This window comes from Lytechinus pictus, chromosome 17 (assembly GCF_037042905.1).
Source record: "Lytechinus pictus isolate F3 Inbred chromosome 17, Lp3.0, whole genome shotgun sequence".
Classification (NCBI taxonomy): Eukaryota; Metazoa; Echinodermata; class Echinoidea; order Temnopleuroida; family Toxopneustidae; genus Lytechinus; species Lytechinus pictus.
Genome location: NC_087261.1, coordinates 25140761 through 25194677, shown reverse-complemented (window position 1 = coordinate 25194677; position 53917 = coordinate 25140761). Strand labels below are relative to the sequence as shown.

The 53917-nt window shown below is 35.3% G+C and overlaps 3 protein-coding genes across 3 annotated transcripts in view; all 3 read left to right on the top strand.

Annotated features, from left to right (window-relative positions):
• The window catches only part of LOC129280025 (uncharacterized), a 9850-nt gene extending 7703 nt beyond the window's left edge, over nucleotides 1-2147 (top strand). The window contains exon 4 of the mRNA XM_064112609.1: nucleotides 1834-2147. Coding sequence (XP_063968679.1) covers nucleotides 1834-2147 — 314 coding nt within the window. The remainder of the gene's footprint in view (nucleotides 1-1833) is intronic.
• Nucleotides 2148-13774: 11627 nt separating this feature from the next.
• Nucleotides 13775-21905, top strand: LOC129280019 (kremen protein 1-like). Its single transcript, XM_064111834.1, has 5 exons — nucleotides 13775-14188; nucleotides 15787-15900; nucleotides 16292-16507; nucleotides 18722-18799; nucleotides 20865-21905. Exons 2-5 carry the CDS (start codon nucleotides 15816-15818, stop codon nucleotides 21173-21175), a joined length of 690 nt encoding a protein of 229 aa, XP_063967904.1. The 5' UTR covers nucleotides 13775-14188; nucleotides 15787-15815; the 3' UTR covers nucleotides 21176-21905.
• A 14672-nt stretch (nucleotides 21906-36577) lies between these two features.
• LOC129280029 (neurotrypsin-like) lies at nucleotides 36578-42711 on the top strand. Its single transcript, XM_064112608.1, has 6 exons — nucleotides 36578-36662; nucleotides 37622-37837; nucleotides 39403-39480; nucleotides 40748-41041; nucleotides 41319-41369; nucleotides 42488-42711. Exons 1-6 carry the CDS (start codon nucleotides 36578-36580, stop codon nucleotides 42709-42711), a joined length of 948 nt encoding a protein of 315 aa, XP_063968678.1.
• The last annotated feature ends 11206 nt before the right edge of the window (nucleotides 42712-53917 follow it).

Genomic DNA, 53917 nt, shown 5'->3' with positions numbered 1-53917 from the left:
ACATTCTTAAAGGCATGAACGACAGTTTCATCAATGGAGCAATTTTATATTTTGTTGTTGATCTGAAGAAGGCATTTGACACCGTTGTCCATCATATAGGCCTACTATTAGAAATATCATATCATGGTGGTGTCAAAGATCGTGAGATACAGAGGTTCAGATCGTATTAAGAAGAGAGAGCACAAGTAACAAAAATGTCATCATTTGCCCCGTTACCTTTAAAGCAAAAAACGTTCATGAATCACAAAATGATATGCAAGTTGGTCTGCAGGTAGCAGAAAAATGGTTTACCAAAATAAGCTGACACTGAACCTAAAGAAAACATAATTTATGTTGCTTGGAACTCGACAAAACCTTAAATAATTTTCTCATCTGAAATTAATGCCCTTCTATCAGTATATATCGAGAGATTGACGAGATTTAAATATCTTGGTGTCATTCTTGATTAACAATTAGTATGGAAGGAGTACATTGGTCTTATAGCGAGTAAAGTATCTCAAAGAATAGGGTTTTTAAGACGATCTGCAAAACCGGTTTTACCAAATGAAATTTTGAAGATGTTATGTTGTTCCCTAATCATACCATTTCAAGATTATTGCGATGTTGCATGGTCAAATGCATCGTCGAAAAATCTCGATAGATTAGTAAAGTACACAATAAAATGGCTAGAATGATTCTGGGTGCACATCCACAAACTCACATAATTGATATGTTTAGAGATCTAAAGCGGCAAGAACTGCCAATCCGATGGAATCGACATAGCATTATCAAGGTATATATGTCTGAATGATCTTTTGCCCGATTATATGAAATGTATCTTCGCCAGGCCAAATCATGAAATTGAAACAAGATTCCGCATGAAAGTAGTAATACCATAAAGTTGAATAATTGTGCAGCCAGTCGGACATTTGAATTCATGGGATATGCTGGGCGGAACAACCTCAATGTGAATCAAAGAAACAGCCAGTCGTTAAATGCTTTTAAATCAGGAATCAATAAAAAAATAATTAAAGGAAATTATGAGTTTCCATATATCATATGAAACAATTAAAATATAACAAGGAAACTATTCATTTTAATACCTGGTTTAACAAAGCTGTATGATATCTGTAGTTTGATATTAATTTTATTTTCGATTTTGGATTAGGCAGAACTTCATATATTTTTTTCAAAATTCAAAATCGGCCTTTGGGGCTTTTGGTTTGTTTTTGGAGTTTCGTTTATTTTCAAACAACTTGATTCAATGTTTAGATTTTAAGAGATATGTTTTTTAAATATTCTTTTGGGTTTCACATTCATTTACACATGTATATATTATGTAATCGTGGTGTTGATTATGTAAATTCATGGGATATACTGGGTGGAACAACCTCAATGTGAATCAAAGAAACAGTCGGTCGTTAAATACTTTTAAATCAGGAAATAATATTAAAAATAAAGGAAGTTAATTAATTATCGACCAGGGCCCCTTGCTCGAGCAGTTTTAATAAACTGAAAGGGCTACCCTGTTGAAATAAAACGGCAAATAAATAAATAAATATTACTGATGAAATTATATTAATCACAACAAATTGTATGTCATGCGGAAAGGGCCATGATGAAAGCAGTTCCTAAACTGACAATGCTACCCTGTATAAATAAACTACAAATAAAATGATATAAATAATGAATGAAAAATTTGATACATTAGCTACATCTAATCTAGATGCAGATAAGGACATTTCAGTCTTATGCTTCTTTTAATTTCTCTATCGGCACAAGTCATCTTTTTGATCGGGTGGACTTGCCCGATTTATTCTAATAAACTAATTATTATGTTTATATTTCAAACAGGAGAACATCATCTTGGTTGCTTCGAGGGCGGGACAGGTAATGATAGAGTATTCACCGGTGATTATATGACTCAAGTTCCAAACATGACCATTTCGTCTTGCATAAATTTCTGTAACCAATCATCTGATGCGAACTATACATACGCTGGCGTTGAAAATGGAAAAGAATGTTACTGTGGTGAAGCGAGTGATAACTATACTAGACATGGAAAACGATCGGACGATCAATGTCATGTTGCATGTTCAGGAGACCCCACGGACAGCTGTGGTGGGGCAGGACACATAGCTGTATTTAGCAGTGAGTATCATTCTTGAACGCTATCGGTGGTTTTCTGATAATTAAACCTTGGTTTAAACCTAGTCTAAACTAGAATTTTGAAACACAAATCTATAGAATGCTATCAAAATACCACCAATTGAAAGTAGCCTAGACGAGGGTCGGCGCCTAGGTATTTTGTAGGGGTAGTGGGAAAGTCAAACTCCAGGTAAAGTCATTTCAAACATAAATTGAGTACATGTATATAAGGACAACCTCCATCTCTTGACCAAAGTGAGTTAAAAGTGGGTTATATTGTTATATTGTTGCTTATACGTTAACCCATCTTGTGTGCTATTTGTATCCAGGAATGCGATCCGAAAATACACAACTTGAACGATAACTTGACCAAAATCTTAATTGGACACAAACAAAAATTATTCTAGCTTTCTTGATTTACCCGAAATGAGCTATCATGAACTTCGGTAGTTCTAATATTCATAATTATAATTGAATGATAAGGATACAAAATAATTAGATGACGGAAACTTATATTTGTGAAAGTCTTTCTCCTTACTCGCTAATTTTTTTTTTTTTTAAACGTAGGGGGAGGGCAGTCGCCCAACGCCCCCTTCTACAGACGCCCTGGGCCCCGTCTTACAAAGAGTTGCGATTGATCCGATCAATCACAACAATGGACGGCCAGCAACGTCAACATCTATTGCCATGTTTGTTGAAAATATTTTCTAGCTATCAGTGGCGTAACAGGCGGGGGGCGGGGGGGGGGGGGCAGGGGGGCAAGTTGCCCCCCTGGCGGATTTCACCGGGAAAAAAAAAAGGGAAAAAAATAAAAGGGAGGGAGAAAGAAAGGGGAAGAAAAGAGGGAAAGGAAAGGAGGAAAAGGAAAGAGAAAGGGAAAAGTGGAAAGAAAACAAAAAATATATATTTTTTTGAAATGGAAAAGGAAGGAAAGCGGGAAGAAGAACAAAAGAAGAACATGTGAGAAAGAACAAATCATTCCGAAATAGTGCAATAGCATGATGGGAAAGATCACAAAATGACAAACAATAGCGGGAAATGAAGGTAGAATGGAATAAGTCAAAAGCTAAATTGGAAAACAAAGAAAAGGCACAAGAAATAAAAACTTAATAACACGACCGGGCTGACGAGGATAGATAATAAAGAGCAGGAATAAAGATGGAGTGCATACAACATTGTGCTATTAGCTTGCTAAATTTTATGCAAATAAGCTACCGGGGCTTAGCCCCAGACCCCAATCAGTAGGGGCTCTTCATCTATGACCTTCAAATGGCTCTATCACGCCCCCTGTAGGGACCCTTCCTACATTAAGCTTTACGTTCAATCACTGGCGTACAGGCGGGGGGGGGGGGGGGGGGGGGTCTTGGTTCAACACCCAAGAGGAAATAAAAGAAATTATAGGAGACAACGTATAATGAAATGAATGGAAACAATGAAATGTGTTATTTGCTGAATATAATGGAGAAATCTATCACATAATTAGAATTTAATTTCAATAGGCAATTTTTTTCCAGCTCGCTTTGCTCGCTGGCGACTTTTTTTTTTTTTTTTTTAAACTTTCCCACATTGCTATGTTTTGCCCCCTCAAAATATTTGGTTTAACTGGGTTGAATGAATGTGTTGTGTAAAAGCTATATTCTGTATATACCCGCGATTTGATTAAATAGCTGCATTCTGCGAGGTTTAAATGGCTTTGATATCAAGAAGTTACGGGGGCTCCGCCCCAGACCCCAACCGCATAGCACTGCCGTATATGAGTATGGAAGGGTTGGGCCATGGTCCCCAAAAGTTCTACCAAGAAAAAAGGAGGAAAGAAAGGCAAAGGAAAAGTGTAGGATATGATTTTATTTACTGAATATAATGTCAAAAAATATCTCAAAGTTATATTCTCATGAAAAGGTGATTTTTTTTCTCGCTCGCTTCGCTTACTCGGGACTTATATTAAGCAGCTTTTTAGCATATGCGTCATACTGCGCCCCTCGTTTTTTGTTTTGTTTACTCTGCACGCTTCTGCCGCAAATAATCCTGTTCACAGTGGCGTACAGATCACAAAAAAAGGAATGGAAAGAGAAAAGAGTGAAATGTATTTTTTGGATATCATGTCAAAATCTATCACAAAATTTGATTTTTGTATTAAAATGTCAAAATTTTTGCTCGCTCGCTCCGCTCGCTCGAAACTCTTTTTTTTTTTTCAAAAGATAAATTCTGCCTGATACGCAATGTCCGGCCCTCTTAAAATCGTCGCCTCATTACACCATTACGCCTGTTCATACCATGATATGACCGGGAAATTTTTGGCTCTTGCCCCCCCTGGCCACCGACCCCTGTTACGCCGCTGCTAGCTATGATGTATATTCATGCATTCATCGTTTTCTTGAAAATTCACTGTGTTTCTCTTTGGTTGCAAAAGTCATTGTGCAAATTTCCTGTAGAACAAATTATGACCCTGGTGGATTTCCATAGAGTACGATTGATTGGATCAATCGTAACTCTTTGTAAGACGGGGCCCTGATCTCAACATGATTAAAAAAGGAGGTGTATTTCATTCTGACGGATTATCAAACGTTCACGATTGTGTGTACGTGTGTGTGTGTGTGGGGGGGGGGGGGGGGCTGTATGTAATAGTATTTGGTTGTCGAGACTCACCCATGTACACATACACACAACGTCACTTACACAAAGTTAGAAGAGGTAATGTTTCTATGATATAGCCCTCGTACCGCTGTGTGTCCATGAACTAAGAAAATGCATTCAACAATCTAGTTGTTTTGTTAATTTATTGTAAACAGGGGTGGGAAATATTGTTAGGGGACTGTTGGGATCTCTTCCAGTTCACATTAGCCGGGCTTGTAATGAAACTTAATTATGGTAAATATTTGTTTTATAAAGTAAACATTGCCTATAAACTTTATATCACGTTCATATCGGTATATCTATCTGCTATGAGAAAGAATCCCCAAATAGTATCACTCGTAATTTAGACGTCGGGAAATATTTAACATTTTGACCCGATAATTTAGAGAGGCAAGTTGTTCCCTTATCATAATGATACGAATAATCAAATGCACTTGTACTTTTATAGCAAACTGAAATGTAAAAAATGATTAAAATATGAATATATAATAAATTTACGATAAAACATTGGAAATTGAGACCATATCCTAATTGTTTTTAGAGTGATGCCAGTCGATTTGTTAAACATGTTAAATCACTGTTTTGTTTTGGAACGAAAATAATACTGATTCTAGCTCTCTGATAAGTATATAGTGAAGTACGCCTCCTTTTACAAGCAGGTATAATTTTGATGACAAAACAACAATGCAACAATAACCATAAACCAATGTCAAGTTTGAAAAAAATATATTTCGAACAATATCATGATATCGTCAGTATAGTTTTAGACTCTTTCCTTCTTTATCTTATCCATTAAAACTCAAACGATTAGTTCATCAAGTTTCACACTCCTTGTGAAGATTTAGTTGAAATTGATATTCACGATACTTATTGATATTCTTCTCCTTTTATCATGTTCAAATGATATTGCAGTATCAGCAACACCGATGACTAGACCAACTAAGCCGATGGGTAAGTATTCTTTCTTATTACAAAATATATATTCCTGATATATGTAGTCTTCACTTTACAAATTAATGATTTGTGTTGTGTATAAATGATTCTAAGAAAATGTTAGCAAAACTGAATTCAATTCATTTATTAATTGATTAAACACAGGTTCCTCGCCACCACTGACGACATCCTTGCTAACTTCCACCAGCCAGACTGCCACATCAAGTAATGAAATTCTTTCCACATTATCGTCGTCCTCGTCATCATCATCGCTATCATCATCATCATCATTATCATCACCATCATCATCATCATCATCATCACTATCATCATCATCTCTGGGTCCCCAAGGAAAGTCCAATCTTCCTTTGGCGGGAAATAGCACATGTAACCAACGAACTCCGCACAAAATGTAATAAATATTGAATTTGTAAACCCTACTCCTTTCGACTACTCTGTCATTCCATTTCTATTTTCATCAATTTTTGCTTTGTTTAAGATAGCAACGAAACATATATACAAGAAACGATAAAACTAATAAATAAATTTGATGATAATACCAAATAATGATTCTACTGTCAATATTAATGATGATAAAGTCAATTTATCTATATTCACGGTGATATAAGCAGCAAAAATAAATATATTGATAGCTATAATTGGATAGCTCTAAATGTGATACCGGAAAAATTGCACGAATTATGAAATATTACTGAAATCGCAGATGAGTGCATATTTGCCATAATGTGTGGTCCAAACATCTTAAAGTTTCACGTATTGGCTGAAGTATTGTAACAAAATAATGCTGATGATAATGCTTTGATTGCCAATTAATTTTCGATGGTCCTCCGTCTTCTTCAGGAGTTTACAACGTGTGGATATTTCTGGTATAATATGCAGTAGCTGATGTGGCATTCGTTAGATTTCGACGCTTCTTGTATGACATTAATCATGTATTCTAATATACCGATTTTCATGCCTTAAATAGCCTTGAAAACACTTCTCAGTAAGTTAATTGTCGAATGATGTTATTGCTCATCGCGAAAGCCCCATCAATTCCAATGCACCATGTGTCCGGCCACAAGCATATTGGTAACCATGGTAACGGGAAATCAGAGACGTGTCCTAGTCATGACGAAGAAAACTTCCAATACAACCATGGTACTGAAAGAAGAATGAAACATTACATGCCGATGGTCAATCAAACTTAATTAAAATGCATGAATATAGGCTATACTCAGGAACTCGTTAATAGAATACAACTAATAATCTTGAGGAATAATTAGTAATTTTATCCCACAGGCTTATATGCAGGGATCGGTGGAGGTGTGGCTGCTGTTGTGATCATCATCATAGTTATCATCGTCATCGTTTGTTTCACAAGGAGAAGGTCTGTAACAACCGTATTAGATATAATAGTTGTAACGAAACTGTGAAATGGAAAGATAATTCCAAAAAAAACGTGCAATGATTTAAACCGTAATTGTTGACTACAATTGTGACGATGTTTATGTTGTTATAAAAACACAATTTAAGTTGAAGCTAATAACTCTCGAAATCGCTGTCATGTTTTTGTCTTTCCTGAACACTGGTACATGTACATCATTGGGAAACTTTGCAGCCAGATAATCTCCATACTCGTTTTATGAGTTGAGATCCTGAGCGGTCATCAAAAATGTCGCTAAGATTCACGACGATAGTAATTAAAGTGTGGGATACCCGCTATGGAAGGTACAACATTTGTCATATGTCTACCTAATTGTATCCCAAATTCAATTACAGGTCACAGCAAAGGACGAAGGGTATTGTCTCTTCACAAAGAGCAACTTTGACTCCAGTTAGCAGGCTTCCAGCGAATGATGAAATAAATGACTTCGGTATCTCCAACGGTGCAATGACAGATGCATCTACCAGAGGCTTCCAACCTGGAGCACAAGCACAGAGTAACGCGAATTCTTCTAGAGGAAACAAGAACATTCTCCTTGTAAATCTGAATCCCAGGAAATCATCGAATATATATGAGGGGACAATGGATGAGACCCCAGACGATGAACCGACGCCAAATCCTTCACGTGGCGCCACTGCGGTGAAACAGAACAGCAACGACCGATTAAGCGTCCTTTACGCCCCACCTGACAAGAACGCAAACGGAGCACATGACGGCTACGACGAAATTAATCTCGGAATTGCACCCTTCTCTTCTTTTGAAAATCCTAAGCAGCCAAACACCTCGGCGAAGATGGCCGACAGAATGAGCGTCGTTTACGCTGCACCCGATAAGAACGACGAACGAAACGGCACCTCGGAAGATATGGACAGTCTGTATGCTATGCCAGATAAGAATGGGAACCGGAACAACCCTTCGGACGATACTTCGGAAGATGTCGGCAGTTTGTACGCGATGCCCGATAAATCCCGAGGAAAGCCGGATGGATACGATGGTGATCAGGGTCTCTACGCTAAAGCTAATGACTCGTTTCCCGGTGATCAGTTCGACGAAATGGAGATGGTTGAAAACGAACTGTATTCTGTGTAAATAAAGAGGTGTTGGTTAAGTAACAGTAAACATGGTAAATGAATGAAAAAATATCAAAAAATCTTTGTTCTGTTTTGTTTTAGAATGTCGTAAAAGTGCTCATTAGATTTGGAATTTACAAAGCTGTACACAATCATCCACACAATTATTATTTTGCTTTTAACTAATCTCTCTACACTATCCTGTTCATTCAAAAACTGCGTTCCTTCAAGACATAAAATGTAAACAAAAGGAAACAAGTTGTAGAAATGTACATGTATCTTATTACAGAATTGTCAAATGAATACTAATAAATACAAACATAATTGTACAAATACTATAAGGAGAATAATTCATCTTAAATTAAAAGCTATGCCACAACATAAAAGATAAATTCATCTTCGTTTTGTACTAACAAAAATATAATTTCATCTTCATGATAGTTACACTAATTGATCAGCTAATGTATTTTGACGGTGCATAATAACAAAAATTGCAGCAAAGAATAATGATGAAGATACGAGGATCCCTTGTCTACATCTCCTAATCATGCTAATAAAAAATAGACTCTAACAAAATAACCGCGTTTGTAGACTTCAGACATATATTATACAGGATATGGGAAATCTTAATATCTTATCTTAGCTCACTGTATACAAATGATGCATGGGTTAGAGTGGGTCAGTAGGAACTGTGTGCACAAGGTAACTTTGGCATGGTTTAGACCATAATGCCAAAGTTACCGCGTGCACACAGTTCCACTGACCCACGAAAGAAACCCATGCATCATCTGTTTTATAGAATGGAAAAATTTTATTGAATAAACCACAACAATTAATGATTTACCGGATGCATGGTAATTTCATGCGTCCAGTAAATTCAATTTACTGGACGCATGAAAATATTTACTGGACGCATGATTTTTTTTACCGGACGCATGATTTGTTACCGGATGCATGAAAATTCCAAAATGTAATGCAGACCCTTTGATAACCCTGATAAAACATAAATATGTATGCCTAACTTGATAATATGTTGGCACAAAGGCATCATTATACCCAAAATGCCAGATACAGCTTTGCATTGACTAGATCTATGACTCTATGAGGCAGCCTCAGACCTCCAATAGCTGTGTGTGTATGCCCGGGCCGCGCCGGTGGCCAGTGCCTACGGCTGCATGGGCCCGCAGTGGAGATTTGGCTTTGCACAGCCAGCCCAGGGCAGTAGATCTATAAACGTTAGATCGTATGTCTGGACTTCTCAACTAACGAGTATGCAGGCAGTTTTAATCCCTATGACAATTACGGTAACGTATTTGTACTTACAGATCATTTTGCATCCTTTATTTGATTCATTCTGCCTTGATCGAAAATTCAAAATTTTGACGTAAACAAGGTTAAACGTAACAGTACATGCGCGATGACATCACAATGACCTTTTCGGACGATAGCTTGTTTATAGTGGATATCGTTTTGATTATCGGGATATCGTTCATGCAGCCCAGTAAAAAATTCTTGCATAGCTCTCAACCAATCAGATTGCAGGGATTTTCCCATCCATTCTATAAAAAACAAAAGATGTGCAGTGATCATAGCTAATTGTAGTGGATCAGTTATCTGATTGTGCATGTGCAGCAGATTTATTCAAACATGAAAGATGACAGAAACATAAAGCAAATGCAATACATAACGTTTTTAATTTACTTTGAACTTAATTGTGTTCTTACCTGCTGTATATGGTGTATAGGTTGATGTTAAAACACTTAATTTGATCGTAGTGAACAGCTGACTATACAAATCAGGTAGTTATTAGTACTACGTAACATTATCGTTATCACATTGCTTACTACGCATGTTATTCAGAATTGTTTTCTATTTTTGATATATATTTTCATAAAGCTTTATAATAATAAAGATTGTTAAATACATTCTTTTAAAAATGACATGTTTTTATGTACAGTATCAACAATATATATATCAATCAGACTTTTCCGTATATGATTCGTTTAATTCCTTGTTTTGAACCATTACAGTACACTCAAAATCGAATTCAGACCTGCTGTCAATAGGGAGCAGTCAATTAGGCAATACTGAATTTTGATAGATTCAATCTGATAATATTTGAATCTAAATCCTTTGAGATTAAGAAATATAGCATTTGCATTGAAATTATATCCCGACTGCGAATGATCACTGTTTCTGGGTCCCATCTTACCGAATTGTTAAGACAACGATGAATATATGGAATAAAAATGTATAATCATCTAAACAAAAATGGAAGAAACACATATTTAAGATGTGAGGGTTGTTGGCTTTTCATAGTTTTGGTCGATCGGATTAATCGTAACTCTTTGTAAAACGGGACCAAGACATGCGTTCAATTTAATTCCATTTAGGCATACATGTAAATCATAATATAAGTGGGAAATAACATTAAGTATGAATTTCTCCGATGCATTCTTTCATTTTTTGTCTCGCCTACGTAGCGGAGCGAGACATAGGTATCACTATTTCCGGTGTCGGCGTCGTCGTCGTCGTCAACAATTGTGTTGTACACCCAATAACTTTCTATAGCTTCAAGGTGGGATCACCAAATTCATACCAGAGGTCCATCTCCTGAAGGCACAGGTCAAGTTCGAATATGAAACGAATTTGAATAAGGTCAAAGGTCAATGAACTTTCCATGACTGGCACTGTGCTGTGTTGTACACACAATAACTTTCTATATCGTCGAGGTGGGATCACCAAATTCATACCAGAGGTCCATCTCCTGAAGGCACAGGTCAAGTTCGAATATGAGTCGAATTTGAATAAGGTCAAAGGTCAAAGGTCAATGAACTCTCCATGACTGGCACTGTGCTGTGTTGTACACATAATAACTTTCTATATCTTCGAGGTGGGATCACCAAATTTATACCAGAGGTCCATCTCCTGAAGGCACAGGTCAAGTTCGAATATGAGTCGAATTTGAATAAGGTCAAAGGTCAAAGGTCAATGAACTCTCCATGACTGGCACTGTGCTGTGTTGTACACATAATAACTTTGTACACCCAATAACTTTCTATAGCTTCGAGGTGGGATCACCAAATTCATACCAGAGGTCCATCTTCTGAAGGCACAGGTCAAGTTCGAATATGAGTCGAATTTGAATAAGGTCAAAGGTCAAAGGTCAATGAACTCTCCATGACTGGCACTGTGCTGTGTTGTACACATAATAACTTTGTACACCCAATACCTTTCTATAGCTTCGAGGTGGGGTCACCAAATTCATACCAGAGGTCCATCTTCTGAAGGCACAGGTCAAGTTCGAATATGAGTCGAATTTGAATAAGGTCAAAGGTCAAATGTCAATGAACTTTCCATGACTGGCACTGTGCTGTGTTGTACACACAATACATTTCTATAGCTTTGAGATGAGATCGCCAAATTCATAACAGAGGTCCATCTCTTGAACGTGCAGGTCAAGTTCAAATGTGAGCCGAATTTGAATAAGGTCAAATGTCAATGAACTTTCCATGACTGGCACTGTGCTGTGCTGTACACACAATTCCTTTCTATATCTTCGAGTTAGGATTGCCAAATTCATACAAGAGGTCTATCTTTTGGAGGTGCGGGTCAAGTTCAAATGTGAGTTGAATTTGATTAAGGTCAAAGGTCAATGAACTTTCCATGACTATAGCTTCGAGGTGGGATCGCCAAACTCGTAACAGAGGTCCATCTAAGTCATATAGCATACATGTAGTTTTGACATGCAGTCTCTTCATGACTGCAATATGCAGGCGAGACAACGCTTGGCGTTTGCCTTGTTTCATAAAGAGAGAAAAAAAGTTGTATGTCCAGGTTACTGTGTAAGAAATAACTTTGAAAAGATTGATAAAGGCGTAGCTAACTTGACGTCATAGCTATTAATATTGAGTTTACATTACATTGGTAGTATGTGATCACCTTAATTGTGCAGGTCTGTCTTATAATTTGAGATGGACGGATTCTTGTTTGAATGGTTACATTACATCAAGAGATGGTTGCTTTAGCAGAGTGATAATTTTCATTATTCTGATATTTCAATTGATGAAGATATTTCCAATACTTATTCATTAACAACAACAACAATTATAGGCCTAATGATAAAACTGAATATTTCATAACATAAAAAATAATGGAAAATATTAAGAAAAACATACAGAGATATGTAATTTGTACTAAATTGATAAGTGAAAGGAGGTCGAAATTGTGTCTACTATCCGTTTTAGGATGATTAGCCCGTCTATACAAGCTAGGTTAAGTATAACTATATCATTGTGGATCTAGATCTGGTACAGTAACATAAACTGAACTTTGTGAAACCATAAAATCTAAGCTAAAAAACGATCACACTGAATATCGCCAACACAGATAGGCACACGTGGGACAGTGTATTATTATTGCTGGAATAAAGACCCGACGGATCCGGAAGTGACCGAATCCGCGCTTATTCTGCTTATTTCCCAGCAATTACACAATTTCTTCCAGAATCCTTTGGCACATATATTTTATTCATACAAACAGACACTCGGGTGGTCATTATATTAGATTCTGTAAAAAGTCATTTGAGATCGTTACCACAACTGGCATTTATCTTTAAGATATCTCTATCATTCCATCTTGTCATCGATAGTGTACGCTTTCTTTTATTTTTCACTGTTATCACTTTATATATTCGTAATAAAAGATTCTATTGTAAAAATTATTATTTGTGTGACTATTTCGAGCATAATGTTTTGTAGAGAATGATCATGTATACATGTATACATTCGTTTCTTGTGTATGAGAGTTTGAATATGAAGTGCATATGGATTGGTATATATGGATTACTACCTCTACTACTACTACTACTACTACTACTACTACTATTACTACTACTACTTCTACTTATATTACTACTACTGCTACTACTACTACTACTACTACTACTACTACTACTACTACTACTACTACTACTCTAATACTGCTGCTGCTGCTGCTGCTGCTACTACTACTACTATTACTACTACTACTTCTACTTATATTACTACTACTGCTACTACTACTACTACTACTCCACTACTACTACTACTACTACTACTACTATAATACTGCTGCTGCTGCTGCTACTACTACTACTACTACTACTACTACTACTACTACTACTACTACTACCATTACTATTTCTACTATTTCTACTACTACTACTACTACTTCTCACATTACTACTATTCTTCCTCCTCCCACTGCTACTTCCGTTATTATTACTATTGCTTCTTACTGTAATGATAGCAAATGGTGATAATAATAAGACTCTTTAGATATACGAATGGCGAAGTATAGGTTTGAAGTACTTTTATTTATTGGGGAAACCAGTTATACGATAAATGGCCAATTCATGATTATCAAACGTTTTACAAACAAGATAATTATTAACATTATGTTGAATTCGTGTCCCTAAAAGAGGAACTTGATTTTGAAATTGACTCGGATCCCCTATTCTTTAGTGATCGGTTCAATAGTTTAGGGTAGACTGTATATAAATCAAACAAGAGGCTGCTTCTTTATGAAATGAAAAGGAGTGCCAGAATGAACAATGTTCTAGGCCATGTTTCTCAAACTGTGCTTTCTGTGATACTATGGAATATTTGTTAAATACAATTTGACATTCGTAATTGGACTGCTGCATATTCGTTAAGATGGTAATTTTGTGAAACCCAGTCTTATCCCATATCGTTTACGAGGCGAAAGGTGGATTCTTGGTTGTGGGTTTTCTGACACCCGTGCACCTGTATGTCAACGATCCAACGGTTAATTTGCAGGATTCATAGATAAAATGTTGTACAGTATTGTGACAAGCAACAGTAGTAGCGCCAGTATAGTATAATCATACACGACAGCTGTTTTAACTTGTTAGCAGATGATTATTGCATTGATTGAAAGAGACAAGAAAGACATGGATAATTAATTAGGAATAATGGTAATTATATTTTTATTATTTCGATTGTCAATTTAGGGTAAATCGTTACAAAATCATTCAACTTACATGTATTATTGTCACTATCAAAATTATGAATGTATGCATGAACATGCATATACTGTATAACGAGGGAAATATATTTCTTTTCGATTATTATATATGCTCGAACTGCAATATATAATAGATTCTTATGATAAGAATGATAATGTTAATAAGGATGTGTATTAAGGGGGGGGGGGCGTAATAACAACAAAGTGGTAGAAGTTTCTCAGAATCAAACAAGGAATGAGAAATTTGTGACTGTTGAAACAGTAACAAATTAGTAAGAATACTGATTTCTGAAATTACAAACTTTTTTGTAAGTGACATGCGATAGAGACAATCATCCCTTTTATTTTTCATTTTTATTTCATTTTTGTCCTGAGTATTCTTTCTGTGCCATTTTATAAATGTATTTGACTTTCTTATTGTTTGTCTTTGACTGAAAAAAAAGCGTCCATGCAACTTTCAGATTTATCATTTTTTCTTGTAAATTAATTTCCCCAGTTCTTCTGTGTGTGTGTGTAGGGGGGGGGGAGGGGGCTCTATTATAAAGCGTAATTTAGCCTAGGTTGTTAATTGAGTTGTGTGCGAGGGAAAAAAAGGGAAAATAATGTGATGAGAACCATGGTACAAGATTCAATGGAATACGATTATGACTATGTAAATATCAAATAAAAATAATGATAATAACAATAATAATGATAATAATAATGATAACAATAACAAATAATAATATCAGTATAATTGAATCTATAATAACAATAATATTCATAATAATAATGATAAAAACGTTGAGTAAATTGTTAAGTGATAAGGACTATTGTCCATTCGTCATGCACTTCGGACAGCAAGCAAAAAGCAATAGAAAAGGGATAGATGGTGTTAAAAATAAATTATTCTGCTCAAATAGCTTTTGATAAATATGATACATTAGTCATGTTATGTATTAGAACAAATCGATGAGTTCTTGCCCTACATCACAATATAACATTTGGTCATGCAGGAAAACCTTCATTGTTACCAAAGTTCACAAATTCAGAACTTGTTCATGGTTTGTCCGCTTTACTTCACATCTTGTCGTATTTGGATAAAAAATTTTCATCCAAAATCCACTGTTATATTAGATCGGCCAGCAGAAGGTTGTGTCGGTTGTGACGTGTCTCCCATCGAATTTCTAGTTTTGTACACCATCCTATTAAGGTACGTCTTGTACGCCTATCAAAGATCCAAAGGCATCACGAATTAGTCGTCCCTGTTTGTCGGTATTGGTCACTGGTTTCAAAGAAGGCAGACTGTAGTTTCATCTCTTATGAAGTTAACACTATTTTTGTAAGTATAAGTTGGTGTAAAACATTAATAGATCGTTGAAATATGAAATAAGTTTAGTGAGCATGAATTGTACGTTCTAAGCAGGCAAAGGATAGGAGGGGAACCATTGATAACACACAATGGTTAGCCCCTGAAATATGTTTATATATTTTTCTGCTCAGAACGTCCCAACACCGCTATTTAAGTTATACTTCTGATATTAGCCCCAAATTCTAATTGATCTGCAGATTCACGGGTGATCGTATGTGAACCAGTAATGGATTGGCATCGGATCAACTTTGCGTTCCTAATCACTCTTCTGATACAGAACAGTAATTACATGGTCAGGTGTGTCATTACAGGTAACAAACCAAGAATGCCCAGTATCATGAGTTTATTTGTATCAAAGGACTTAAGGCTACGTTAATTGCAATGGCACCATGTACTTAAAGGATATAGAACGCCTTTGCTTGATGAGTTGATGCCCGTCGGCTCTACTAAGGAGGGGTCTTGGAAAGTACTTTAAAACTACTGAAAGAAAAGGATTACAGACAATGAAAAGAAGGCAAATTATAACCCAAAATAATATAGATGCCACTTAGTCGAACTTTCATATGCAAGAATGCAATATGCAGATATTTTCTGTGTATATGAATGTCAATTATGATGTAAAGTGTATAGTTGGAACTCATGGTTCCGTATGTCATAAAGAACCTAACAGCAGACTCTATCCCATTTCCCTCTTCTTCGTAGATGTACAACTGGTTGGAGGTCCATCGTCTAATAAAGGTACAGTAGAGATCAGGCAAGATGGCGGCAATTGGGAGACGACATGTGGAATAAATCTTGACATTAATGATGTCATGGTCATTTGCAGACAGTTAGGATTCACGGGAGCTAGTCTAGCAATGCAGACCACACCTTTTAGACAGAACTCAACTCCTGACATTGGATTAGATTGTAACGGAGGTAATACACAGAAGCGGATCTAGAGGGGGGGGGGGGGGGTTGGGGGTTGCAACCCCCCCAAAAAAAAAATCCGGGGACCATTTTCTTAAATCTTATCTTTTTTTTTTAATTTTTAATTTTATTTTATTCTATTTCTATGTATTTATTTCATTTATTGCCATTTTCACACACAGATTTTCAAAATTTTTTACCAGCACGAGAGTAATTATGTCTTGCATATTGTTAGTATCAAATTGGAAATATTATCTTCTGTATCAGGTGTATATTCTTTATATTTGGTTTATTTAAATATTTATGTCATTTATATTTTCTGATGTTATGTTTTACTTATTGTAATTATTGCATTATAAATTTTGTTGGAAAAATGAATAAATGAATGAATGAATGTGTCCAACCAATTTGGGGCAGAATTTTAACCAAATGCGTGTAGCATATTGACCAGTAAAGTGAAAAAATAAGCAGCAATTACTTTAGAATGGGTAAATTTTTCATCACACTGGATAAATAAAAATGCCCAAAAGAAATGCCCAATGTTGGTTGGACACATAAATACCACCATGGAGCACTTTTACCCAATTTCTTTAGAGTTTATGACCAGCAGGTCTCTCCTCCCGATAAAACTGATAGGGGGGGGGGGTAGCTAGGGGGAGTGCAGTTGGACCACTCCACCAGGGTTACCCCTACAGATGTTTGTTTGTTTTCACAACTCGTAACCCTAAAAAGACATGCGGGGGATGGTGATTCAGCATCCATTATGATCTTGGCCGTCGATCGCGCGATCGCGACGAAAATCGGCACGCACGTTACCCATGGCATAATTTACAAAACTGTAAGATCAAATTCTCAGATAAGGCCACTCAAATGCTCTTTATTGGGCTCTGATCAAATAAAAAAAATCAATATCGCATTTAGTTTCCTAGGAATGTTATTGTTTTCTGAATTTCTATGTATTTCTTCTCCCCCCCTTTTTTTTTTATATAAACTGTCAGGGACTTTATTTTGACTGTAAAAAAAAAATGAAATTAATTGATTTAATCCGTAAAGGAAAAATACTGATACATATGAATTTTTGATAAGAAACACAATTTGCGTTTGATTTGTACTCGATTTCACGTTATTTTTATTTTTATTCTTATTTATTTTTTTATTTTTATTTATTTATTTATTATTATTATTTTTTTTTTTTTTTTGGGGGGGGGGGGACTTTTTTGGGTCTGCATGCATTTATGAAATGTTGGAACTGCGTACCTGGGTGTCGCAGTTTTGGTCTCAAAATTTGCGCGAGACTTCAAAGTAAAAAGTCAGCGAGCTACTTGGTAAAAAAAAAATTGCGCGGCGGATTTATTCGCGACAACTGTCGAGCGGGGAGGGGGGCTGAATCAGCGCCCAATCTTATTAGGGTTAAGATGATATCGCATATGACCAACAAGTTTTCGGTGCTTAGAGTTCGCGGTTCATGGATAATTTCAAACCGCTGTTAACATGGTGAAGAGCGCATCGCCAACGCCGATCAGAGCTGTAATACAGTGTGTATAAAAAACGGGACATATTTGAAAAGTCTATAAAAACCAGGCTGCATTGAAGGTCGATCGAGCTCCGCTTCCAGAGTTCCGCCGTGATGGCCCTTCAAGAAGCTAGCGAGGCCTATCTGGTCGGGCTTCAAATGTGAAAATCATTGCAAAGATAATGAAAAGGTTAAAAGGAAGTTTGCTGATTAGAAAGAAGTCTGATCATCTAATTTCTGCCATTTTGACAAAAGCCTCTTTTTGAACCCCCGACAAAAACGTTCCGTGTCTACTTAAGCATGAACAAAATTTATTTTTAAATGGCACTTCAAAGATAAGATTTCAGAGCATCTATTAACATAAAAATATAGATATCATAATTTGAAACAATTTTTTAATAGACTTTTCAAAACTGTCCCGTTTTTTTTTGCTACGCACTGTAGAGCACCGAATTGATGACGTTACAAACAACTTTTTTTTTCATTTTAGAATATCTGCTACCATATTTTCGTAGAGCATGATGAAATACCTCCACTACCAAAATTGGGGCGAATTGGTCAATGGGGGCCTGAGATATGACCTCATGAATACATAATTAGCCCCACTGAAGTCAATGTATGATTGGCCTGGTTCCAATAGTTAGGATAATTTTTTTTTTTTTACTTAAATCAATAAATTGTTGTTTATCATGTTTATGTTGAATTTCTAGGTGAAGGAAACGTCGCAGCATGTTCTACATTATCACATGCATCGGGGTGTTCCCCAGCAGGAGCAGCATCTTGTCATGGTAATTACAAAAACGACAATAATAATATCTAGAGGCAGACTACATTGAATCCGAATCAATTCTGTGAATTGAATATGGAGTCCAGTAGGGTGCACATGATCAAGTATTAATTCACCCAGGTCAATTTGATAGGCAAATACAACTTCCGTTACAAAAAGTTTAACACATGCCATATTGACTCTTCTTAGTCATTCTAACAACGATTGTTGATACCACAGGCTTGATGGCCAATAATGTTTAATAGCAATGAAATTGGTTATGTCATTTCACTTAATTTCGTTTATTTCCATTTCCAACGTTTACAATTTGTTTCATATTTTTCAATATACAAATTAAAGCCTACAGGCTCGTTCAAGGAAAATAATACAGAAAGTAAGGGACAAGGGGAATGAAAATAAAAATGTGAAAAAGAAACCCTTTTTGCTTTATAAACTGAATTTCGGCACTGATGTGCCGCAGGTATTACTTGAACGAAAGTGAATTTCCAGTCCTTTACTTTTCATTTGGCATTTGTGGGCGTACAGTGGCTTGATTCTCTTAATTCAGTTCAATTAAACATTCTTTTCTTCAAAATTCGTGTAAGATTTATAAATCAATAAAACAAAATGAATGTAAATGCAATATATTATTTATGTTCATGGAAGAAGGCGAAATAAACCCAGAAAGCAAATGCACGTGTCCGGAAATTCTCCAATTAGTCTGACTTTTTTTCTCTTTTATCATTATAATTCGCATTTTTCTAGAGAATAAATATATACGAACAATTTTTTGCTATACAATGTCAATGATGTTCAATTAATACAATACAAATACTTAAACAAAATACCTATACATGTATTAACGGATTAATTTAAGTATGCAATAATAGAAAAAAAATATATCTTTGCGTACACAATAATTGTTGATCTAAGCATGCCAAATTATTAAAAAATGGTGTATAGCTTTACTATCCATTAAGCTATGAACCGCCGTTAAAGGTAAAGTCCATTCTAGAAAAATCTTGATTTAAGTAAATGGAGAAAAATCAAACTAGCATAACGCTGAAAATTTCGTCAATATCGGGTGTAAAATAAGAATGTTAAAGTTTCACTTATTTTTCACAAAAGCAGTTATATGTACAAGTCAGTGCCATGCAAAAGAGACAGTTGATGATGTCCCTCACTCACTCACTATTTTTTTAAATCCTTTTTTTGTTTGAATTATACAATATTTCATTTTTTAAAGATTTGAAAATAAGGAACAACCTAACTAAACAAATCCACATGTTCAGGGAGGAATAAATGTTTGTTTTACTTGACAATGAGGAGAACATTAGAATATGTCATATTTAATATAATGAAATGCAAAAGAAATAGTGAGTGGATGACGTCATCAGTTTCCTCATTTGCATACCGACCAGGATGTGCATAAAACTGTTTTGTGAAATTAAGCGAAAGTTGAAGTTGTCATGACTTTCTTGTTTTAAATCCGATTTTGATGATATTTTCACTGCTATGCTTGTTGGACGTTTCTCTTTTTATTCAAATCAACATTTTGTTGGAATGGACTTGTCCTTTAATGTTTTATTTTTGCACCCTGGGACATGAAGGCAGAGTAGCTTTTAGAAACATATAAGGTTACTGCTGGGTGGTAAGCCAGTTGGGTGTTTCATAAAGCAAGTAAGTTAAGAGCGAGTTTAAGAACGACTGGTGATCCTTTCTTGTGGTAAATTGTATATTCATTGGTGATGGTTTAAGCTCGTAGGAAAGGTTCACCAGTCGTTCTTAAACTCGCTCTTAACTTAACGAACAGCTTTATAGAACGGCCCCCTGGTGAAATTAATCATTAATTCACTAGATCTGGCTAGTATTAAGAATATAGCTCGACCCCCCTAAAAAAAATGAGATTCATAATTTAGGTAATTTACATTGCTTTGAGGGGATTCACATCTAATTTCATATTTCGGCAACATTGAACATAATTGACGTTCATATCGTTCTGATTGTAAGATATTTTTTTTAAATATTATTAACGTTTCGAAGTTCAATCCTGAAATTCATTACTTTATCGTGCATCTTTATAATAGGTGAGGGATATCTTGGATGTTTCAAGGATAACAAAACTGACAGAGTGTTATCTAGCAACTTCAAACTTTCTAGTGCATCGATAAATATTTCATATTGCATCTGGTTTTGTCGACTGTCCATCACATCTTACTATACATACGCTGGTGTTGGAAATGGGAATGAATGTTATTGTGGGGTAGCCAGTGATAACTATGCGAGACATGGAGTGGGAGTAGATTCAGACTGTTCCGTTCCATGCCAAGGAGACCCAACTGAGAGCTGTGGCGGTATTGGATACATAGCTGTCTTTAGAAGTGAGTTCCAATATTAAAATCATCATTTCCTTTAGACAATGAAGCATCTAGTCCTAGCTGCCATGAAATGACGCACTCGTGAATAATGACTTAGTTTTATTTCCCCTGCATTCATATCAAAATATGATATTATACGTGTACATTACACTCTAAAAACAATGAGTAACATTTTACCCATTATTGGGTTGAAAGGGGACAAGCATATTTGCTGGGTATTTTTTTTTACCCCATATTGGGCTATTTCAACGCAACATTGCGTAATTTTTTTCTGTTTACTCAACCAACATGCATGCTCCCATTTTACCCAATATTTGATAAAACTTTTTTTAGGGTGTATGAAGTTTAAATTTCAATAACAGATTCAGATTCAGATTTATTTCCAACAGAAATGACATAAATATTGATACAAACCATTTTCATACATTTATAACAAATATTTACGATACAAATCATTGTCATTATACTTATATTCAACAACATCAATGATAATTAACATATAAAGATGTATACAAAATATGGAACATTTTGTAGACACATTAAAATAAATAATTTAAATAGAAAAAGGTATCTGTGGGAATAGGAAATTCACTCAAAAGCATAGCTTGTATAATGTGAACTTTCCCAAGGGACGGGAAAAGAAGAGAGAGAGAGAGAGACGCAATGGTTGCTATTTGCCTACATAGACTTACTGAACGGATTAAAAAGAACAAGATAGCAAACAGAACAAGACAAAACTAAATAAGCGATAAAAAACAAGACGACAAAAGACGAAATAAAGATAAATAGAAACAGGACGAATAGCGATCGAAAAGAGAGAAAATAAAATGGTAAAGTCTAATAGAGCAATTTCAATTGATTATGCGCTATGTAAGTACCAATTTATTATTATTAATTTATTATAAACCCTTTCCACGCGTACTTCGCACCAATGCACACTCGGTGCCGTGCGAACTTCGCAATTTCACACTCAACATACAATGCATTGTTTCCCTCCCTGAAAATAATTCAGTACAGATGGGTTCATGGTCCAGCGCACAAAGAGTTAATAAAAAATAACTTGATGTCTGAGAGGAGATGATAAGGAGCGTTAATTAGTTATGAAGACCTCGGTAGGATTAAAGTTAGAAGTTTTTCATTTTTCTTTGAAAAGAATGTAGGGAAGGGGTGTTTTTATGTTATTGTCGATAGAGTTCCAAAATCTAGGTCCATCGAAAATAAATATACTCGTTGCCAATAAAGTTCTAAAACGTGGTAAATGAAATTCGTTAGATTGCCTAGATTGCCTGAACGAAAAGCTAAATTATAAATAATACAAAGGGACTTCTTTTGCGGTAATAACAGTCTATCTAAAATGGTTTGATGGGTGCTGCCCCAGGCAAGTATCCCATAATTCAAGTAGGGTAAGATCAAAGAAGAATATAGCATTAGAAGTGATGACGACGAAAAATGATATTTCAATTTATTGATAATGCCAATATTTTGTGAAATAACCTTACATGTACAATTTATGTGGTATTTCCAGGGAAGCTTATTATCAACGGTAACACCGAGAAATTTAATGAATATGACACTTTCTAAATTAGTGTCATCTAAAATATTGTCCATGGGAGGTGTATCAATGGAATGTCTAAATAGCATACATTTAGTTTTAAGTAGATTAAGAGACAATCTGTTGGAATTTATCCAATCTGTGACTTTTAAAAGTTCACTATTAACAGTATCTACTAAGGTTTATGGATTTTTATGGGAATAAAATATATCAGAATCGTCTGCAAAGAGTATGGACGAAAGGACATCAGATGATTTACAAAAGTCATTCAATATAGATCAATAATAAAGGGCCCAACAAACTGCCTTGTGGGACTCCACAATTAATATATTGCATGTTGGATGCATGGCCATTCAAAGATACGAATTGACGTCTATCGGACAAGTAGCTTCTGAACCATGATATAGAGAATGAAATTTCTTGAAAGTAGGAGAGATTAAAGGTATTTGTACTCGTAGTAGTAGATTAGTTAAACAACCGGAACGGCTAGGTTTGTGAAGATGTACGATATTATTTATTATATACATGTATTCATATATATGTATAAAACCATTGAACATTTTTCATACTCTTATACTCTTATCTCTTCTTGATAAAACTTTCAAAATGCAACCGAAAATGCCAACTTAAATACATAAAAAATAATTTTGGTTCATGCAACATTTTCATTGTAAAAAAAAATGTCATAATCAAATGCGCTTGGATGTAACACAGTCCCTCAAAAGCGATTGCGATATGATAAAATGAGTATATTAAGTAGAAGAGAAGTTTATTAATAAATGTTCATGAAAAAAGAGGTTTATAAAGTTCCAGGTGGATGTGATGATAATGATTATGAAGGGTATGTTCTCTAAATAGAAAAAACGACACTTTGACACCTCCTCTTCGTCATGTTCTTCGTCCTCTTTTTTCCTTCTTCTTCTTCTCCTTCGTCTTCTCATTATTATTATTTTTGTAAGCATTGCTATCATTATTATTTTTTCTATAATAATGATAATAGTAATAATTATTATTTTTAACATCATCATTATTTATATTATTATCATTATCATAATTGTCATTTTTATTATCTTTATATCAACTAAAATTATTGCTATTATTATCATTATTTTAGTGTGAGACATTCGCTGTGCACCAAATATATAAATGATATGCTTAACCATTAGTTCCCGTAGAGACCAAGACCAGTGACACCCCACCTACCATTTCGCCAACATGGTCGACTAGTGAGATACAAGATATAAGCACCCAAAAGAAACCGATGACCAATCAACCAAGTTCTGAGATGACCAGTGGTCATAGTACAAGCATGGAGCTACAACATGGTACAAGGGATGATCTTACATCATCACCAATTGCCACAACCTTCTTCTCCACTCTCCGACCGAATAGTCACAGTTCTTGTAATTATAGACAATTAGATATTAACATTTCTGAGATGGGATACTGTTATGTCACTCTTTTCTGATTTGAATGATTTCACAACGAATCCCAAACTGAAATTGAATGTGTTTTGTGGTCGATTGAGACGGATTAAGAATGTTTTTAGTCATACACAAACTCTTTGGGGACTAGTAAGGAGAAGAATATAAAAATAACACAACCTGGCGCAATGAGATTATAACAGGCAGTTTCGCATCCAGAATGCACGACCAAATCAAGAACACAGTAAATCGGTTGTATATGACCGACACATGACAGTGGACAGCTTGGAGGTCTTTGTCGAAAATTGGTGAACCGGAACCGCAGTTTCCTCCTTAGTTTTGGAGCTGACAAAAAATTACAAATCTGTCGGTTGTCCAGAGTACGGACCAACTGCTGTTTTGATTCCTCATTTTCGACAAAGACTCCTTGGTTGTTTATTGTCAATAAGGGCATTTAACAATACATGTTATCTGTTCTTGAATCCGTTCGCGTCGTGGATATCAAAAAGTCTCAAGCAACTCATAATTAAACAATAGTAATGACAGACGAAAATGATATTGCACTTGTTCATATAAATATTTTTTTATGTACAAGCGATAACCTTTCTGATGTATGCATATCCAATTTAATCGCTACAGGTCTAGGTGTTGGACTTGGCGAAGGTGTTGTCATAATTATCCTTAGTGTACTTCTCATTGTCTCGCTAATGTACATCTTTCGAATTCGGAGGTAAGTCCAATTTCTTGTGAAAGGTTTTGCAATTTGAATAAATATACATGGCCTGGGAAACAATTAAAATCATACATTAAATTTGAATACAAACACCCGACCTAATGTATCAATGTTAGCAGAAAGTATATTATGGTCAAGAGAAGCACGATCATAGCAACCCAGCAATTACCATATAGTCAGGGGATGACCAACTATTGAAAGAATCGAATCTTTAGAATACATAGAGCCTTATATACCAGGGAATGACTTCTTAAGATAAAAAAAGTAATACGCCATTTGTCTAAAGTATTCTATTCTCGTTTTTGTCTTAAATATTGTACTCTATAGGATGATGAAAGACTCTAACAAGGATCAGAAGACACAACATGTAGATTTGGTGCAGTCATCAAGTTCGCCTGTAAAAGACACAGGTTTTTATCATGATATTCAGGATGTCATGAAATCGGATCCATCGACAACATCTGATGGCGATGGTTACTACTCCTCTCAGATATACGATCAGAAACGTGCCAATGTATTGCATCCCGACGACACCAGTGCATCACACAACTCCTATATGATCTAAGGAAGGAATACACACACACCTACACACCCTTACACCCATACTCCCCCTCTACACACACACACCCCCACACCCAATAGAAAGCAAAATATATCCTTGACTCATACTGGTATAGTGGTCCAGATTGTCATTTACCGGTATATGGGCGATTCCATACGTGTCGTACGGGACATTTTGACAATAATTTCTAGTTTCCTATCCGAATGCTTTGGCAATAAAATATTCTTTTTTTGTCAATGATAAAGCTATAGTGGGTAGTCATGTGAAAAACTAGTAACCAACACACAAAAAAAATTGATTATGGGTAAATTATAGGTGAAAATGTTGTGTGTCGTACGGAACGCAGAAATTTTCCGTACGACACGCAACATTTCAAGCTCTAATTCACCTATGGACAACATATTTTTGTTAGTTGTCAGTTTTTTGCATGTCTACCCAGTAATTCTTTAATATTACCACAAAGCAAATTGAAGTTTTTCGTTCGCTTGGACAGCAGGTTGAAAAATGTTGTGAAAATGGTTGATTTTTCTAGCATGGAATCGCCTATATACTCATTTTACAGTAAGAACACGTGTCATAAGGGAACAAAGCAGTAGTATCTACAACAATGGAAAGAAAGAGAGGAAGAGAGATGGATAGAGAAAGACAAACAACAGGAAGGAAGGAGTTGCGAAGAAGGGAAAGGACTACAACACAGAGAGCATTACAGTTCATCAATTAATAAGTACATTGACATAAAATTGACAAATTTAAGAGTTATCAAACGGGTCTGTTATATCCGTACATGTATATATTCGCAACAAATTTTGTTCAATTCTTGTGTAATGCAATACCTGATCTTCGAAGATCATGTATTTTTAAACGAGATTTGATTATAGATAAATTGGCTAGTTCTAAGTAAGTATATCAAACAGAGTATTTATATCATATGCAATACTTAAAAACGTAATGATTGTATTCAACTAGCTAAAAACTAGTTCATAAATTGCGATTATAAATATAGTACACATTATACAAATAATGCTACATACTAATAAAAAAAAATTGACAAGAGTAGCTGCAGACAGAAAAGTACCATAGAAGGTAGTAGGCAGACCAGTGTTTTTAGGATCTCCTGATTTTTTTGTGAATTTTTATGAATCTTATGAGTTTGCAAGATATTTATGTCGCAATTTGGAAACCAGTTGGTGTATTGTGATGTTCTAACTTTTTAGGACTAGTGTTTGTGACATTTATAACGAAATTCTTGAAGTTATCAACTCACCTGTTTCCTTCATTAACTGGAACAAGTTCTTGAGAGTAAGCAATGCACCATATTCTTATATGTACATGTACTCTCTTAACACTGAACTTTGGTGAACCAGTCAAACCGGATAACAATAGATTTTGTGGATCTTCTTTGGAACTTTAATTGTCTACTTAATCCTTCTTGAATAGAAGTGTGCAGTGACTAGAGCCTAGAAGGCATTGTAAACATGTCCAAGCTCCTTCTTGTAACTTTTGTAGCACTGTGTACTATAGTGTATTCGTGTACTTCTAATGGATACGTAACATTTATTGAGTACCCTGGTTTTATGAACTGCACCAAGCAACTGCACCACCATAAGTTTCTGAAGTACCATTTATCCTATTATCCTAATAGCTGTGCATTTTTCCAGATAGAACTCCTTGTATGTTGGGATATTAACCCCAATCCTGGCCCAGATAATGAAAACCTTAAATACAAATATACGCCGTCTGAACTTCATGAACTTCGAGTTCACAGTTATGGCTTCAGAGAACCCCCCTTCGTTTTGAATACAATCAAGAACCTAGACCATTCAGCTAAACCATATATCTCATCGATGAAAAAGAGGGGGTAGAAAACTTCGAGCTACTTTGAATAAAAATAAAAGTTTGAATAATAGTTCGGCTAATGTACTTGACACATCTGAAACGCATGACGTTAATCAAATACCGGTTATCATCCGTACAAGGATCTGCAACAGCCAACATACCAACATTATAAAAATTACTACCGATCGAAGTAACCTAAAGGACAAGGCCACCCCAACAAAAAGTTGATTCGAATAAAAAGAGAAAAATCCAACAAGCATATCACTGAAAATTTCATCAAAATCGAATGTAAAATAAGAAAGTTATGATGTTTTAAATTTTCACTTTATTTCACAAAACAGTTATATTCACATCCTTGTCGGTCTGCAAATTAGGAGATTGATGACATCACTCACTTACTATTTCTTTTGTATTTTATTATATGAAATATTCAGATTTTCTCCCTGTTGTCGTGTGAAACAACAATTAATTCCTCCCTGAACATGTGCAATTAGCATTGTTTAATACTATATGATTCAATCAAGTTGGTCCTTATTGTCAAATCTGTAAAAAATGATATATTGTATAATTCAAACAATAATAAAAAAAAAAGAAATAGTGAGTGAGGGACATCATCGACTGTCCATTTGCATGTCACTGAGTTGTGCAGATTACTTTTTTTGTGAAAAATAAAACTTTAAAATGTCATAACTTTCTTATTTCACATCTGATTATTCTCTATTTATTCAAATCAACAATTTTCTGGGGGTGGACTTGACCTTTAATAAAGATAAGAAAGGAACCCAGATGTCGATATAACTTGCCCTCCATTCTACTAACCAATCCGGGAGCCCTATCGAATAAAAAGGATGAATTATAAATTGTTGCCCAACAAAATTCTGTTGATGTAATCGCTATCTCAGAAACATGGCTAAGACAAGACACACCACTTGATCACTTATCTCTGAATGGTTTTCTTCTCCTCTCAAGACCCCGCATTGGAAGAACCGGTGGTGGAGTCGGATGTCATGTCAAAGAAGAATTTCGCCCTAAATTAGTTTACGTCTTTGTCCCTGATGATATTGGAATTTTTTTTGATCCTCAGACCCCCATACTTACCACGTTATTATCATGCATTATTATATGTGTGGTCTATTTCCCCCCTAGAAATAACAACTCCGAAGCGTATATAGATCACCTAACACAAAATATCGATAGTCTCTTAGTGAAGTACCCTGACGCTGGTGTGACTGTCCTTGGTGATATGAATGATCTGGATCTCCAACCTATGTTGAATAACAATCGCTTTAAGCAATTAGTTGACCAACCTACAAGGGGTTTAAATATCTTAGATAAAATTGTTACCAATTATGCTGATTTCTACTCTCACATATCTTTGCTTTCTCCAATTGGAAGTAGCGATCACGATTGTGTATTCTGGACTCCCCTGAATCGCGCAAAACCACGACAAGGCATGACTAAAATAAGAGTTGTCCGTCCCCTCCAGGATAGTGGCATTATATCTTTCGGCAGATGAATAACCCAGGAGTCATGGGATAATGTTCTTACTCCGAATGATGTAACAACGAAGTGTACCAACCTTATGTCGATGGTTCAAGAGCAGCTAGAAATTCATCTCTCAGCAAAACAAATTAAATTTCACAGTATGGACAGACCATGGATGAAAGCCCAAACGAAAGCCCTTATCAATCAACGTGAACGTGCCTTCGCAAGTGGGGGACCAGTCTCGCTGAAAATACTTACGGAACAAGGTTGCTCGGTGCATTGTAAAAACCAATACTACAGCACAAGAATCAGTAAACTGTAAAATAGTAACCCATCGGCTTGGTATCGTAAAATTAAATACCCAGGGAACGATATCTGCACCATCCATCAGTATTCCAAATCTTGATGAAAACCCTGATCCAAAAGTGGTAGCGAACGCTATAAATTACCATTTCATCTCGATAGGCTCCGATTTACCAGCATTAGATAGGACCAACCTACCTGCTTTCCTTCCTTCTAAAACTGAGTGTCCTGGTGTTGGAAGGGGAATGTCTACCTTCATCTTCGTAATTTGAAACTTCATTAAGCAGGAACTACCAATGACCTACCCATTCGCATAATTAAAGAGTTTGTCTTTGAGCTAAGTGATCCCGTTATTGATCTCATTAACTAATCATTCAGACTGGGTGATGTACCATTACAATGAAAAGCCTCACAAATTACCCCAATTCCTAAATCTATCCCTCCTACTATCAACAATCTTCGACCCATCTCCCTCACCAATTATTTTGCCTAGGTAGCCAAGACCTTTGCAGCCAAGTGGCTCCTTGAGGATATTGCTAAGAACATAGATCAACGTCAATTTGGCAACCAACCAGGGTTATCAACTGTGCATTACCTTGTCGGTTTACTCCACTATCTTTATGAACATTGTGAAAACCAAAATCAGTAGCAAGAGTTATATGTACAGACTTCAAAAAGGCATTTGATAAACTGGACCATACATTACTTATCAATAAGCTAATGAAACATGAGGTAAGACCATGGTTAATTGATTGGATTGTATGCTTTCTTGAAAATAGGCGTCAATGCGTTAAGTATCAAGGAATTTTATCTTAGTCCAAGTAGAATTTTTCAGGTGTTCCACAGGGTGCTAAATTGGGGCCCATCTTGTTTCTTATCATGATAAATGATGCCCTCTGCAATGGCAATCTATCATATTTCAAGTATGTCGATGACATAACAATAGTAAAGCTACTTTCCCATGGTCAGGATTCAAACCTTCAATCGTATTTGTCAGATTTCCACAAATGGACACTTGATAATCGTATGCAATTGAATTCATCAAAGTGTATCTTAATGAGTGTTAGTTTATCAAAGAACCCTCAACCCCCTAATGTGCTCTCAATTGATGACACCCCCCTCACTGAAGTGTCCAGCACTAAGATTCTGGAGGTATTAGTGCAATCAAACCTAAAGTGGGACGAACATATCTCCCAACTGATCAAGAAATGCAACAAGAACATGTATATGTTTAGGACCCTGAAGCAACATGAATTGTCCATAGATGACCTAAAGACGGTATACACTGGATACATTCGCTCTTTCCTTGAGTACTGCGCCCCTATCTTTCACAGCGGTTTGTCAAAAGGCCAATCTTTGACTTTGGAAAGAATCCAGAAACAAGTGTTCCGGATTATATTGGGACTTATGTATGAAAATTACGAAAGTGCATGTAATTGGCCAAATCCTCGAACCCTCGAGACAAGGAGAAGAAAAATATGTCAAGATTTTGCTAAGTCTCTATCAAAACACCCTATCTATTCGAACTGGCAACCCCCAAAAAGAAATAACACCAAACAACTCCGTCAAAGTCTCATCTATGAACATTTCCAATGCAAAACGAAAAGATTATAAAAGAGTCCACTCCCCTACTTCGTTGATCTGTTAAATGGCAAAAAATAACCTTGATTACCGTAGATCGTTTTGCTCACCCATTCTGTAGCCCGTTTTCTCTTTTTTACGCAAATTTCTTAATAATCAAATATACACTTTATTGCTGATCTCTATCTTTCTGATTGCCTGTAATTTTTAGAGTCTGCTTTCATTTGTTCTATTAGAAACCCAAAGTCATTTATGCATTTCCTTTGGATCTATCATTCCATTAATTTCTTTTTATCAATTTGATACAATGCAACATCAATGAGATTATTACACATTTATGTTGTTTACTCATTAATCAGTAACGAATCTTCTAATACTTGATCTATATTTAGATTTTTGCTGACCTGAATATGAATTTCTTTTGTTTTTCCATTTGATTTCATTTTGCATTCTTCTGTCTATTTATGCAATACTTGATTCAATGCAATTTATAATTTCACTTACACTAAGAACTCCTTTATGTAATTAAATCATAATGAAAATCTTTGTGTAATTTAATCTACTATGTATTGAATGATTTTTTTTTCAATTTATGTACTCTTTGTAAAATATCTTTGCACGTTCTTATATTTTGTAAACATGTATATTTCAGCCACTGGCTGCCAATCATGTATTGCCAATAAACCATTACTATACTGTACTATAATAGATGGGGATTAATCATTAAGTCATTATTGACAATTCAGGAGGTCGATCAAGTATGGGATAGGACTGTTCCGAAATCTATTAGTTCTACATTTTAACTGTTCTATTGTGTTTGATTTGCGCAAAGTTCTGGTGTTCTTGGGAGGGGGTATAATATAAGACACCCTCTCATTTGAAATAAGTCTTTCGGCAAAAGTCAAACACAGTTCCTTTCTTCTGTCTGCCAGAGAGGGGAAGTCCAATACATTCAGAGCAGAATCATATCACTGGAAATTGGGTCCCAAGATTATTTTGAAGGATCTTTTCTGCACCCTCTCTAGAGGACTCACTTGTTGGTTTATAGTTAGTCCTCAATTCCACACAGGGCAGACGTACTCTGAGAGGGGTCTGAGGAAACCCATGTAGATAGAACAAAGGTCCTCAGTTGGTAATCCGTGGCCTTTTAGGATCCTAATAATATGTATCCTTCCATTGGCACGTTTTATCATGGAAAGGTAATAACCCCCCTTTCTAATACCCCGTCACCCTTAATTTACCTTCCTTGCAATACTCGTTCCACCCCCTTTCCCACCGTCGTAAGTATTCGGGCTGGAGATGGAATCACAAAACAATTGATACTTGGATAATTGAATGATTAATGAATTTATATATTTGCAATTGTACTTATTGCATTATATTTGAAAGAACGTATACTGCATTTTGTATATATGTGTATGTAATCCCACGGTATAAGTCTATTTTACTCTGTCTATGTGTATATGTATTTGTAATTTTGTAAACCCGATGTGAAAGGAATTTCCTACATAGGACAATTATTTAATTCAATTCAATTCAATTTCTATGGAGCGCATATAAGACATTAAAACCCCATCTCTTTGGTAGTTTGTAGTGTTATAGTTTTAGCATTGAATTATTTCATTTTAAGCACTCTGGGCCTTATGGGAAAAGTAAGTAATAATAATAATAATTATAATGATAATAATTATTACTTTTATAATTAAAATTATTCTTATTACGACCATGGTTATTCCCCAACCATGAACACAAATCGACATCCATGCTAAAAACACAAGTATAAACAAATATTTGAAATTATCCTTTATGAAAAAAATCGAATAAATTGAAAATATTATTAAAACATGCATCATGTACACGGGAGATAAGGGGTGCGGATGAGGACAATGGTCAGGTAAAATAATGACGTCTGAGTGTGAGTGTGTAGGTGTTACGGTGTATGTCTGTGTGTTGATTGATTGAAAAATGATAAACATTAAAGACGAAAAACAGACAACGTGAGCATCTGAGGGGAGGGAGAGAGAGAGAGACAGACAGAGAGAGAGACAGAAAAACAGACAGACGGACAGAGAGATAAAGTTTATGTGTGTGTGTGTGTTTGAGTGTGAGAGAGATAGAGGGGGTGGGATGGTGAAGGGACATGGAGAGAGTGTGAAAATATTCTTAATTATTATGTGAAAAATACATGTATTATTGACAACCTCAAAACATTGCAAAAGGGGAAAGATATGAATTAAAATCATGGTGTATGTTTGGGGATTTTTTTATTGGTTTGCATGATTGATTTTGATTTAGATAGATGAAAAGAGAGAAGCAGAGAGAGAGAGAGAAAGGGGGAGACAGACAAATAGAGATAAATGGAGAAGATGTGGAGAAACTTTCAGTGTTTGGGGTGAGTTACGTGTGTGTGTGTGTATGTGTGTAAAGGAGAGAGAGAGAGGGGGTAGGGTGTTGAAGGGAGATGGGAAGAGAGAGAGTGAAAGTTTCTTGAATTATGACTTGTGAAGAAATTTGATAACCTAAAAACAATACAAAATAGAATAAACATTAACAATTATAACACAGTGTTGACTGTTGCTTCCGGATGGGTTCCGGATGTGTGCGTGTGTGTGAGATAATTTTTTTGGGAGAGTGAACGAAAATGAGGGAGGGGTGAAAATGAAAGAGGGAGAGAGAGAGAGGAGTTGGGGCGGGAGTGGGGCAAAAAAGCCAGACAACAAAAAAGGATGGCCGATGCTTTGAGAAAATTAGTGATAATGGTATTTTCGGACACTTGGGATAAAAATTTACACACACACACACCAAAATATATATATATATGATTTCTTAAAACTTCCATCATACTAAAGTTGAAGATCAATTTGTTGGAATATGATATGTGCCATGATGGGGACACCTGCGGCCAGTCGAGTAATTTCAAATCATATTTCACGAAACGTAGATATCTCAATTTCTGCTTTCCCATGTAAAAGTGAAAAATATGTCTGCTCATTTTATAATTCCAGCGCCAGCGGAAAGTAACTACAAGTGCAAAATTATGATAAAAATTTACACACACACACACCAAAATATATATATATATGATTTCTTAAAACTTCCATCATACTAAAGTTGAAGATCAATTTGTTGGAATATGATATGTGCCATGATGGGGACACCTGCGGCCAGTCGAGTAATTTCAAATCATATTTCACGAAACGTAGATATCTCAATTTCTGCTTTTCCATGTAAAAGTGAAAAATATGTCTGCTCATTTTATAATTCCAGCGCCAGCGGAAAGTAACTACAAGTGCAAAATTATGTTTCCTTTTGTAACTTGCCTTTGAATTCTTAGTTAGGAAGGCTTATTATATTCACTCGCGTTCGTAATCACTCGCGTCGCGTTGGTAATCACGCGCGTTTTTGATTTTTGGCGATTTTTTTTCTTTTCGGTGCGATTTTTTTTCTAACGGTGTCTTCAATGGGACAAACACGCTGGGAAAATAAAATGAAATTGAGATTCGATTTTCGTTTTAAGCCGGCAAGTGCCTTAAATAAGATGTACTCGACTACTGTTTTAACATAACAAACAAGCAGATCAGCCATGTGGCTCAACTAACTTAGAATAGATCCGGACTTCTACTATGTCTTATACGAGGACTCTGAGTCGGAACTTGCCATATCTGCCACATCGATATTACATCGTATCATTCCCATATGCGGACATGCCTGCGTGCAATGGCCCCAAGGCGGCCGGACCCGGCCGCGGTCGGAAACGACGTGCATCGGTAGCATGGAGCAAGCTAACGTGAGTCGAGCTGAGTTAGAGCCCACGTTACATATGAGGCGCTGATTGTACCAATATTATATAGAACAATTATTTGTTACATAATCATTATTCATTAAATAATAACTATTATTTATATATAATTTGCATTCTATTTGTAAATAATTACTATTATATAAAATAACATTTCTAATTATTTATATATAAGTCCAAGTAATACTTCATTATTTGTAAATAATAATAGTTCGACATTCTATTATTTATAAATAATGATTATTTATCAATAATGGGATATTCAAACAAAAATGTTATTTATAAATAATGAAACACGATAAATTTTCATTATTTATAAATAATGGGAAACTCAACAAATTATTTATAAATAAAGAAATGTGCACTGGCATTGTTAATAGATAATTATCATTTACAAATAATACAAAAACTCGACAAACTTATTTGTAAATAATAAAAAAACGAATTGCAATTATTCATAAATAATGAAGTATGCAGTGTCATTATTTATAAATAATGAAACACAAAAATTATTATTTATAGATAATGAAAAACAAATAATCATTATTTATAAATAATGGAATGTCGAACTATTATTATTTACAAGTAATGAAGTATTACTTGGAATTATACATAAATAATTAGAAATGTTATTTTATATAATAGTACTTATTTACAAATCGTTATCGTTAACAACAGACAAAATAGGTCTGGTGGAGGGGTTGCCCTCTACGTTTCTCAAAATTACGATTACATAACTCATAAAGAATTTATTAAATCAAACGAAATTGTAGAGTCTCTTTTTATAGAAATAAATATTCCCACTTCCAAAAATATAATCATAGGCATTATGTATAAACCTCCAAATTCCAATTCAAATGATTTTCTCCTCTACCTTTCAGATCTGCTAAAAGATCCACTTTTTGTAAACAAAGACGTCTTTATAATGGGAGACTTTAATATTGATATTTTGAAACATGAAAATAATAACATATCCCATGAATTCCTTGATATATTCTTGACTGCCTCATTCTTGCCTTTGATATAGAAACCCACTCGTATGGCGGCTCATTCCGCCACACTCATAGATAATATTTTATAAAAAGTGGAATGTGTTAAGGTAATAAAAGACCAAATCTGTGAAAACCTTTTGATAGATATGCAATTCTTATCATTTTGTGTATTAAAGCAAATAAAAAAAAATTGTCCCTGCCCAATGTTATTACATTTGCAAATTTATAAATTTTTCAAGGTGATTATCATTCTTTTTTTACCGAAACTAAACAATATAACGTTTTTTTGTATATTTTCTTCATTTCCTTCATTTCACAGTGAAATAAGTCACTCTTTCTAGATCGGGAACTGAAGGTTGAAGACTGTTTGAATTAAAGATAGGGGGAAGGAGGCTTTAGGCCATTGATGGAAAAACAAAACAAAGATATAGTCACCAAATTTTAAAAAGTTAGATTATATCTTTGATTAACGAATGCACCTTAAATTCCTTCGTACTATTTACATATTATTTTTATTATTCATATATTTTATTGAATTGCCAAGCCTAATTTGGTGTAAAACCTTAATAGATTTTGGGGATATGATGCGATAATAATAATATAATATATAATAATCCGTTTTTTATATAGCGCTTAATACATCGGAACGACGTGTCTAAGCGCTTTACAGATATATTATTACCCCGGTCATCGGATTCAATCAGTCATTCCCGCACACAATGTTTGCACATCCTCCACTCCCTGGGGAGAATTCCAGTCAGTCGCCGGTGAGGCGCACACAGTACTGGACAAGCTACAATGACTTTCACATCCTACCGGGTACCCATTTAGCACCTGGGTCGAGAGTGGCAAAGTGTGGATTAACGCCTTGCCAAAGGACGCCAGACCGCGGTGGGATTCGAACACACGACCCTCTGTTTACAAGGCGAGAGTCAGAACCACTACACCACGGCTCCTCCATGATACAAGTTTACTGAGCCTGGAATATTCTGATCGGGCAAGAGATAAGAGAGAAACCATTGATAAATGGTTCATCCCTGAAATACATATATTCTTTTCTGCTCTGATCGGCATTTTGCACAAGTTATTTCTGTGGTATTCACCCCGAATTTCAATTGATCCGCAGATTCACGGGTAATTGTATATGATCTAGAAATGAATTGGCATCGGATCATCCTGGTGTTCCTAATGACTCTTCTCATGCAGTACAATAATCATATGGTCAGCTGCGTCATAACAGGTAAACCAGACTGCCCAATATCATGAGTTTTATCTTTATTAAAGATCAAAGTCCACCCCAGACAAAAACGTTGACTTGAATCAAGAGAGAAGAATCAAAGAAGCATAAAGCTGAAAATTTCATCAAAATCTGATGGAAAATAAGTTATGACATTTTAAAATTTTGCTTATTTTTCACAAAACAGTTATATGCACAATTCAGTGATATGCAAATGAGAGAGTCGACGATGTCCCTCTATCAACTATATTTTTTTGCTTTTTATTGTTAGAATTATGCAACATTTCAATGTTTACAGATTTGACTTTAATGACCAACTCGACTAAACCATTAAATGAAGGATGAAAACTTTGTTTCACAGGAGAATGAGAAAAATTAGAATATTTCATATTATAAAATACAAAAGAAGTGTCATTACTCCCATTATTTGCATACCGACCAGGAGTGCATATAACTGTTTTTTGTGAAACTAAGCAAAACTTATTTTACGTCCGATTTTGATCACATTTTCAGTGTTATGCTTGTTGGATTTTTCTCTTTTTATTCACATCAACTTATTGTGGGGTTGACTTGTCCTTTGAATGACCTAAGGCACCATGTAGTACAAAGATTTAGAACGCCGTAATTTGCTTAATGAATTTCTGTCCGTCTGCCCTATTGATTCGAGGGGTCTTGAAAAGTACTTTGAAGTCATGAAAGAAAAAGTCTTCAAACATGAAAAGAAAGACAAATTTTAACCTAAATAACCTCGATATTCCAGGATCCGTAAAAAAGTAAAACTCGCAATAGTGATCAGATATTTTCTGTGTTCATGCAAATCTGATTCAAGTATATTGCCTGTAGAGGATCGGGTGACAGTTGGAACTTGGAAGAAGTTGTTCCCTTATAAAGCTTATCCTAGCAGCAGATTTTGTACTTTTCTAGATTCATTTTTATTTAACAACTTTACATTTTCTTGATAGATGTACAACTTGTTGGAGGTCCAGTATCTAATAAAGGTACAGTAGAGATCTGGCAAGATGGAGGCGATTGGGAGACGACTTGTGGAATAAATCTTGGATTTATTGACGTCATCGTCATCTGCAGACAGTTAGGGCTCGCAGGAGCAAGTCTAGCAATGACGAATACAACTTTTGGACAGAATTCACCTCCTGGCATTGGGTCAAATTGTAACGGAAGTAAACACATGTCATTTAATATTTCTTTCACAAAATAATCTTACATGGCTTTCTAAATTAGTAAATTTATATTCTGTATTGAACAAAATTAAAATTTTTGTAATTTACTGTTTTGGTGTCACCCATGCATGTGAGGTAAGAAGCGAACTGAGTCACTATGACCCGCAGGTCTCTCCTCCCGAACTGACTGGGAGAGTGCAGGTGGACCACTCCACCGGGGTTCCCCTAAAGATGTATGTCTGATTTCACAACTCTTAAGTAGATATAAAAAATGGCCGAAAAAGTCGTCAGTTTATAGAGTTCGCGGATTAGAGCTGTAATGGCGCTGATCTGTTCTGTGGCGGCAAAGTTCATTTGCACCCACTACTCCTTATAAACCGCATTGTCATTGTGTAGCTCCATGCTTTGACCAGGGAACTGCCGATATTGATTAGGTCTCGATGCTCGTTTCATTCAAAACCACCAATACTGTCTCTAGAAAAAATAAAAGGTTTACCGATGTCACAGTCAAACTGGCCACTGGCCAAAACGAATCCAAACAAACACAATTTGAAAATAAGCATCCAGCGGACAGTTTAGAGGCAGATGTAACAATTCATCTGCCAATTTAAACAATCTAGAACCGCGATCTATGTTCCAGCTGCTTCCCATCGGAAAAAAGTCAATGTGGTTATAAGATGGATAGTTCGCCTATACCACCATTGTCTTTGTTGTACAGTCCAAAGCTTGGAGTTCGACTTGTCAGATATTTAACAATTCTATATGTGGCTTAATCTCTACCTATCCATCACACAATCTACTGTCAACGATACGAATGCAGGGATGACATTCTGTTTTTTCAATGACCCCTATATTTGCATCCTTCATTATGCTTGCATTAAAGGGGAATCCAACCCAAATAAAAACTTGTTTTTTATAGGAAAGAGAAAAATCAGACAAGTTGATAAGTGAAAGTTTGAACAATATCGGACAAACAACAAGAAAGTTATGAATTTTTAAAAGTTGTAAATATTGGTGATCACTATACCCATGGAGACTTCAAATTGGCCGCATATGATATGTCATAGTGATGTAAAGCAAGGACTACTCTTCTCTGTACTCCAATACATATTATGGCTAAAATGTTATTTTTCCCAAAAGTTTTATTTCAAATTATATATTTCTTTCATGAGGACATAATACAATATACTACCTGGGTTGTATTTAGATTACTGCCCCAGGGGAATGGGTACTTAGGATTAAACCACTAATCCCTGATAATAAAGTACATGGTCTATGGGAAAGTTGTCCTTGCCCCTTGTCATAATTTACTTACCCAGTTGCCAATTTGAAATCTACATACTATTAGTGATCTCAATTTTAAAGCAGCTATAACTCTCTTATTGCTTGTCCGATTTCTTTCAAATTTTCACCATTATGTTTGATAAATTTTTCTCCTTCCCAACACAACATATTATGGCCAAGGCTGGATTCCCCTTTAAATGTTAAACATATTTCAAGATAGGGGAAAAATGGAGACGTAAATCAACATACTGTTGTTTATCATGTTCATGTTGAATTTCTAGGTGAAGGTAGCCTGTCAGCATGTCTTACAATACTAGCTCCACCCGGGTGTTCTTCAGCAGGATCAGCGTCTTGTCATGGTAATTAAAAAACAAATATTTAGCTCTTAAATATCTTGAAAAATTATGATTGAATATCATAATATGCAGACCACACTAAATTTAAATCAGTTCTTTGAAGTAAATATAGAGTCTCTTTGGGATCACTATGATCAAGTATTAGGTCAGCCTTGTTAATTTGATAGGCAGATACAACTTCTATTACACAAAATAAATAAATTTTATAACACATGCGATATTGACTCTTCTTAGCCTTTCTTACAACGATTGATGATACCATTGGCTTAATAGCCAATAACGTTATATACATGTAGCAATGAGGTTTTGTCATTTCATCTTCTTGATCGTTTATTTCAATTGCAAAATTTACAATTGTTTCGTACATTTTGATATACAAATTAGAGCTGGAAAACATATGGCAAAATTCAATATACATATGCATGTATAATAATTATAATAATAATATGTCGTAAGTATACCGATAAAGGAAAGATCCCATTCACTAAGGCTCGTTCGAGGAAAATATTACAAAAATAAGGGACAAGGGATATGAAAATAAAAATGTAAAACAAAAACCTTTTTGCTAAAAAAAAATGAATTTCGGCACTAAAGTGCCGCAGGCAGGTATTACTTTGGCGAAAACGAATTTGCAGACCTTTATTCTTCATTTAGCATAAATTTTGCGTATTTTGGCTAACTTTCCTTTTTTTTATATTACTACTAATTCAGTTCAACTCAATCCTATTTAATTAAATAACTTTCTTCAGATGGACATCCAATGCCATATAAAATATGCAAATCAATAAGCATAATAATACAACAATGGATGGAAATACAATATGTTATGCACATGGAAGAAGGCGTATGATAAACCCAGGGAGCAGGTGAATGTGTCTCCAAAAAAGACTGACCTTATAGCTCCGGTAGGCCTGACCTTATATCTCCAATAGGACTGACGTTCTATCTACAAAAGCATTGACCTATTTCCAATAGAACTGACCTTCTATAGGACTGACCTTATATCTGCAATAGGACTGACCTTCTTTTAATATTTCGCATTTTTCTAGATAATACATTTAAATGATTATATGAAGAAATTGTTGCAATGCAATGTCAATGGTGAATAGAGGGCATATACTTAAACAGAATACCTGTATATACGGATTTATTCATGCATGCAATAATATAAGTATATATTATGCGTACACAACAATTTTTTAAATAATTTATAATCCTACGTTTCCAAATGCAATCCTGAAACTCGTTACTTTATCATTTATCCGTTAAGGTGATGGATATCTTGGATGTTTTGTGGATGTTGTGGGTAACAGAGTGTTATCTGGCAGTATGAATATGAGTCAATCGATGAGTATTTCATATTGCATCCAGTTCTGTCAAGACTCTACCACATCTAACTATACATACGCTGGGGTCGAAAGTGGAAATGAATGTTACTGTGGAAAGGCCAGTGATAACTATACTAGGCATGGAGTGGGAGTAGATTCGGACTGTTCTGTTCCATGTCATGGAGACCCTACTGAGAGCTGTGGTGGTGGTAGTGGATACATAGCAGTCTTTACCAGTGAGTATCAAACTTTCTTTCTTTGAAGGAGATGCATCTCATACTATCATTTACTACCGTGTAATTTTTAATCAATTTTTTTTTTTTGGGGGGGGGGGGAGAGGTCTCTACTATGACAGTAGCAATTTTTTTTTGTTAGTTTTATGTATTATCAGTGAACAATGTGTTATTTTTTGACAATTTATTGTAACTTTAATTCTATTTTGTTGTTCTACTTCTTTTCTTTATTGTTTCTCCTTCCTTTATTTTTTTAAATAAAATGCAATTGCACTATCAGCCGCCATGACGACAACAGTGAATACACCGACCATGCCGACTACGGTATTCGGTATGTTATCCCTCTTATTATGACAACACGTAATGTATTTATTCAAATATGCATCCTGATTTTAGCAAAATACATTTTTAAATCAACCCAATGTTATCAAAAAGTGAGCAGCTCCTAATCATGTTAATGCAAGTTATTATGTATTCATTAATACTATAATATAATGTCCGTCGCTACCATTCACAGTAAAAACAAATAGCACGTTGTTTAAGCCTGTCACTCTAACAACAGGTTTAAACTTGTTTGTAATTGTTTAAACTTTTTAAGCAACCTGTTAAAAAAGTTCAAACATCTGTTTAAAAACAGTAGTTGTTAGAGTGACAGGCTTAAACAACGTGCTTAAAATTTTAAACAGCGTTTTTACAGTGTTGGAAAATAGGCAAATGTAGCCAATATACATGATACACACCAATGTTACCACTCAAAAGAGATACTAATGATGTTTGATGTTCAAATTCAAATGGTTTATTTCCAATCATTTCAGGGATTGATTTGTTACCATCTTTATTTCATCAATCATATGGATAGAATGCCGGAGTCTCCACACTTGTTTATTTGAACTCAAGTACCAGTTCTGTAGCGGAAAATAGTAATGATAAAAATATCACATAAATCTGTTGAGGAAAGTGCCAAACATTTTGATTAAGAATAAAGATATGAAAAGTCATTTATTGGTTATGCTAAATAATTAAGAAAAAATGGGTTTGATATCATTTTAACCCAATCTAATAAAAGTCGTTAAAAGAATACGTTTCTTTACGGTGTGGGACAATATGTATTATCGCATAAATGCATGGACCTAGTAGGTCCATGATACATGACAACTTTTTTAATATAGTATTTCTATACTGTTGGAAGTAAAATTTGGCTGTCAATGGAATTTTCATTCCCTTCGAATGCAGCAAATAATGAATAGATAATTATACAAATGATCAAGGACATCTTAAAAAATAAATGTGAGTCTGTACTAAAAACAGATTAAAAAATGCTCGATATTAAAGCATGTCGCGTTTTTGTTAGCTCAAATTGCAATATAAAATGCATAGTGTGACATTGATTAAAAATGTATGTCATTTGGTTAATAAATTCAATTCAAAATTATAATTTATTCGAAACAGCTCCACTTTCGACGACATCCATTGTAACTTCAACCAACCAGGTACCCACAACAGATAACGGGGATAGAATTTCATCATCATCACCGCCACCACAACCACCATCATCATCATCCTCGCCATCTTCATCTCCTTCGTCATCATCATCATCATCATCGCCACCACCACCGTCAACATCACCAATACTTTCTTCATCTCTTAAACCTCAAGGGACATCCAATCTTTAAACGGTGGGAAATAGCAAAGGTAATTTAAAGAACTCCTGAAAATGTTGTACACCATATACTTTCAGTAAACCCTAAGCTTATAATTACCCTTTCATTATTTTTCTATTACTTCCTCTTAGGATAGCAACACGAATCATATTTACAGAAAATGATAGTAGTGACAGTAAAAATACTTAAAATGTAATTAATTTTGGTAATAATGCAATTTTGACGATGAAGGCAGCTGATGCGTATGGCATTAATAGTGATCTAATGATGTTATATTTCATCGTCGGGACTCAATAAATTCAAATGCAACACGCTTCCGTTAACACAAGCAAGTTGGTAACAGAAAAAAATCAGTGACTTCTCCTATGTAGACCATTGTGAAATTAAAATCAATAAATGAAATGAAATGAAAAAGTGTTGAAAACTCTCACGGCAACCACCATGAACACAGTACTGCAATAAAAGAGAAAAATTACATGTTGCAGGTCAATCTAACTGAATTAAAAAGCATGAAAACAGGCCATACTTATAATTCCGTTACTATATTGTCATGCAACTTTATAATTTTGAAGTGGTCCTCGACACTTTCGCAGTAAAAATAGTTTTATGATAAACGTGGAATAATTGGTAATCGTGATTCACACAGGATTATATGCAGGGATTGGTGGAGGTGTGGCTGCTGTTGTGATCATCGTCATGGTCATCGTCGCCATCGTTTGTTTCAGAAAGAGAAGGTTTGGAGCAACCGTATTTATTAGATGGTAGTGTACATGTGTAGAAATTATGACATTTGGAAATTATTCCACGAGAGTAAACTTAATGTTGACGACTGTAATTCTGATAACAGCTCTCGAAGTCGCTTTATAACTATACATATTTTGTCTTTCCTAAACGCTGGTTCTTGAATGGAAAATTAAGCCACCAAATATTCTCCAATATGTTACTCGAATTTAGAGTGTTTACTTATGTGTCGCTAAGATTCATAGCAAAAATACTCTATGTGTATGATATCCTATAGCAAAGGTACGCCTATAAATATTTTTATATTTCTGCTTAATTGTATTGAAATTTCCATTACAGGTCACAACAGAGAAAAACGGGTATCGCTTCTTCACAAAGAGCGACTTTGCCTCCAGTAAGCAGGCCTCCAGCTTATGATGAGATAAATGACTTCGGTATCCCCAACGGTGCAATGGCAGAGACGTCGTCCGCCAGAAGCTTCCAACCTGGGGCACAAGAACACAGTAACGCGAATTCTTGTAGAGGAAAAAAGAACGTTCTCCTTTTAAATCTGAATCCCAGGAAATCATCGAATATATATGAGGGGACAATGGATGAAACCCCAGATGATGAACCGACGCAAAATCCTTCACGTGGGACCACTGCCGTCCCGCAGAACAGCAACGACCGATTAATCGTCCTTTACGCCATACCTGACAAGATGGCAAACGGAGCACAGGACGGCTACGGCGAAATTTATCTCGGAATTGCACCCTACTCTTCTTTTGAAAATCCTAAGCAGCCAAACGCCTCGGCGAAGATGGCCGACAGAATGAGCGTCGTTTACGCTGCACCCGATAAGAACAGCGAACGAAACGGCACCTCGGAAGATTTAGACAGTCTGTATGCTATGCCATATAAGAATGAATACCGGAACAACCCTTCGGACGATACTTCGGAAGATGTCGGCAGTTTGTACGCGATGCCCGATAAATTCCGAGGAAAACCGGATGGGTACGATGGTGATCAGGGTCTCTACGCTAAAGCTAATGACTCGTTTCCCGGTGATCAGTATGATGAAACGGAGATGGTTAAAAATGAATTGTATACTATGTAAAAGGTGTCGGGTTGAAGTAACAGTAGACACGGTAAATGAATGGAAAAAAAAAAAAAAATCTTTATTAAGTTTTGTTTAAAAGTGTCATAAAACCGATCATTAGATTTGCAATTACATTTCTGTACGCAACCATCCACAACCTATCATTTTTATGCCCTCTACACTATCCTGTCCATTCAATAAATGCGTTCCTTTAACACGTTAAAACAGTAATGTAAGCAAAAGGAGACAAGAAGTAGAGATGAAAATTTGTCTTATTGCAAAATATGTACAAATGAATACAAATTTATACAATCATCATCGTTCCAATGCTAAACAGAGAAGAATTCATCTTATATTGAAAGCTATATCACATTTATTTCATACTGACATTGGAATAAATTATATTTGATAAAACAGCAAAGGAAAGATAAATTTATGTTCGTTTTGTACGAAAATGAGGATAATTTCATCTTTATGATAATTATAATAATTGATCACCGATTGTATTTTGATGAAGCATAATAACAAAAATAGCATCAAAGAACAATAATAACGATGGCGATATGGATTAGGGGCTTCCTTGTCTACTTTCATTTTTACGATAATCTTACTAATAAAAGGTAATGATTGTTTTTAGTGATCAGTAAAATTTTGAGAGAGACAAGTGTTAGCTTTATTGAAAATTAAGTCAGGTGCTAAACTATGTAAATAGTTAAAATTGATTCAGAACGTGAATCTGATCACTAGTTGCTTATCATGTAAATTAATTACATCGGGGAACTTGCATTATAATATGCAGCATTCATATCGCGCTTAATACAAATGATTGTAAGCGCGGCATACTATTACCCCGGCTCTATAGTGACGTGTGAACGTATAAAGCCATTGCAGTTTGAAATCCCATCGAGGCAACAAGTTTCCCTCCCCTCCCACCCTATATACTTTTTTTTTTTTTTTTTTTTATAATATCGGAGTTTATTTTATAATATCGAGTGGGGAGGACCTGACGTCGGTACAAAATTTAGACACACATGGTGAATGTGTGTAGGGGCTGCATGATTGTGAGGCATTGCAGTTTAACAATAAATGATTGTTGTGTGTTTACCATACCAACTGACTTTATACGTAGAACTGTGTTACTGTTGAGAATAACCATATCTAGGAATTTCTTGTATCACGATTTATGATATTGCTGTGAGACATTACATAATGGTTGGGAGGCTGGGCAGAATTACGACAGTAGGTCAGCATGGTTGGGAGAGACATTAACTTTTGAGGTTTTTTTAATGGAATTAGGAGCATGGAAAATCTTTAGAAAATTTTGTGTATCACGATTTATGATATTCATGTGAACATTACATTATGGTTGGGAGGCTGGGCTAAATTACGACAGTAGGTCGGCATGCTTCGGAGGTTTGGAGCGACATTGGGCTTTGAGTCTTTTTGATGGAATTAGGAGCATGGAAAATAATTAGGAAATTTTGTGTTTCACGATTTATGATATTGTGAGATTTTACATTATGGTTGGGAGGTTGGTCAGAATTACGGCAGAAGGTCCAAATGGTTGGGGGTTGGGAGAGACTTTGAGTCCTTGAGCTCTACGATGCAAATTAGGAGCATGGACAATATTTCGGAAATTTTGTGTACCGCGATTTATGATGCTCCTGTGAGACATTACATTATGGTTGGGAAGCTGGGCAGGATTGTGTCAGCATGATTGGGAGGTTGGGAGAGATATTGAGTCCTTGAGCTCTATGATGCAAATTAGGAGCATGGAAAATGCTTAGGAATTTTTGTATATCACGATTATGATGCTTCTGTGAGACATTACATTAATATGGTTGGGAGGCTGGGTAGAATCGTGTCAGCATGGTTGTGAGGTTGGGAGAGACATTGAGTCTTTGAGCTCTATGATGCAAATTAGGAGCACGGAAAATGTTTTTGGAAATTTTGTGTATCACGATTTATGATGCTCCTGTGAGACATTACATTATGGTTGGAAGGTTGGGCAGAATTATGTCAGCATGGTTGGGAGGTTGGGAGAGATATTGATTTTCTGTTGGACATTAGGTGCACAGGAAATCTGAAAGTAACTCTTTGGCCTGCATAAGGTTGGAAGGTTGGGCGGGCAATTACAGCGTTTATCAAGAAGGAATACACAGATACAACATGGTTGCGGAATATTTGTATTTAAATCCTTTGAGATCAAAAAATGAATCTGTACAGAATTCAAATTAAATCCAGATTTAGACTATTCATATCTGATCTGGACCCCGTGTAACACAAAAGGTTAGCGATTAATCGCTAAATAAAAAGCCTATCAATATCATCCTTGGATGCGCAATTGCTCAGTGGACTGAATAGGAGCTGGTTTCAGATCGCCTCGAAGTTCGTCAGTTCCAGGTATTTTCTTATCGGGAAATTTACCCTGATCAGAAAATACCAGGTAATTTGGGTAGTCTGAAAGCAAATTACGCTTAATCTCCACAAAAGGAAATACCCGCTTAATAGTAGGTACTTGTCAAAATTACGAGGACTTTCGCGAGGATTTTTCCAAGGTCGCAGGTATTTTGGCAGTGAGAAAGCAAAGTACGGAAATTTTAGCCCAGCGTGGAATTGGGCGCGGGTGCCGTGGGTTGCTCAGTGTTGAGCTAGCGATTTTGAATCTCGCGCCTTGCTTGCTTATCAGACCACACTGCGCATGCCCATGACTTCAGGAACTTATTCCAAAGGGTATGATTCGTGGCGGTGTGAATGCACACATAATAAATGGGTATTTTTAGCCTGAAAAAGTTCTCGTGACTTAACGGGGATTCTTGTGATCAAGGCGGTTTGAAACCTTATTAGCGATTAATCGCTAACCTTTGTGTTACGGGACCCTGGATTCAATTTAGTTCCATGATCATAGTATGACAATAATGGGAACATCATTGGCATAAATTTCCCTCCTCAATTGGAGATTAAGTAATGTATTCTTTCATCTGTTCATGAAGGAAAAATAAAGTAGTTCTGAGATTATTATTATGTCAAAGCTATCGTGTTGTATAGCAGCATCGCATTCTACATGGACGAAGTGACAAAAAACAAAATGATAAAGTCATAACTAATATGATGTCATAGCTATTAATATTGATATATTAATACTGTTTTATAATATATCTCTATCATATCATCTTGTCATCGATAGTGCGTATTTTATTTTTCACTTTTATCACTATTTCATTCTTAATAAAAAATTCCAATTTGAAATATATTTAATTGTGTGACGATTTTGAGCATAATCTTTTGTCGAGAAGGATCACATATGCCTTTGATTCTTGTGTATGAGAGTTTGGATATGAACTGCCATGAAATAATTGTATAAATAAATGATATATGGACCGGTATATTCCCGAGGTTGGACAGTTTGATGTCTATTGCCAATTCTGCTGCTGCTGCTACTACTACTACTACTACTACTACTACTACTAATACTACTACTGCTACTACTACTGCTACTACTACTGCTACTACTACTACTACTACTACTACTACTACTACTACTACTACTACTACTAATACTTCTACTACTTCTACTACTACTGCTACTACTACTACTACTACTACTACTACTACTACTACTATTACTACTGTTCTTAATGTGATAATAACAAATGATGATAATAATAAGACGCTTTAGATACACAGGCGAAGAAGATTTTTTACTATTACTATTTCTACTAGTACTACACGCATTCTTTTAGTTCTATTCATACTACGTCTACCACTAGTCCGCGCTACTATATACCTCTTCTACTATTACTTATACTACTACTACTTTTCCTCCTACTACTACCACTACTACTACGTCTACTACTACTACTACTACTACTACTACTACTACTACTACTACTATTTCTACTTCTACTACTTCTACTACTACTACTACTATTTCTACTACTACTACTACTACTACTACTACTACTACTACTACTACTACTTCGTCTACTACTACTACTACTACTACTACTACTACTTCTACTATTTCTACTTCTACTACTACTACTATTACTTCTACTTCTCCTACTACTACTACTGCTAGTGCTACTACTACTACTTCTACTATTTCTACTAGTCATACACGTAATCTTTTAGTTCTATTCATACTACGTCTACCACTAATCTGCGCTACTATATACCTCTTCTACTATTACTTCTACTACTACTACTTTTCCTCTTACTACTACCACTTCTATTACCTCTACTACTACTACTACTACTACTACTACTACTACTACTATTTCTACTTCTACTACTTCTACTACTACTACTATTTCTACTACTACTACTATTACTACTACTACTACTACTACATGTACTTCTTCTACTATTACTATTAATATTACTACTACTACTACTACTACTATACTACTACTACTACTACTACTACTACTATTTCTACTACTACTACTACTACTACTACTTCTACTACTACTACTACTATAATGTGATAATAACACATGATGATAATGATAAGACGCTTTAGATATACAGGCGAAGTAGATTTTTTATGCACTTATATCTTTTGTGGAAACAAGTTATTATACGAACAAATGCCAATTCATGATTGTCAAACGTTTTACAAATATGCTATGAATATTATGTTGAATATGTGTTCCTGAAAGAGGAACTTGATTTTGAAAACGACTCGGGTCGTCTATTGTTCAGTTATCGGCTCAATAATTTCAGGTAGACTGTATGTAAATCAAACAAGAGGCTGCTTCTTCATGAAACGAAAAAGGAGTGCCAGAATGAACAATGTACTAGGCCATGTTTCTCAAACTGTACTTTCTGTGATACTATGGAATATGTGTTTAAAGGTATTTTAAATGCGTAACTGGAATGTCGCATATTCGAACAATTGGTTAAGATGGTAATTTTGAGAAACCAGGTCCTATCCCATATCATTTACGAGGCGAAAAGCTGGAGTCTTTGAGGTGGGTTTTCTGACAGACACCCATGAACCTGTAAGTCAAAGATCCAACAGTTAATTTGCAGAATTAAATGATACAGTGCTGTACAATATTGCGACAAGCAACTGTAGTTATGCCAATGATATCATCATACACTACAGCTGTTTTAAATTGTAAATTGTAAGCAGATGATTATTTAAGCTCCTAACTATTTGCTGGATTGATTGAAGGAGTTAAGAAAGACCTGAAGAACTAATTAGAAATAAAGGTAATTATATTTCCACTACTTCATATGTCATTCTAGGGTAAGTCGTTAAAAAATCATTCAAATTACATTTATAATTGTCACTATGAAAATTATCATTCATAAAAAACGAGGGGAAAAATATATTTTATTAAATATTAGCAGTGTCCGAACTGCAGTATAGAATTAAGTTTCACGATGAGAATAATATGAAAAGTGTATAAGGGGGAAATAATAACAAAGTGGAAGAAGTTTGGCGGAATCAGACAACGAATAAGAAATTTGTGGCTGTTTGAAATAGTAGCAATCAGTATTAATTCTCAATTTGCACACTTTTTTTAATAGTGACAAGCGATAAAGGCAATCATCCCTTATTGTGGATTTAATTGTCAGGGGTTTATTGTTTGTCCTTAATACCTTTTCTGTATACTTTTTGAATATACTTGACTTTATTGTTCTTTGTCTATTACTGAAAAAAAGAATTGTCCATCTGACTTTCTGATTTTTTCTCATATATCAACTTCCCCATTTTTTCTGCGCATGTGTGTGTGTGGGGGGGGGGGGGGGGCTCTGATAAAGCGTGATTTAGCCTTGGTAATAAATTGAGTTGTGTGCGAGGGAGAGTGGGAAACATTATAAGAATTTAATCATGGTTAAATATTGAAGTGAATAAACAAGGAATTTTTTTTTCTACAAAATAAAGACTGTAAATCTCAAATAATAAGAGTAGATAATAATGAGAATTAAAATATAAGAGTAACAACATCAAACATATTAATAATAAAATAGTTAAGTAGATTGTTAATTGGTAAGGACTATTTTCCATTTGTACTTCGGACAGCAATCACAATAGTAGAAGTTAAATGTAATGAATAAATTATTCTTAGCAAAAACATATAGATTTCGTTTTATATGACATTTCAGTCATGTTATGTATTAGAACAAATCGATGAGGCATTGCTTTAAATCACATCATAATTTTCGGTCATGCATGAAATTTTCAAAGATTATAAAACCTTCATTGTTACCAAAGTTCGCAAATGCATTAGCTGTTCATGGTTTGTCGGATTTACTTAAAATCTTCACTCGTATTAGGATACGATTCTCTTATCCAAAATCCACTGTTATATTAGATTGGCCAGCAGAAGATTGATCTGGTTGTGCCGTGTCTTCCATCTAATTTCGAGTTTTGTACATCTTCCTATTAAGTTTCGTCGTGTACGCCCCTCAAGGAACCAAAAACATCACGAATTTGTCGCCTCTGCTTGTCGGTATCGGTCACTAGTTTCAAACAAGACAGAATGTGGTTATATCTCTTGGAATAAACACTCCTTTTTTGCAAATACAATTTGGTGTAAAAATGTAATAGACTTTCGGGATATAATGGAATTTTGAAGGTTCGCCCCTAAAATTATTTGTCTTCTGCTCAGAACGTCCCGAAACCACTGTTTAAGTTATACATCTGACATTCGACCCCAATTTAAATTGATCTGCAGATTTGCCGCTGATTGTATATGATTTAGAAATGGATTTGCATCGGATCACCCTCGTGTTTCTTACGACTCTTCTAATGCAGTACATGAACCACATGGTCCGATGTGTCATAACAGGTAAACAAATCCTGATTGCGAAGTATTATTTGATTTTTATTTTTTACAGAATAACTTAAGGCTAGGTTAATTAAATGGCACCATGTATGTTAAGATGTAGATCGCCGTAATTTGCTTGATTAATTGTATCCATCTGCCTTATTGATTCGTGGGATCTTGAAAAGTACTTTGAAGTGATTAAAGAAAAAGTTCACAATCAAACGAAAGACAAATTATAGCCTAAATAACCTCAATATATTTTTATCGGAATCTCTATAAAGGTCAAACTCGCAATAGTGATCAGATATTTTCTGTGTTTATGAACGTCTGATACAAGTGTATTGTCTGTACAGGATCGGGTGACAGTTGGAACTTGGAAAAAGTGGTTCCCTTTCAAAGCTAATCTTAGCCGCAGATTTAGTTCTCTCCTAGATTCATATTTATTTACACACGTTACCTTTTCTCGATAGATGTACAACTGGTTGGAGGCCCAGCATCGAATAAAGGTACAGTAGAGGTCAGGCAAGATGGCGGCGATTGGGAGACGACATGTGGAGTAAATCTTGACATCAATGATGTCATCGTCATCTGCAGACAGTTAGGATTCACAGGAGCAAGCATAGCAATGAAGGTCACATCTTATGGACAGAATTCAAACCCTGCCATAGGGTTAGGTTGCGACGGAAGTAATTACATACCATTTAATATTTTTTTCCACAAAATCTTCTTATACGCCTTCATAAACTAAGTAGTAAATTCATGTTCTTTATTGAACAAAATGATTTTTTTTGTAGTTGACAGTTTTTGGCGTCGCCCATACTGGGAGGTGAAAAGCGAACTGACTCACTATGACCCGCAGGTTTCTCCTCCCGAACTGACTGGGAGAGTGCATGTGGACCACTCTACCGGGGTTCCCCTACAGATGTGTGTTTGATTTTACAACTCTTTAATTAAGTAGATATCACATATGGCCGAAAAGGTTGTTAGTGCATGGAGCTGGCGGTTCGTAGAGGATTTCACACCTAACCACTGCGAAGAGCGCATCGCCAACGCGGATCAGAGCTGTAATAACGCTGATTTATGCGGTGGCGCCAAAGTTCATGCGCACCAGGGGGGTGAAACACCGCTTCTGCATCCGGTCAGAATTGGGGAAAATTTTGGAGGGTCAAAAGTGGACACTGCTCCCATTTTTCGTATAAAGAACCTATGGACACCGCCACTGTTTTGGTACACCAGCGAAATGAAGGCGTGGTCATGGAACGTCCTTCGCGCATAGCGTAGAAATATGTGAATTAGTATTTTGTCACTAATTAGCATAATGCGCGACCTGATTTAATATCGTTGGTGTCTGTGATAACATCATGTCAGATCATTCGTTTTATTAGTTTTTTAGAGTTTTTTTATTAGAGTTTTATTATTCATCTATTTTAATGATCTATTTGTTATTGCCTGTTACGATTATTACTGCATCTTTGCTTTGTTTTAGCTGCAAATGGCCAGGATCTTTGCTAAAAATATTACAGAGGAGGTTCCCAAAGAAAATGTTGCCATATACGATGACATCTCTTTATGTTTCTTGAGCCCTTTTTTCTTTTTATTGCAGAAAACGAAATGAACCTATTTTCATAATATAAAACAAAGATAATATTAAACAAATCAAATTCTTTTCCATAATTGTAGTCTCCAATATAAGTCATATTACGAATAGCAGTCCTCGGAGCACTTAATGTTAAATGGCGACTTCTATGTCAAACATCAATAATCATGACCTAGGTATATACCATATTTTAAGGGGAGGGGGTTCTCAAATTTAAATAGGCAAGAGAGCAAACCGATCGTAGGCTACAGGGTATTTCTTTTTTATTTTCAACTGAAAATGAATCTGGTGTAATTTTCATATGGAAAGAAAAAATACATTTCATATGTAGGTTTAAAATATTTTGAGAAATAATTAGCCCCCCCCCCCCGTGAACAGTAAGGTCCTATAATTGCTTTTTTCAAAACAAATTGAACTTTCACCCCCCATCTCTCTCTCTTTCTGTCTGTCTCTCTCTCTCTCAGAAACTGACATAACTATATGCATACAAGCAAATAATTATCCTGTCATTTTACTTTCTTTCCCACTCTTTATATCCTTATTTCTCTTAAATAATATTTTAATTGACTGCTGTTTGATCTCATGTAACAATGGCATCATCACATTTCAGTACAGTGCAACATCTTGTGCCATTTGTGCATAACAGCTCAGAAGCAATATATCATCACACTTAATTGATACATGAAAATTACCAAGATAAAAAAATTCAATTCAAAATTAACATGTTTATTAAGGAATCCATTTTCTAAAACATTGACATTAACATAAAAATAATAATTAGCGTCTACCAAGCATTAAATTGTATTTAAAAAAATGAAGGCAATTCATAGCTAAAAAGGGCTGTTACTGTGTAGGGGTAGCATGGGGTGGGTATATAAATGTACAAAAATAGGATTAAGTACATTTTTCTACATTGTTCAATGTTTGTTAAAATTTTATTCAAAGGATCTCGATGAGCCTATAGTTAATATTCCATAAAAGAGCATAAAAATCTTCGATATTCGTTTATTTTTTCCA

What these genes read in the sequence shown, in the direction of transcription:
- LOC129280029 (XM_064112608.1), top strand. Translation starts at nt 36,578, where the DNA reads ATGAATTGGCATCGGATCATCCTGGTGTTCCTAATGACTCTTCTCATG. An exon ending in AGGATCAGCGTCTTGTCATG is followed by an intron (nt 39,481 to 40,747) that starts GTAATTAAAAAA and finishes TTATCCGTTAAG; the next exon opens with GTGATGGATATCTTGGATGT. An exon ending in CATGCCGACTACGGTATTCG is followed by an intron (nt 41,370 to 42,487) that starts GTATGTTATCCC and finishes TATTCGAAACAG; the next exon opens with CTCCACTTTCGACGACATCC.
- LOC129280019 (XM_064111834.1), top strand. Translation starts at nt 15,816, where the DNA reads ATGGATTGGCATCGGATCAACTTTGCGTTCCTAATCACTCTTCTGATA. An exon ending in GGTCAGGTGTGTCATTACAG is followed by an intron (nt 15,901 to 16,291) that starts GTAACAAACCAA and finishes TCTTCTTCGTAG; the next exon opens with ATGTACAACTGGTTGGAGGT. An exon ending in TGGATTAGATTGTAACGGAG is followed by an intron (nt 16,508 to 18,721) that starts GTAATACACAGA and finishes TTGAATTTCTAG; the next exon opens with GTGAAGGAAACGTCGCAGCA.